At 40.8% G+C, this 64253-nt stretch overlaps 2 protein-coding genes across 20 annotated transcripts; one reads left to right on the top strand and one right to left on the bottom strand.

Annotated features, from left to right (window-relative positions):
• Nucleotides 1-5725: 5725 nt before the first annotated feature.
• ZNF182 (zinc finger protein 182) lies at nt 5726-29726 on the bottom strand. 19 transcript variants are annotated; one of them, XM_070291718.1, is made up of 7 exons: nt 29579-29699; nt 29186-29368; nt 28294-28353; nt 20472-20518; nt 13646-13778; nt 13240-13335; nt 5726-8613 (listed from the first exon to the last, which is right to left on the bottom strand). In XM_070291718.1, the coding sequence occupies exons 5-7, from the start codon at nt 13764-13766 to the stop codon at nt 6983-6985; spliced, it is 1848 nt and encodes a 615-aa protein (XP_070147819.1). In that variant the 5' UTR covers nt 13767-13778; nt 20472-20518; nt 28294-28353; nt 29186-29368; nt 29579-29699; the 3' UTR covers nt 5726-6982. The 19 variants fall into 19 exon arrangements, with proteins under 19 accessions (XP_070147819.1, XP_070147820.1, XP_070147824.1 ...); XM_070291719.1 differs by having other exon boundaries at nt 29595-29681; XM_070291723.1 differs by having other exon boundaries at nt 13240-13332; nt 29579-29674.
• Nucleotides 29727-35643: 5917 nt separating this feature from the next.
• Nucleotides 35644-38169, top strand: LOC138929929 (sperm acrosome-associated protein 5). The gene is made up of 4 exons (XM_070289596.1): nt 35644-36055; nt 36484-36642; nt 37798-37876; nt 37980-38169. Exons 1-4 carry the CDS (start codon nt 35920-35922, stop codon nt 38074-38076), a joined length of 471 nt encoding a protein of 156 aa, XP_070145697.1. The 5' UTR covers nt 35644-35919; the 3' UTR covers nt 38077-38169.
• The last annotated feature ends 26084 nt before the right edge of the window (nt 38170-64253 follow it).

The following is a 64253-nucleotide window of genomic DNA, read 5'->3' as shown; positions in this document are numbered from 1 at the left end:
TGCTGGGTCTTTGTTGCAGTACACAGGCTTCTCACTGCAGTGGCTTCTCTTGTTGTAGAACACAGGCTGTAAGCATGTGGACTTCAGTAGTTGCAGCACAGGGGCTCAGTAATTGTGGTTCATGGGCCCTAGAACTGGCTTAGTAGTTGTGGTGCATGGGGCTTTGGTTGCTCTGCGGCATGTGGGAACTTCCCAGACCAGGGATTGAACCAGTGTCCTCGGCATTGGCAGGTGGATTCGCAACCACCAGGAAAGGCCCTGTATGTTATTTCTTAACACATGAGTTTGGAGTCAGTGCAAAGCATCCTCAAGACCCAGAATTCTATAAAGACACAAACAAATTTCAAAGCCCCTTCACAGCCAAGTCTGCCAATTTAGTAGGGAAACCCAGGAGAATCAATCAGGAAAGATTTTATTTGTTCAATATGTTTAGTCAGTAGAGTGATATTATGACCTCTATGGTGTATATCCCTGACTTTCAGTAAAACTTGGTGTTATTTACTCACATGCAGAGAGATGCATTGGCAAGTATGCAGGACCCCACCCTCATCCCCAGACAAGCAACCAATAAGTAATTTAGGGCTATATGGTTATCTAACACCATGGCTCCTAAACTATGGTAAGATTCAGTCAAGAGTTCCAGTTCATGGACAGCTAGTTTATGTGGACATAGCTCTCTCTGGTCTTTTCATTGTTATGTGATGTCCCAAATGTATACTGTTTCTACTGCCCCCCAAACCAGTGATCCTAGAGTGGTTAGTATAAGAGGGACTCTGTGGAAAGCTCATTTGCAGTGATGGAGAGTGGTGGCTAGCATGATCTGTGGAAGCAAGTCCACGTGGAACTGGGGATCAGAGCAGCAAACTGCCTTTAAGAGCCAAAAATATTATTGAGGCAGATTAAAGCTCGAGGCATCTCTTTTCAAAAAGATACATGAACTATACTTTTTAAATTTTTAAATTGAAGGATAATTGCTTTACAGAATTTTGTTTTCTGTCAGACATCAACAAGAATCAACCATAGGTACACCCATGTCCCCTCCCTCCCCATCCCACCCTTCTAGATTGTCACAGAGCCCGTTTGAGTTCCCCGAGTCATACAGCAAATTCCCATTGGTTATCTATTTTATGATTGGTGCCATTAAGTGGATATTAACACACATAATATTGGTTTAATTTGCTGATGACATGAGGGCAATACAGTTGAGTATAGTAAAAATAGATTCCTTGGCCTTGCCCCAGACTAAATCATATGCTCCTTGGGAAGTGTTAAGTGGGCTGAGCTCAGAGCAGTTCAGCTGGTGATCACTCATGATGCCTGACTATTAGTCCTTTGCATTGACAATTGGGCTGTTCTAAAGGGGTTAACTCTATGACTTGCACAATGGAAAGCCAAGGGGTAGATAATCATGAACAAGCCCTTGTGGAGTCAGGATATGCGAAGACATTTGGGCTCACCTGCAAGAGCCTGAGTCTGTCCTTACTGTCTTCCAGATCCCAGCTTGCAAAGCACTGACACTCCTTGGCAATCAGGAAGCTGGTGCCCTAGCTCAGGTATGTGACATAGTAACTGACCCTTCAGTAGACACAACTGATTGAGTGCACGGGAAAAGCCATTACCATAGCATCCAGGTAGAATGCCATATTGCCAAAGACGCTGGATTGCCCTTGAAATGCAGTGGCTTGGTTAATGCAGTAACAGCATGTCCTGTGTGTTCTACGCAATGTCCAAGGCAGCTGTCAAAGGGGTCTGGGGCCATCCACTGGAGTTCCCAAGTGGTGAGGGATTGGCAAGTTGATAATATTGACTCCCTCCCTCTGAGCAAGGGTTCTAAAAATGCCTTAGTTTGTGTGGACACTGCATCTGGCCTAACCCAAGCTTTCCTGTCACTGCACAAACCAGGCTGCCACCATTAAGGGATTAGAGAAACAGTACCAAATAGATACCATCATCAACTAGACAGTGATCAGGTGTCTCATTTCAAAGGTCACAATGTGAAAGACTGGGCAAAAGATCATGACACTGAATGGAGATTTCATCTCCTCTATAACAGGGCTGGTAGACTGCATGCAATGTTAAAGCAGCAGATTAAATTGCTAACCAAAGGTAAAACCACTTTGGCTGCATAGAACGAAGTACTGCCCCCAGCTTCAGTAAATTTGAATGACCAACCAGTAGGGCCTGTAGCCCTATATGCCAGACTGGGGACCCCTGCCAAGATGCCCAGCACTTCCCCTGGCCACCCTCTGTGTACAGGGGCTGCTTTGTGAAGCAACATCATCCTTGGGTGATGAGGAAAAGATATGTGGGATCTTATTTACCTCTGAAGTGCTAAACATATTCAGGACTGAAATGTTCTCATCCCTTTTAGACCCTGGAGTGGGTATTTGTTTTCTCACCTTTCAAGGGAAATGGGCAGCCTTTGCCAAGATAAAATTGAGCAGCTTTGTTGTGTAGCCACTGAAACTGCCCCTTCCTCAGTCTTAAGAGGGCCCCAAGCCCAAGCAGGTGCCTTAAATCCTGAATGTCCTCTTAACAGGGTATCAAGTTACCAAACCAGACTTAATCTTCATGTTTGGGAAAGAAGAGCACAGAGAAAACTCTAAAATTGCATACATGAATGAGAACTAGAAAGACTGGGGATAATGGATGGTGGATGGAAGATTCCAGCTAGTGAGGAAGAGGTTCCTTTGATGTGCCAGACATGCCAACAGTATTCCTCAAAGGAAAAGAGGTAGGACGTGGATAGGAGTTCCTTAGATTAAATGACCTCTCCATGTATCTTCCCCTACTCTTTGCTTAGCTTTGAGAAAGAACCCTGGGACTTCCCTGGTGGTCCAGTGGTTAAGAGTCCATCTTCCAATGCAGGGGACTCAGGTTCAATCCCTGGTTGGGGAATTAAGATCTCTCACGCTGTGGGGCAACTAAGCCTTCACGCCACAACTATGTAGCCTGTGCGCTCTGGAGCACGTGCTGCAACAAAGACCCAGTGCAACCAAAATTTTAAAAATAATATAAAATCAACATATAAAAAGAAAAAATAATGTTGCCTCCCTGCCATGTCCTCAGGATGTTATCCCTACCTCCTCAGGCTGAAACGAACTTTTCTCAACCATTCTCCCCTTCCCTGGCCTTTTTACTTTCCCTCTCTCCAGTTGTCATCAATTCCTTTCCTTACACAGACACTTAAAGAGCTGTCCTTACCTTTGTGACTTTTCATTTCTTCTACTTGTCTCACCCTTGTGAGAAACCTCAAGGTGTTTTTCTCCCTGTATTTTAGTCAGAATCCACTCCATCCAAATTTAAACTTTCAAGGACTTCCATTATATGGCCCCATTGCTTGTTTCTCTGTTCCCCAAAATTGAAACTGTGGTGTCAGTTTTCTAGTTGTTTGCTGCCAGTACAAAGATAAACACTTCCTGTAATTTCAGCTTATATTTGGCAAGTTTGCTAAATTCACTTATTCAGAATGTATCTGTAGGTCCTTTGGGATTTTCTGTGTGTACATGTCATCTGCAGACACTGAAAGTTTTATTTATTCCTTTCCAGTCATTACTCCTTTTTCTTGCTTTATTTCTCTGCCCAAGGCCTCCAGTACATTGTTGAATAGGAGTGGGCATAGCAGGTATCTTGTCTCAAGACAAGTTTTTACCATATCACCATTAAGTCTTTGCAGTTTCTTTTAATGCACCCTTTATCAGACTTAAGGAAGTTCTCTTCTAGTCCTAGTTTATTAATTTGTATTTGGAAAGGTGTTGAGTTTTATGAGATCCTTTCTCTGCATCTATAGAGGTCATTATATTTTTCTCCTTTATTAATTACATTAAATTATCAACTTTACTGTCAGAGTTTTTTCATAATTCCCTGATGTTTAATTAAATCTGTAGTGATATCCACTATATCATTTCTGATTTGAAAATTTGTGTTTTCCTTTTTCCTCCCTCGATCAGCCCAGGGTTTCTCACTTTATTAATCTTTTCAAAGAATTTGATTTTCTCTATTGCTTCATCACTTCTGAAGGACAAGAAAACAAATGTGATGGAGGAAGCTCCTAAGAAGTGTTAAACATAGTAAGTACGCTAGGAGCTTGAAATATGAGCAGATGTGTGAAGTACAGGTGATGAGTAAGCAAGCAGCTTTTCAGACGCAGGCAGAATTCCTAAGATGTGTTAAATATACTCAGCAAGTAAGTTAATAGCTTGTAGGATGCATTAAAGAGAATAAATGAAATTACTATGGAAGAAACAAGAGTTACTGAAATATAGGAATGTAAATGTCAAGTCGATCTGGGGAAGGTGTCAGGGATACACTTGTCAGAGGGCCTTGCCCTCTCTGCATGTTGTTGACATGGAGGAACTGTTCATTGAGCTGTGTGTCCTGATCATAGGCTGCTCCCATCCCATGTACCTGTGGTCACCAATGGGAGCCTGGGGAAACTTCTGAGACCACCTCCCACTTCTTCCCTTCAGTTCTCATCAATACAAGCTTCTCCATCACTGAGACTCTGAGACCCTACAGCCCAACTCCACAGATCCCCCTCACTCACCATACATAGCACCTGGCACTCACCTGGTCTGGTGGTCTGCCACACGTTGCCCACCCACACTCTTCCTCTATGCACTTACTAAACACTCTGCCCCATTTTGCCATGAGCCTGACTGCTTTTCACTTTGCCCCATTCACCACTGTCACTCCCACTGTGCCTCATATTATTCCAAATTTACTCCACTTGGTCCACATTTCCAATATCCACCCTCTGTCTGCTCAAACTACTCACTCCCATTCTCCCTGGCATTGCTTACATTCAACTGTTTCTTCTCCAGTAACTCACTCTATTGGATACTTCCATTTCTCTCTGCCCTGCCCTGTTCACCCCCACTCTGCCCCTCATCGACCCATTCTCATACTCAGCCCTTCACGGTCTTTCCCCCAATTCCATTCCATTTATCCACATTCTGCTGTTCATCCCCACTCCTTTGCCTCTGGGTCCCTGCCTCACTCACCTCTGATTACCTACATGCCCATCACGTCAGATTGCCACCTGGGCTCCAGGAAGCAGGAGTCCAGAATCAACCTGAAGTGGCAAGACCTGACCACCCCTCCCCATCCTACTTAAGGGTGACCTTTGATGGGCCAGAAACCCAGGAATATTTTTCTATCAGCAGGAAGATGAATTTCCTTTTAAGTATAATTAATTTACAATATTGTGTTAATTTCTGCATAGCTAAGTGATACATATTCTTTCTCATATTCTTGTCAGTCATGGTTTATTACAGGATATTGAATATAGTTCCCTGTGCTATAAAGTTGGACCTTGTTGTTTATCCATGCTAAATGTAATAGTTTGCATCTACTAACCCCAAACTCCCAGTCTGTCCCTCCTCTCCCCCTCTTCTCCTTGGCAACCCCAAGTCTGTTCTCTGTGTCTGTTTTGTATGTACTCAGTTGTGTCCAACTCTTTGCAACCCCAGGGACTGCAGCCCACCAGGTTCCTCTGTCCATGGGATTTTCCAGGCAAGAATACTGGGGTGGGGTGCCATTTCCTATTCCAGGGGATCTTCCCAACCCAGGAATCAAACCTGTGTCTCCTGCACTGGCAGGTAGATTCTTTATCATTGAGCCACCTGGGAAGCCCTAAGCTCCACCTTAAGCATATCTATATTTAAATGTTATGAAATCCTGTATCTGGAATCTGACTTCCTTTAAACAGTAACAGAATAAAACATGTTGTTTAAAAGTTATTTTTTGAGAAGCTAGTACATCCACATAGTATAATTTTCAAAAGTTATCTCACTCCCAATTCTTTCCCTCATGCCACCCACTTCCCCATCCCTTTCCCAGAGGTAATCAGGGTTCCCAGCTTCTTGTGTATCTTTCCAGAGATAGTTTATGCATATACACTCAGTTATGTATTTACCATTTAGTCTCCTTTTTATATACAAATGGCAGCATAGTATTCTCACTATCCAGCACCTTGCTTTTCTCAGCCAATAATGTATGTTGGATATCATCCCACATCACTACACAAATGGTGTCCAAGTTTTCATTATCTTTTTTTTTTCTTTTGGTCTACCTGAAAGGTTGCTGTATGAACATTCCAGGATTTCATGAGCCATGTGGAAAGCTTCCAACTTTTTGTTTTCACAAGCAGTACATCACTGAATACCTCTATATGTCTGTCTTTTGGTACATGCATGAGTATATACAGTCCTAGAAGTGGAACTGCTGGCTCAAAAGCCATGTGTGTTTTTGGTTTTGACTCTTTGGAATCATTCCTCCTTGAATAAGTTTTCCTGGACTTGCTGTTTGCTGGAAGTTCATGCAGGGGAAGAAATGCGGCCATGTTCTAGGCAGATCAGAGCTTTTACAACTGGAATTTTTTTTCCCATTTGGTAGTTCTTTCAGACTTCTCCAGAGTCAGTAAAGAGGGGCCAGCTGTTGGGTTCTTCACAACACCACTCCCTTCTCTTTCCCTAACCCCTACCAACTGCTCCTCTCACAAGCATAGACTACTTTCTACAAATATGGCTTGTCTGAGTACTTCCTTGTTGAGGCCCCTGCCTGTCTCTCCTGAGACTTCCATATGGGTTGAGGAAACATCCCACCTGCCCATGCTCTGTTATCACTGTTATGTATCTATATGATCTTGCACTTAGAGTACAGACTAAAACTTGGCTAAGAGTCCTTACCAGTGCTATCCCTTGACCACTCCTCTCTAGCCTTTGAAATCTCCTTGCACTGGTGCTTGATTTCCTCTGCCTCTGGCAGCCCTCTCATCTGTTTTCAGCTATTTCCTAATTTGTCAGATACAAAGTCCTTCCTTTTCTCCTTGCAGCTTCTGGGTGAAGACTGAGATGAAAAGAAAAAAAAAAAGGCTGACTTTACTCCTTATATTTAAACCAGCAATCAGAATATACTTTTTAAATGTTTAATTAAACTGACAAAAATGTCCTTCAATGAACACAAGTGCACCATCAACTCTCTAATGTGCAATGAGCTTGGACTTCCAAGAACGGCCTTTCCCATGGGCTTTCTTTCCTGTATGCGTTCTCTGATGTACAATAAGATTTGATTTTTGTGTAAAGGCTTTCCCACATTCTGTACACTTATAGGGTTTCTCTCCAGTATGAGTTCTCTGATGAACAGTGAATGTTGATTTTTCTCTGAAGGCTTTGCCACACTCAGTGCATGCATAGGGTTTCTCTCCTGTGTGTGTTCGCTGATGTATTATGAGCTGTGACTTCTGGCTGAAAGCTTTCCAACATACAGGACATTCATAGGGTTTCTCTCCTGTATGAATTCGCTGATGTATAATGAGCTTCGACTTTTCTCTGAAGGCTTTGCCACATTCATTGCATTTATAAGGTTTTTCTTCTGTATGTGTTCTTTGATGTATAATGAGATAAGATTTCTGGGAAAATGCTTTTTCACATTCATTGCATTCATAGGGCTTCTCTCCTGTATGACCTCTCTGGTGTAGCATGAGATAGGATTTCTGAGAGAATGCTTTCTCACATTCATTACATTCAAAGGGTTTCTCTCCTGAATGAGTTCTTTGATGAACACCAAGGTTTGACTTTTGGGTGAAGGTTTTCCCACACACATCACATTCATAGGGTTTCTCCCCTGTATGAGTTCGCTGATGTACAATGAGGGTTGACTTCTCATTGAAAGACTTCCCACATTCCATACATTTATGAGGTTTCTCTCCCGTATGAGTTCGCTGATGTATAATGAGAGTTGACTTATCACTGAAAGTTTTCTTACACTCATTACATTCATGGGGTTTCTTTCCTGTATGAGTACTATGATGTATAATTAGATCAAGTTTCTGTATGAAAGATTCCCCACATTTGGTGCATTCATAAGTTTTTTCTCCTGTGTGGGTTTTCTGATGGACAATGAGGTTTGACTTCTGAGTGAAGGCTTTTCCACATTCATTACATTCATAAGGTTTCTCTCCTGTATGAGTCCTGTAATGTATAATGACAGTAGATTTTTCTCTGAAAGCTTTTCCACATTCTGGACACTCAAAGGGTCGCTCTCCTGTATGAGTTCTCAGGTGTATAATGAGCTGAGATTTTTGGCTAAAAGCTTTTCCACATTCTGTACATCCAAAGGGTTTCTCTCCTGTATGAGTTCTCCAATGTACAATGAGGTGTGACTTCTTGCTGAAAGTTTTCCTACAGGCAGTACATTCAAAGGGTTTCTCTCCATTTTTAATTCTCTGATGTAGACTAAGACCCTTCTTTTGCCTGAGGGTCTTCCCACACTCTTTATATCCATAAGGTTTCACTCTGGGAGTTGTTTTCTCATACTCAGTATGGAAGAATAATTTTGCACATCCATTATCATATTTCTTTCCCACAGAACTTCTACTATATAAGTCTAAATTATCAACCATATTATATCCAAATGATTCATATTTATGGGGCCTTTGTATTGAAGCAAAAAGGTTTGTACTCAGATAAAGTATGTTTCCAAGTTCATTATAGTCAAGGCCACTCTTACTGGTAATTGTTTTCTTGTCAGGGAATCCAACTTGCATCAGATATTTATCTTGGTCATCCTGATGCTGTCTCTCAATCTGTTCATCAACCTGGCAGGCTTCTTCTAGAAAGAAGTACAATAAACCACCTTTATACTTTGACATTATGGAATGGACTGTCTTTAGAAATGTTTTGCCATATGAAAGCTGATACTGATATGTCATTTTATCAGAGTTCCTGGAGAGAGAATCTTGACCATCAAATCCTGTTCTTTTACTTAACTCCCACTTGCTAGCCTTTTTGTTACCAAGAACAATCTTATCCTAACACTTCAGTCTTTTTTACTTCTATTTTTATATCACTCTGGGGACCTTATCACCCTTTATCTTCATTTATCATATGAACTCTTAACTATTCTTGATATACTGTTGCTGTTAAGTCGCTTCAGTTGTGTCCGACTCTGTGCGACCCCATAGACAGCAGCCCACCAGGCTGCCCCGTCCCTGGGATTCTCCAGGCAAGAACATGAGTGGGTTGCCATTTCTTTCTCCAATGCATGAAGGGAAAAGTGAAAGTGAAGTCACTCAGTCATATCCAACTCTTAGCGACCCCATGGACTGCAGCCTACCAGGCTCCTCTGTCCATGGGAGTTTCCAGGCAAGAGTACTGGAGTGGGTTGCCATTGCCTTCTCCTCCTGATATACTACTTGCACCTAGATAGAAATGCAACACTGTGACTCATGGACTCAAATCTTCCAACAATCCTGAAATCCACATTTTCAGTAAAATGTGAGAGAAAGATTCAGAATAATTAACCTTACAAAAACAAAGAAACCTAATGATCTTTGCTGAATTTGGATTTTTGCATTCATCCTAATGATCTTTGCATTCATCCAAGTTTGCATTCACAGTTCTTCAATACCAACTTCTACTTTTGCCTATACTATTTCCACTAAAAACTACATCTATTATTAATCCAAATCCTTCCTCATGTTTCATCACCCACATAGCCCAGTCCTTCATGTTTTGCTATATTCATAATCTAGATTAAACTTTCAAGAAGCAGTTTAGTCTTTTCAAAAAAAGCTTACTCTGATTTTATATAACTTTAACTTTCATTAACTTCTAAAGTAGTCAGTTATCTGTACCACTCATTTAGATAGTTGAAAGCACAAAGCCTTGCTTTTAATATATCAATTACAAGATGCATATTACTCCACATTTTAATACCCCTGAATCCAGATTCACCTTACAATCAATGACATGTCATTAACTTTCTTTCTCAGTGGTGTGTTTTTAAATCAATGGTATCTTGGTCAGTAAATACTTTTTGCACATATATTGAATTTTTATTTTTTGTAGTTTAATTTTCTTTTCACCTTTCCCTAAAATTTTATATGAAAAATTTCAAACATACAGAAGAGCTGAAAGAAGAATACAGTAACTACTCATATTACCACTTAGATTTAACAGCAACATTTAAGAGTAATACTGGATTTTAAAATGGATCATGCAGTTGTGGCTTCTCTTCCTATGACTTCCTTTCCTTCTTTAGTAAAGCACTAGTTCTTAACTGGGTGGGAACATCATAAAGAAAAGTTTTTACAAAATACATTTGATGGGATCCAAGTTCCACCAAGGACCTCCTTAGGTGTTAAGCAGCAACACAGCACATGTGGCTAGGGCTGTAAGTTCTCTAGCCCAGGATCAAACCCTGGATCAGATTTTTACATGTTCTGTGACCTTAGGCATATTAGCTAATCTACTTTTATCTTACTTTCACATCTGGAAAACAGGAATTGTAACAGTATCCACCAAAATGTATGTCTATAGGATTAAATTAATTACAATAGGGCATGTATAGCACTTCAAATGTTTACTAGAACAACTACTACTATAATAATAGCTACTACTATTATGTTAAGAATTATTATACTATAAAAAGAAATAAGGACTTTGTCTCAGGATATTTAATATGTTCTTGAATTAAATGAAAAAAGATGAATAAAAATATGCACAGTAGACTACCATTTTCTATGGAGGAAATAAGTATTAAGTATATATTTAAAACAATATAGGCTCATTCTGTAAAAAACAGTAGGATAAACTTTCAAATTTTAATAAATGGTTACCTATGGGGTAAGGAAAGAGTAGGATGAAGAGGGAAAGAGGTTGGACTTCTTTGAATATCATTGTTTTCTAGATTTGATTTTGGAATCAAGTAAATATTTTACAAATATTTTATATAATCATAAAGCAAAACTGAAAATAAAAGGATTACCTAATAGTAATAAGTATCAACTCATTCTGTATTTCCTAACAACCATGCTAAAAATTCTTGATTCTCAATGGCACCAACATGATGAGCTCAAGTGAATCAACCCACTGTACACATTCAGCAGTCTCAGAATAATACTAACAATACTACCATCAGATGTAAAATTAATAAATTAAAAAAATTTAAGCCCAGAATTTGATTTGGAAATATACATTTGAATATATGATGTATTTTCTCTTAAAAAATCTTTTACATAGTTCCTAGCTATGTCAATTTAATAAAAAGCCTAGAAAACAATTCCCTACTATCCAAACTGTGGTCACGAAACATTACCACTAAAAAGAACAAACCAAAGCTCCTTGGAGAAATGGCTGATTTCAGGGCAGGTACAGGAAATACATACTATGAGCCTGGAATATCTTGTAACAACAGAAAGCAAGAAAGCTACCAAAGACTCAGGACCCAACTTAAAGGGGAATCCACTGGCCAGAGATGGAGCAGTTTGATTTATAATAAGGATAAGGCAATGGATCAAAACATAAAAGTGTTTAAATCCATAAGTCCATAAATGATACTCAAAAAAGACGTATTAGGCACCTTTGAATGATGCAACAAAACCAACTCATTTTGAAAACTGGTAAATAAATGGAAAAATATATATAACTCATATATAATCAAATACAGTTGATCCTTGAACAACACAGGGGTTGGGGGCACTAACCCTCTGCACAGTTGAAAATCCAATTGTAACTTATTGGCCCTCCATACAGGCAGTTCCTCCTCCAAGTCTGTGGTCCCATATCTGCAGATTCAATCAACCACAGATTGTCTAGCACGGTACTATTAGCACTGAAAAAGGCATAAAGGTGGACCTGCGTGCTCCAAACCTATGTTGTTAAAGGGTCAACTGTAACAGATGGAGGGCAATCCCTCTTTATGGAAGTATTCCAGCTAATCAACAAAGAAGGGAAGTCCTTAAAAGTGCCAACTTACAAATGTAGAACGAATGATAGAAAATGCATAGTTTTTCCAACCATCTTAGTAACACAGTAAGCACACTACATATGAACCTTCAAGTTTCGAACTTTCAAAAGATGCAAATGTGCGTTCACATGTCCATTCACGTAAGTCAGAGTAGTACCATATAGCTGACTGTGTTAGTTGGGTACCAAGGCTAACTTTGTTGGACTTATGAACAAATTGGACTTACAAATGCACTCTCAGAAAGGAACCTGTTCATATGTAGGGGACTTACTGTAATTGATTCAGGCAAGAATCATCAGTGAACATTAAAACCACTGGGTAAAAAATTTTTGAGAAACAGGATGTTCAGAGTTTGGCAGTTCCACAAAATGTTAAACAGTTATCACATAGTCTAACAATTCCACTATGTATGTACTCACAAAAAATGAAAATGTACATTTCAAAACTTCTGCATGAATATTCATAACAGCATTATATTTAATACAGAAAAAGTGAAAATAACCTAAATGCCCATCAACAGATGAATGGATAAACAAAATGTGGAATATCCATATAATGAAATATCATTCCACCATAAAAAGGGATGACACATACTACAATATGAATGAACCTTGAAACATACAAATGAAAGAAACTGGACATAAAATTCCACATTTTGTATGGTTCTATTTATATGAAATGTCCAGAATAGGCAAAATTAGAGATAGAAACTAGATTAGTGCTTGCCAGGGGATGGGGGATGGAGACTGACTGATAAGGGACAGGAGTTTGAGTGGTGATAATAATGTTCTAGAAATAGATAGTGGAGTTAGATAGAATATTCTGTGCACATACTAAAAATCATTGAGTTTTTGAGTTTCACTTCAAAAGCATGAATTTTATTGTATGTGTATTATATCTTAATAAAGATATTTTTTAAGAGAATCAAGATGCTTTAGGAGACCAAATCTGATAGGAATATCTAAACTGGATAGAATCAGGTAATCCAATCCAGAATTAGACCACTAGTGCCTAGCCTGTGACTAATGTGGGCCTGGCTTCTGATGAGCAGTGGGAAATGAGAACAACAGAAGAGGCAGGGCTTGGGGCCAGGGGGCTGGCACTTATAAGACACCTGTATTACAGGGAAATGGGACTGTGCAGAAACTTATGGGTGAGCACCAACTTAAGGAGAGTGGCCTGGTGGGTGTAGAACAGGGGAGAAGGTGTTAGTCTTAGGTGTTGATATCCCTGTCCTCCATAAACCATCCCTGAGATATTCCTGGAAGTCATTTCACAGACCCTCACCCCTGACTTCTGGAGAAGGCAATGGCACCCCACTCCAGTACTCTTGCCTGGAAAATCCCATGGACAGTGGAGCCTGGTAGGCTGCAGTCCGTGGGGTCACTAAGAGTCGGACACGACTGAAGCAACTTAGCAGCAGCAGCAGCACCCCTGACTGACAAGCTGGGATCTCCTGCCCCCATAGCCTGGGTCAATGCCACTTACCTGGAAAGCTCCAAATTGGAATTTTTCCTTCTGGCAGGCATTGCTCTTCCACCTCCAATTTGAGGATAAGATCTGGTTTGGTAACATGATACCCTGCTAATGAGAAATGAAAGCAATACCTCCTTGGTCTTCAGAGATTCTGAGAAAAAGGAAGGTGGAGTGTGGGGCAGTACAAGGGATGTATCACTTGACACAATGGTAGTCAAACCAATTCACCTGGGTTTTGAGTTCCCAAACACCTTGTCAGGAAAGCAAAGGAGGAAAAGGAACTCTGATCCTTGGAATTTAATGTCAAACTCTTCTATAGTTCAGAGGCCTAACAAGTTTCCAACTTGAGAAAGGAAAAGGCATTCTGTTGGACAGAGTAATCATAAATAGCAAAATTACCTGAGGAAGCCATTCTTACCTACAGAGACCAGGTTGCTGTAGGTCTCCAGCATCACGTCTCTGTACAGGGTTCTCTGTGGAGGGTTCAGGTACTGCCACTCCTCCTGGGTAAAATCCACAGCCACATCCTCAAATGTCATGAGTCCCTGTAACTGTATATTCTTTTATTTGAAAACGCTGACCACTGAATGATAAGAATGGGATAAATGTAAGGGAACTTCTGTTTGGGTTCCCAGTTCACGATGATGACAATACAGGATGTCTGTCAAGTTATTGACCTACTTGGTAGGGGGAAAAAATCACAAGTCATGGTTGAGAAACTATCATACTAAATAATAGAATATTTAAGGCAATGTTGTATTAGGATGGACAAGTAGTCCAGTAGAACTAAAAAGATAATCCAAATGTGTAGGGACACCTGACTAATGATAAAGTTGAAACTGCAAAATAGTGAGGAGGATGATATTTTCAAATAAATATAGATGGGTTACTGGATATCTACGTGTACCAAAAAAATTATATTTAACCCCTAACTCACCATACACAAAAATCAGCTACAGGTAAATTGCAAATCTAACATGAGAGGAAACACAATGAAGTATCTGGAGAATACTATAGGAAAATGTTTTTGTAAGGTTAGGGTAGGGAAAATCAAAAACAAAGACACGAAAAGCACTATTCATAAAGGAAAAGATAGATGTTACAAGATTAAAAATACAGCAGTAAGAGAAGAGGAACTAAAAATAAAGAGCCTCTTGATGAGGGTGAAAGAGGAGAGTGAAAAACCTGGCTTAAAACTCAATGTTCAATAAACGAAGATTATGGCATCCAGTCCTATCACTTCATCGCAAATAGATGGGGAAAAAGTTGGAAACAGTAACAGATTTTATTTTCTTGGGCTCCAAAATCACTGCAGACCGTGACTGCAGCCACGAAACTAAAAGAAGCTTGCTCTTTGGAACAAAAGCTATGACAAACCTAGACAGTGTATTAAAAAGTAGAGGCATCACTTTGCCAACAAAGATCCATATAGTTCAATCCCTTGTCCAGGAAGATTCCACATGCCACAGGGCAAGTAAGCCTGTGCATCACAACTACAGAGCCCACCTGCTACAACTCCTGAAGCCTGCATACCTAGAGTCCATGCTCTGCAACAAGAGAAGCCACCACAATGAGAATCCCATGCACAGCAACTAGAGAAAGCCCGTGGGTAGCAACAAAGACCTAGCACAGCCACAAAGAAATAAAAACTTTAAAATGCATACCAAAAATCTTAAAAAAAGAATATACAGTACTGTTAGAAAAAATACAGCAGTAAAAAGGTAAGTATAGATGGGGAGATTATCTTCTGCTTTCATAAGTGATAAAGGGTTCTTATCTGGAACATATAAAATAACCCCTACAAATCAAAAGAAACACAAGCAGCACAGAAAAATAGACAAGAGATGTGAATACTAAAATGAAAATCATATGGACATATGTTCTGTGAACAGAAAAAAAATGTACTTAACCCCATTAGCACTTAGGTAAATGAAAATTTAAGCCCCATTGAGACACCACTTGGCACTCACCAGAAACATTATAATTACATGATTAAAATGCCATAAAACTGTGCGGACATGGGAACTCTCACACACTGTTAACAGGAATATAAAAACTGGTATAACTGCTTGGGAAAACAGTTGCATTGTTTACTAAAGTCAATGACTGCAAATACTATGATCCAGCAACACCTTAGAGAAAATCAGGCACATGTACTCTAGAAAACAAGCACAAGGATGTTCACAGGAGGACTATTTCTAATGCTAAGTTGTGGGGGAAACCCAAATGTCCCTCAGCAATACAATGGGCAAATTGTGGGACAATCTTTCAAAGGAATACTATGTGGTAACAAAAAGGAATGAACTACAACTGCATATCCAACACAGATGAATGTCACAGATGTACTAATGAGCAAAAGAATCCAAACACAGAAGAGCACATACTGCATGACTCTGTTTATATACAGGAAGAGAACGGGCAGGCCTAATCCATGCTGTTAGAAGTTAGGAAGTGGTTACCTTTGGGGCTGGTATTGATTGGAACAGCATGAAGGGGGATTTGGAGGTCTTGATTATGTCCTAATCTTGACCTTGTTTCCAGGAGTGGCTCCACAGGGTGTTCACTTTGTCATAATTCATCAAGCTGTACACTTATAAACCATACCTCATGTATGTTATAATTGCATACCTAAAATTATTTTTGACAAATGCAAAGACACTTCAATGGAAAATGGGAGTTCCATTTCAACAAATGGTATTGGAACAACTGACTATCCATATGCAAAAAAAAAAAAAGAACTTCAATCATACCTCCAACATATATAAAAATTAACTCAAAATGGATCACAAACCTACATGTAAAATCTAAACCTACAAAATTTTTAGAATAAAATATAGGAGAAAATCTTTTTAACCTTAAATTTGCCAAGTATTTCTCTGATGTGACACCAAAACTCAAGACACTGTTAAAAGAATAAAAACCCATGGAATGGGAGAAAATATTTACAAATTGTACATCTGACAAAGAAGTTGTATTTAGAATACATAAGAACTAGAACTCTCAAAACTTAAAAAAAAGCCAAGAGACATACTTTATCAAAGTTAAGTGGCAAATAAGCACATACCAAGATGCTCAACATCATTAGCCATGAGGAAACCAAATCAAAACCACAATGAGCTACCACTACATACGTATTAGAATGGGAAAAAACATGACAATGGCAAGTGCTGGTGATGATGTGGAATAAACAAAGTCTCATTTATCATAGACAGAAATGCAAAGTGGCACAGACACTTTGGAAAACAGTTTACCAGTTTCTTATGAAGTTAAGCATATACTTCCATAGTATCTGCAATCCAACTCACAGGTATATTTACCCAAGTGAAATGAAAACTTATGTAAATCCCAAATCCTGTACATGAACATTTATAAAGCAGCTATATTTGTAATCACCAAAATATGTAAATAACTCAAATGTTATTCAACCTGTGAAGGAATAAACTGTAATACACATAATGTAATCCAACTCAACAATAAAAATGAAAGAACTAATGATACATGCAAAAACATGGGTGAACCTCAAATGTATTATGCTAAGTGAAAGTAGCCAGACTCAAAAAGCTACATACTATATAGTAGTAGTAAGTAGTGTTAGTCACTCAGTCATATCTGACTCTTTGTGACCTCATGGACTGTAGCCTATGAGGTTCCTCTGTCCACGGGATTCTTCAGGCAAGAATACTGGAGTGGGTTGCCATTCCCTTCTCCATGGGATCTTCCTGACCTGGGGATTGAACCCAGGTCTCCTGCATTGCAGGCAGATTCTTCACCATCTGAGCATACTATATGATTTCATTTCTATAACATGGAAAAGGCAAAACTATAGAGACCAAAAATATATCAATGATTACTAGGGGCCAGGGTGTGGCAAGGAGCGAACTACAAAGGGGAAATACAGTTGACCCTTGAACAACACAGGTTTGAACTACATAGGTCCACTTATATGCAGATTTTTTTCAATTAAATATATTGGCAAATTTTTGGAGATTTGCAACAATTTGAAAAACTCACAGATAAATTGTGTGCCCGAGAAATATAGAAAATATTAAGAAAAAGTCTTTAAAAAATAGTATATATGTAGATACTGTTCTATCCTTGCATAGACATAAGGTGATTTTTTTTTTTTGGCCACACTATGTGGCTTGCAGGATCTTAGTTCCAGGCCATGGAGTTGAACTCTGGGCCCTCAGCAGTGAAAACTCAGCCTTAACCAGAAAGACTGATGTGAGGTGCTCTTCTCTGTTTCGCCTAACTCAGAACTCAGGCCAAAAAGCAGCAGGCATTGCTCTGAAAGACTGCAAGGCAAACTAACATCCCACAGATGCCTGGGGCCAAAGATTACAGTCCAGACAGACAACAGACTGCCTAAGGCCTGAGATTCTGTGGGAAGTTGGGATATTCAAAAATACCCACATACAAGGAAAGGTAGAAAGCCACATACATGCCCAGGATAGGACTTTGGCTCAAAAAAAAAAAAAAAAGACGTGAGAAGACTAACTGCTCTAATTCTTCATGAGCATAGAAAAATGAAAAGTTTCCAAATTCTTACAGGAATTGAATGTAAAATTGACACATAAACTTATTTAAGATTGTACAAAATAGGAAAATGCAGACTAATCTCACTTATGAACAACAGTGCAAAAATCCTAAATAAAATACAGTTGATCCTTGAACAACTGAGGGTTAATCCCCGTATAACTTATATTGGCCCTCCATATCAGAGGTTCTTCCACATCTACGGATTCAACCAAGTCCACAGGACTGTGTAGTACTGTAGTACTCACTACTGAAAAAATCCACATGCAAATGGACCCGAACAGTTCACACTCACCTTGTTCAAAAGTCAGCTGCATAAGCAAACAATAGACCCACATTAAGACAATAATACATCATGACCAATTAAGATTTATTCCAGCCATACGATGATAGTTCAATATTAGAATATTCATTAACATAAATCACCATTAAACAGACCTAAAGAAAAAACTTATATGAATATAACTAATATAAGAAATGCTAATATAAAAATATTGAAACAGAATTCAATACCCAATCCTGATCAACAAAAACTACAGGTTAGAATAAATGATAATTTCCTTAAAATAACCAAAGATAGATAAATACTGGTAAATAAGATAGCAAGGAGGGAAGGAATGAAGGAAAGATTAGAATTGAAGGTAGGAATGGAAGGAAGAAGGAAAGGAAGGAAGGAAAGGCAAACTGGAATGGAAGAAAAGAAAGGATGGACAGAGGGATGAACTGGACTGGAAGGAAGGACAGAATGTATGTTTTGCATAGGGGCCTTGGATCACCATGGATAATGTAATGATGTGATTTAGGGTTGGGGCTGGCTACACCAGAAAGATCAACCACATGATTTAGGGTAGGGGCTTTGGGTCACCCCCAGAGGGGCTGGACAGAGAGAGCAACCACATAGACAATCACGCCTATAAAAGTGGAAGTGAAAGTGAAGTCGCTCAGTTGTGTCCGACTCTTTGTGACCCCATGGACAGTAGCCTGCACCAGGCTCTTCTGTCCATGGGAATTTCTAGGCAAGAGTACTGGAGTGGGTTGCCATTTCCTTCTCCAGGGAATCTTCCTGACCCAGGGATCGAACCCAGGTCTCCTGCATTGTAGACAGACGCTTTACCATCTGAGCCACCAGGGAAGTCTATAAAATGAAGCCCTAATTAAAAACTCTGAATACTGAAGCTCACCAGAGTATCTCTGGTTGACAGAATTCCATGTGTACTACCACACATCAATACCAATTACACAAAGTCATGCATCTTGACCTCATGGGGAGAGAAAAATGGAAGCTCCATGTTTGGTACTTTCTGGGGATCTGCCCTATATACTTCTCTCTTTGGTAGGTTCCAATCTGTGTCCTCTCCCTGTAACAAGCCATAGCCATGAGTATTACTGCTTTCAGTGAGTTCTCTGACTTCCTCCAATGAACTGTCAAACCTAAAAGTGACCTTGGGGACCCCCAAACTTGCAAGTGGTGTTCAGAAGTGAGGGTGGTCTCTTCTCAGGACAGTTTTCTCTAACTTCAGAGTTGTCAAACTCTTCATAGATAGAATGACACAAAGTCACAAAGATGCAGTTATCCCTAAGTTAATTTATAAATGTAATGTGATCCCAATTTAAAACACAAGCTTCTTAATGGTACTAAACAAGGTAGTACTAAAGATCATACCAAAAAATAAATATGCAAGAATAGCTAGAAAATTTCTGGAAAAGAAAAACTGTCTAGGGAGGAAGCAGCCCTACCAGATACCAAAACATATTTTGATACAGGCATTCTATCAAAGCACAGAGTTCAAAAGACCCACTTTTTAATAAATGGTGCTGAGTTAACTCAAAAGCCATTTTGGAAAGACTAGATTGGATCCACATCTCATTGCATAAGGTATAAACACCAAATGGATCAGAGGCCTAAATGCAAAAAAAAAAAAAAGAAGCTAAACAAAGTACTAGAAGAAAGCATGGGTGAGTGTCCATATAACCCGGATGATGTTGTTGTTGTTTACTCACTCAGTGGTGTCTGACTCTGCAACCCCATGGACTGTAGCCCGCCAGGCTCCTCTGTCCATGGGGATTTCCAGGCAAGGATACTGAAGTGGGTTGCCATTTCCTTCTCCAGGGGATCAAACCCACATCTCCTGCAAGTCTCCTGCACTGCAGGAGGATTCTTTACTGCTGAGCCACCAGGGGCAGGGAAAGACTTTCTAAATATGAATAAAAATCCAGATATAATAAAAGATTAATAAACATAACCACAAAATACAATATAAAAACACTTTGGTAAGTCCAAGGACAAAGCAGGGGTGAAATATGTTGCAACATATATCACAAATAAAGACTGGTATAACATATATCACAGATAAAGATTAATATCCTTAACATATAAAGAACTCTTGAAAATCAAGGGGGAAAAAAGGACAAATACCTGACAGAAAATCAGGCAAAAAATGTAAGACAATTAACAAGAGAAATAAAAATATCTCTTAAATATATGAAATTATATTCAACTTTACTCATAATAACAGAAATGGCAATTAAAACTAAATAGAGATACCATTTCTTATCTAGCAGATTATAAAAAGTTTAAAAGCCAGACAACATACTCTATTGGTATAGTCACAGAGAAACAAGGCACTATCATACATTGTTGGTAGGAATGAAAAACAGTATAACTCATATAGAAGGGAATTTAGCAATATGTAATCAACTGTATTTACCCTTTGATCAGCAATGCCACCTGTAGAAGTTTATATAGAAGATATACCTGAACGAAAAGGAAATAATTTATGCACAATACATTTCATTTCAGCATTATTCTTTTTAAAATTTTATTTATTTATTTGGCTGTGCCAGGTCTTAGTTGTGGCATGTGGGATCTAGTTCCCTGACCATGGATCAATCCAGGGCTCCCTGCACTGAGAGTGCAGAATCTTAGCCACTGGATCACTGGGGAAGTCCCCAGCATTATTCTTAATTGCAAAATACTGGAAACAACCAAAAGTCACACATACATAGGAGAATGACTGAACAAACTGGTGCATCCACCAATGGAATACTATGCAGCCGAAGAAATGAATGAAACAGAAATATAACAATCCTAAAGTTCATATAAAAGTCACAAAAGACCTGAATAGATAAAGCAATCTTGAGAAAGAACAACAAAGCTGCAGGAACCACACTCCGTAATTACAAATAAACTGTATTCAAAGCTATAGCAATCAAAATAGCTTGAGTTGATTGAATCAAAATAGTAATCAGAATACTTGCATAAAAACAGACACACAGATCAATGGAACAGAAGGCCCAGAAATAAACCCATGCATATATGGTCAATTAACTTATGACAAAGGAGCCAAGAATATACAATGTGGAAAAGATAGCCTCTTCAATAAATTCTAAAATAAATTCTGTTGGGAAAATTGGACAGCTACATGCAAAAGAATGAAACTGAAACACTGTCTTATACTACATGCAAAAATTAACTCAAAATGGCTTAAAGACTTGAATATGGGACCCAAAACCATAAAATTCCTAGAATAAAACATAGGTGGTAAGCTCTTTGACATCAGTTTCAGCAATGATTTTTTTGGTTAATAAAAAAATCATTGGTTTAATGATTAACATCAAAAAGCAAAGGCAGTAAAAGCAAAATTCAACAAACAGGACTACATAAAAATAAAGCGCTTCCATACAGCAAAGGAATCCATCAAGAACATGAAAAAACCACCTACCAAACAGGAAAAAACATCTGCAAATCATATAAATTATAAGGGGTTAATATCAAAAATATATAAAGAACTCACAACTCAGTATCAAAAATAAACCCAGTATAAAAAAAAAACAATTAAAAGATAAGCAGGGACTTTTCCCTGGTGGTCCAGTGGTTAAGTCTGCCTGCCAATGCAGGGAACATGTGTTTAATTCTGGTCTGGGAAGATTCCACATGCTGTGGAGCAACTAAGCCCATGCACCACAATTACTGAGCCCCTGCTCTAAAGCCCCTGCTCTACAACAAGAAAAGGCACTGAAATGAGAAGCCCATGCATCACAACTAGAGAGTGGCCCTCATTTGCCAAAACTGGAGAAAGCCCGGGTGCAGCAATGAAGACCCAATCATAAATATTGTTTTAAATCAGAACAAAAATAAGCAGAGGATCTGAAGAGACATTTTTCCAAAGAATACATTTAGATGGCCAATAGGCACATGAAAAAATGCTCAACATCACTAATCATCAGAGAAATGCAAATCAAAACCACAATAAGCTATCACTTCACACCTGTCAGAATAGCTATTATCTAAAAGATAAGCAATAGCAAGTGTTGGCAAGGATGTGGAGAAAAGGGAATCCTTATGCAGTGTTAGTGAGAATGTAAATTGGTGCAGACATTATGTAAAATAGTATGGGGATCCCTCAAAAAATTAAAAATAGAATTATCATATGATCCATCCATTCCTTTCCTGGCTATTTATTCAAAGGAAACAAAAACGCTGACTGGAGAAGATGTATGTACCTCCGTGTTCACAGTAGCATTATTTACAATAACCAAGACATGGACTTTACCTGAGTGTCCACTGAAGGATGAACAGATACAGAAAAATGTGATAGACACACATACACAAATGGAATATTATTCAGCCATAAAAAAGAAGGAGCTCTTGCCATTTGTGACAACATGGATGGATCTTTAGGGCATTATACTAACTGAAATAAGTCAGAGAAAGTTAATACCATATGATCTCACTTGTATGTGGAATCCAACCAACAAAAGAACCCTTATAGACACAAAAAACAGATTGGTAGTTGCAAGACGCAGGTGGTGATGGGTGGGGATAGACAAAATTGGTAAAGGTGGTCAAAAGGTACAAACTTCCAGTTATAAAATATCTGTAAGTAAGTCCTGGGGATGTAATGCACAACATGATGACTACAGTTAATAATACTGTATTGTATATTTAAAAGTTGCTAACAGAAGAAATCTTGAAAGTTTTCATCATAAGAAAAAAATGAGTAACCATGGTGATGACTGTTAACTAGACTTACTGTGGTGATCATTTTGGAATATACACAAGTACTGAATCATTATGTTGTACATCTGAAACTAATGTATATGTCAATCATATCTCAATTAAAATGAATGAGGACAATATTTGTAAACATACATGCAGCAACTTTCAGGATATATTGTTAAGGGAAAAAAGCAAAGTGCAAAAGAGTCTATAAATAAAGTATACTACCTTTTTGAGTAATATGAAAGGGGAAATCATCACATGAGTACATCATGCAAAATGCCAGGTTGGATGAAGCACAAGCTGGAATCAAGATTGCTGAGAGAAATATCAATAACCTTAGATATGCAGATGACACCACCCTTACAGCAGAAAGTGAAGAAGAACTGAAGAACCTCTTGATGAAAGTGAAAGAGGAGAGTGAAAAAGTTGGCTTACAACTCAACATTCAGAAAACTAAGATCATGGCATCTGGTCCAATCCCTTCATGGCAAATAGATGGGGAAACAATGGAAACAGTGATATACTTTACTTGGGGGTGGGGGGCTCCAAAATCACAGTAGATGGTGACTGCAGCCATGAAATTAAAAGATACTTGCTCCTTGGAAGAAAAGCTATGATCAACCTAGACAGCATATTAAAAAGCAGAGACATTACTTTGCCAACAAAGCTCCATCTAGTCAAGGCTATGGTTTTTCCAGTAGTCACTGTATGGATGTGAGAGTTGGACTATAAAAAAGCTGAGTGCCTAAGAATTGAGGCTTTTTTGAACTGTGGTGTTGGAGAAGACTCTTGAGAGTCCCTTGGACTGCAAGGAGATCCAACCAGTCCATCCTAAAGGAAATCAATCCTGAATGTTCCCTGGAAGGACTGATGCTGAAGCTGAAACTCCAATACTTTGGCCACCTGATGCAAAGAACTGACTCACTAAGAAACCCTGATGCTGGGAAAGAATGAAGGCGGGAGGAGAAGGGGACGACAGAGAATGAGATGGTTGGATGGCATCACTGAATCGATGGACATAAGTTTGAGTAAGCTCCAGGAGTTGGTGATAGGCAGGGAAGCCTGACATGCTACAGTCCATGGGGTCGCAAACAGTCAGACCCAACTGAGGGACTGAACTGAACTGAAAGGGGAAATTTTTTAAAATATACCTTTATCTGCTTCTTTTAAAAAGAAATGTTATAAGCATAAATCAGAAACAAGACTGGTTATCTCCAAGGTAGAATGAGAATTAGGTATTAGGTACAGGAAGAGGTGACAATTCTGTGTATATATTTCTGTCTTCAAATCATATTAACATTTTATATATAGTATAAAGGATAAAGTTAAATCAACAAAGATGGAAAGAAATAAAATCAAAATGGAATACAAACAGAAAAAATGAACCTAACTGTATACCAAATAAATAACATAACCACACTATATAGGAAAAAATCAAAAGGAAAAATTAATTCATGTAACTTCTAAACAGAGTACTTTGATTACATATCCTCAGTATAAAAGGCATGCAAACAATTCGTGTACTGTACTCAATAGGTTGATTTTTCACAGGTGTGTAGGAATTCTGAGCCTATCTTCTGTATATTGTAAGACAAGAAAATGAATCAATATATTGATGTTAGGAGCCAGTGCTCTCACTGTTGGTGAAGGGAGATGCAAATATGGAGTAAGAGAGGTTAGGAAGATTCCTGGGGTATTGCATAAATTCAAGCTGTGTGTGTATACACAGATATACAGAGACACAGTTCACTGAAAAGACCTAGAAGTAATGATGCCCCAACAGCAATGAGCACAACTACCATCCAGATTTTGATTTCTATATATAATTATTTACTAACAGGAACCAGTGCTGCTTGGAGAAATGGCTGATTCTAGGCCTGGGGTAGGAAAAGTAAAAGATGGAAGCTGGAACATCTTATTATGTCGGCACTAAGGTAGTGCTCAGGAAAGTATCAGAATGTGACAAAAGGACACAAAAGCCAGCTAGGGGACCCCCCTGGATAACTCAGGGGCAAGTGAGCAGCAAAATAAATAATGACAATTATAACAGATTATAATCTACTGAAAAGTTAAAATCCATAAAAATTAAAATTCTGTATTAATGATATAAATAAAGGAGAGGGAGCCCCACCTCCTAACACCATCACTGACCTTGGGCATTAGGATTCCAACATGTGAAGTTTGGGGGCACACAAACATCCAGACCACAGCAAAGGTCAACAAACAAAAATCAATCATATTTCTATATACTAGCAATGAATACTTGAAACTGAACTTTTAAAAACCAAACCATTTACAGAGGCTTAAAAAATGAAGCATGCCATACTGTTGTGGAATGAACTGTGCCCCCCCTAAAATTCTTAAGCTGAATGCCCAAACCCCCAGTGTGACTGTATTTGGAGACAGGGTCTTTAAGAAGGTAATTAAGGTTAAATGAGGTCATAAGAGTGGGACCTGATCCAACAGGATTGGTGTCCTAAAAATAGGAAGAAACACCAGAGCTTCCTCTCACTCTGCAGATGCACAAAGGAAAGACTATGTGAGGACAGTGAGAAGGCAGCTGGCTATAAGCCAGGAAGAATGTCCTCACCAAAACCAACTCTGATCTGGGACTTCTAGCCTCCAGAACTGTGAAAAAATAAATTTCTGTTGTTTAAGCCACCAAGTCTGTGGCATTCTATGACAGCCTGAGCAGACTGATACACATATATAGAATCTGTATGTTGAAAACTATAAAATGTTGATGGAGTCAGTAAATGAAAATCTAAATAAATAAATGGAGAGGTAAATAAATACTGTGTTCATGGACTGGAAGACGCAACATAATAAAGACATCAAGTCTCCCCAAACTGATCTACAGGTTTAACTCAATTCCTATCAGAATCCCAGCAAGATCATTTTTAGACATGTAAACAAGATTATTCTAAAATGTACATATAAAGACAAAGGCACAAGAATAGCCAAAAAATGTTGAAAAGGTAGAATAAGGTTGGAGAAACCATACTACTTGATTTCAAGACCTATCATAAAGCTGCAGTAATGAAGACAGTGTGGTACTGGTGGAGGATTAGATACACAGATCAATAGAACAGGCAGTCCAGAGATGGATCCCACAAATATGGCCAACTGATTTTTGACAAAACCATAAAATCAATTCAATGGAGAAAAGATGGTCCTTTCAACAAATAGGGGTTAGAACAAATAGAAATCCATTTGCAAAATTATGAACCATGACCTAATCCTTACACCTTACATAAAAATTAACACAAAATGGATCTTGAGTCTAAATCTTGAGTAAACATAAAATTATAAACATTATAGGAGAAAATCTTCATGACCTAATGTGATATTGTGACTCATAATAAGAAATTAACTTTTGGTCTTTGCTCCCAAATTCTGGCAGAAAGAGCTCCTGAAACCCTTGGAGTATCTCAAGCAAGGAAAGCAATAAAAGTGTCTTTTGACATATTAATGAGATGACTTTAGAACCCCACCTAAGGAGAGGGAGCTGGTGGCCAGCCACGTGATTAAAGGACTGGAAGTTTTACTCCCACCCCCCAACCTCGGGGATGGAGAGAGGGACTGGAATTTAAATCAAAAGTTAATTGCTAAATAAATAACAACAACAAAGCCAATGGCCAATGAGTTAACCAATCATGCCTATGTAAAGAGTTCAGTTCAGTTGCTCAGTTGTGTCCAACTCTTTGTGACTCCATGGACTGCAGCACACCAGGCTTCCCTGTCTGCATAAAAATCCAAAAGGACTGGATTCAGAGAGCTTCTGAATTGTAAACACATGGAGATGCTAGGAGAGTGGCACACCTGGACCTGGAGGTGTGGAAGCTCTTCCCCATATACTTTGCCTTTACATATCTCTTCCATCTGCATGTTCATCTGTATACTTTAATATATCTTTTAATAAACTGGGAAACATGTTTCCCTGAGTTCTGTGAGCCACTGCAGCATATGAATCTAACTCGAAGAGGGGGTCACTGGAAGCTCTGATCAATAGCTGGTTGCACAGAAGCACAGGTGATAAGCACTGGGCTTTTGACCAGCATCTTAAGTTGGGAGGTGGGGCAGTCTTGTGGAACTAAGCCCTTAACCTATAGGATCTGACACTATCTCCAGGTGGACAGTGTCAGTATTAAGTTGTAGAACACCCAGCTGGTGTCACAGAGATTTGCTTGTTGTGGGGGGAAACCGCCACACATTTGGTGACCAGAAGTATCAGAAGTGTTATTTGTGAGAGTAAAGGAAAACTTATGGGAGTGACACAGTAGGAAAGAACTGGGCTTTTCTCTACACAGGAGATACAAGACTAGAGTTTTTCCATCTTAATTGAGGCAAAGAGTTCTTAGACCTGACACTGTTAGGGGAAGCACACTGACTGAAACCGCCCACCTTGGCCAGGCACCACAGTAACCATTTGCATGAGCTGTTTTACAACAGGAGGTCCTGCTAAGGAACACGGAACTAATAAGCCACCACCAACCGGACGAGTTCGGGAAAGGTCAAAAGGAGACACCACATGTCCGACCACCTCCCAGAATCCTTCTCTCTGGCACACATCTTGGCTGAACAAGGCGTGCATCACCAGAAAGGACTCTGAGTCAGAATGATTGGCTAAAGACAACCCGGAAACCATAAAATCCCATCACCATAAAACCCGAGACTGCAAGCCATGTGGCAGAGCTATTCTCCTGGGTTCCCTTACCCTACTGCTCTCCACCCGGGTGCCCTTTCCCAGTAAAATCTCTTGCTGTGTCAGCACATGTATCTCCTTGGACAATTCATTTCCGAGTTTTAGACAAGAGCCCAGTTTCGGGCCCTGGAAGGGGTCCCCCTTCCTGCAACAACACCAAAAGCACAACCCATAAAGGAAATAGTTTATAAAATGGACATTTTCAAAATTAAAAATTCTTGCTCTGTGAACAACATGATTAAAAGACAAGCCACACACTTGGAGAAAATATTTACAAATCTGACAAAGGACTTGTACACAGAATATAAAAAGAACTCTCAAAACTCAATCGTGAGAAAAACAATCCAATTTAAAAATGGGCAGAAGACTTGATCAGACACTTCACCAAAGAGGATATGCAAAAAGTAAATAAGCCTATATAAAGATATTCAATATCACTGGCCATTAGAGAAATGCAGATTATTCTGTGATTGAAGACAACTCCACCACCCAAAGGAAGATTCAGCAAATAAATGACTTGAAAGGCAATTGCAGGAAACTTTTACTTCCCTTAGGACTTGATGTGTTCTCTTGGAAGAGTAAATGGAGCCAGATTTCCTCTGGCTGCCAGAGGCTCAAAGAGAAATTTGCAACTCAACTAATATTGTAATGTGTAACTATCTGTTACACCCTAAGTCATGTGTCTACATTTTAATTTGGCCTTTGCTGTCTCTCATTTTCCCTGATATTAACACTTATTTATAAATAATCTAGTTTATGTTTGAGATTCCAACATTGCTGAACACATCCATAGTAAAATAAAAGGAAGAGACAACATCCTTACCTGGGGTTCAGCCATTCCCTCCTCTTCTTGGGAAAAAATAAGAGATGTGTGAAGACTGAGCTAGAAGAGTGGAGAAGTGTAGAGCATATGAGAGACCCCATCAGGCTTCCAGTGCCCAGAAATATCTGCCTAGAAATCCCCTCACACCAGCTGGGCACATGGCTGCTCTGTGGAAGTTTGGGAAACCATGTAGTTTTAACAACCACTTGTGTATTCTTGAGTCTTTTTTTCATGCAAAAACAAAAGTTTTCTTCTGTATATATACCTCTGTACTGACTCAGAAATTGTATTTCTAGGTATTTTCCTTAATGAAATAAATAATGGATCACAATTTCTCCTTAAGTAGCTTCATCTCAGCATTGACTTTTAACAATGCCAAACTTATGATCCATAATAAGGGATTAAATTCTATGTAGCTATTAAAATAATCTTGTATGGAACTGTACACTTATTATGTTTATTTCTCTGTACGTTTCTAAATTACAAGTATTTTAAATGTTACACGATAAATTTTTAAGCTGAATCATAGTAACTTCTAAATGAAAAAAAGCTGTTATGAAACTGCAGGAACCCATGCGTTAAATGTTTAAAAAATGCATACACCTTATACACACTAAAAAATGTCTAAGAATTACAATATAAATATAGGGGCATAAAATTAGTTCCTTTTTATTCTCCTCTCATTGCTAATCAATCTACAATGCAAATGTTACCTACTTTTAAATCCCAAAAAGAAACTGAACTTTAAAATTATTATTCCCATGCGTTTTAAGCCAGATCCCCCCCAGAATCCACACCACCAGTCCCTGCCCAACCTTCCCAAGCCCCAAACTCTGGGCGAGGCCCTTTATTGGGTGTGTACTCTCTGGTGCCTCTTCTTCCTTCTCCTCACCTCACTGGGGCCGTCTAGCTCAGGAGTCAGAAGGAAGCCCTCGGGTGCAAATTCACTTCAACTGGAGCATTCAAAACAGGCCCCTACCTAGGGGGCTCGGAAAAGGGAATATGGGCAGGAGAGATGGGGGCGCCTAGGCAGAAGTTTGAGGATGCGTATAAACCCTTAGCGCAGGTCACTATGCTAGAAAATGTGTAAAAGTCAACATTTAGTAAGCCCCATTCAACCCTGACTAGCCCCATAACTTTGTCTACAACTGAGCCCACAAACCCTCATTCGCTGACCTCTTGGTCCACCATCACTCACCCCACAACCTCCCACGTCAATGACCCCCCCCCAAACCCGCTTCATTCGTTCTCCAGAACTCCCCATCACTCAGCCCATCATCCCTACCACTCGCTCCCTCAACCTCTTTCTCGACAACAGATTTTCTGCTCGGTGCAAAGGAGACAGTTACGAGAACTAGCGCCGGAGAAGCACTTCCGCTTTGGGACCAACTCAGGCTCCGCAGCCCAAAGGGCTGCAGCAGCCGGGTGTGCGCACGCTCAGTGGGGCCTTTGAGCACACGTCCGCCAATAGTCAACATGGTGCCCCCTCCCGCCGGCCAGAGGCGAACGCAATGGGGCCGCAGCGCAGGCGCAGAAGAAAATGGCCGCTCCGGTGACGTCACTGCTCTGACGGGGGGATGGCCGCGCCTACCGCTTCTCCCTTCTAGGGATGCAGTTGTAGAACAGGTGTATGATCTACAGAGGCCGTCATTCCTAAGACTCCAAAGACCGGTTTCCTTATTGCGGGAGGGGAAATGCCCAATAAAGAAAACGCTAGCAGGCGGGAATTTGATGTCTTGAACCTGGAGGGCAGCATCAGGTTTGCAGGTGTAATTGAATAGGAAGTCGGCATGCGTGGCAGAATTGTTCAGCGTGCACAAAGGCTGAGAGTAGAAAAAAGTCACTGGCTCCATCCAGTGGCCAAGGCTGGGAGTTTACAGTCTAGCGTTTGAAGGACGGTGTTCAGCCAAACAAGCTGCTGAAGAATAAATAAACGGCGACCTAGTACATAAACACACACCGGGATGAAGGGGATCTGTTAAGTAGTGGCTAGGAGGCTGTTTTCTCAGGATGGGCAGGAACGATCTCCTTTTGTCGGAGGTTACAGTTACGCTATCAAAGGAGCTAGCCACACAAATATCTGAATCAAAGAGCTTTGTGGTGGAAGGTGAGGTTGTTGCAAAGGCCCTGCCTGAAGTAGGACTGGTTTGGCATATTGGAGGAACAGAAACAATGTCAGTGTGTTGGGAATGTAGGAATTGTGGGCAAGGGAGAAGTGAATGGGTGGCAGATGCCCTACGGCCTCCCCTGCCAGGGACAGAGCTCCTATTTCCTTCTGGACACAATGGGATGCCATTAACAGGAGGGGGGTCAGATTTTTTTAAAGTCCAGTCTGAAGTAATCTAGCATTATATATTAACTTTTAAAATACATGTATATTTGACTCTTTTTTTCTATTGCCTGTATTGCACCACTAGAATATGAGCTGCACAGTAGCTCCTCCTGTATGCCTGGTAGTGTTCTAGACATTGGGAATATAGCAGGGAAGAAAACAGAACCGACCAACCAAATAAAATGATAGAAACAGCTATGTAATCTAGGGCAGGACTTAACTCCTCTGGGCTTAATTTCCTCATCTATAAAATGAGGATAATGACAGCACTTACCTATAAGACTGTGGTGACAAATGAACTGTTAATTGTAAGTAGTTTAGAACAATCCCTGGCACATAGCAAGTGCTAATATATAACTGATGATGACATACTGATGATTAAGATAAAATTAGACATGTGTCTGTATAAAACTTTTACTAAGAAGAAGGAAAAAATAAAAAGATGACCTGCAGGCTACTTTGTGGATAACAGATTTCAGAGGGCAAGGATGAAAACAGGAAGATTAGTGAGGAGGCTTCTGCCAATGGGCCCAGTAAGTGATAATGGAGGCTCAGACCTAGCTCATTATCTCCTGTGTGCCAGACACTGTGTGAAGCACATATGACCTGGCTCAGATACTCCCCCATTTTCTGTGAACAATCCTGTGGTCCTCCCTCTTGTCGGTTGAGGAAACTGAGTCCCAGAGATACTAAGTAACTTGCCCAAGGTCACACAGGTTCCCAAGATCAGATCTTTAACTTCTATCCAATAATACTTTGTTTATTTGGTATACCACAGAACTTCTGGAAAGTATCTGAGGGTCCTTATTCCAAAACAATTAAAAACAAGGCAAAAGATTTTTTTTTGGCTAGGAATATATATGGAGCTTCCTAACAGACAAAGCAAAGAGAGAAAGCAGAGAAGTAACTCAGGTCTCTTGCACTCTTAAGGATTTGCACCTCCTAGATACAAAACTTGTCAACTCTGAATGCATCAGAAGGTGGAAAATAGGAGGATCTGGACCTTTAGGGCCCATGTTATTCTGGCCTCTTCCAGCCTGTAAACATAATGTCTCTACCACCTTGTACTTATACATACATACACACACCCCTACATAGAGAGGAAAATCCTACAGAGTTGGTGGGTCTTGGAATTCAGTGACTGCCAGATCCAAAAATGTCCCTGAACTAGTGATACAGACCTACAGAAACTGTCCCAGGATTCAGAGTGCATATCCACAAACTATGTGAGACCAATTTTTCTGCTATGGAGCTAGGATGCCCACTCTCTGTCCTAGGCATCCTCTACCATCAGTCCTTATGGGTACAAATTCATTCAGTAGCCTAAGCACCGGATAGCTAGGTGAAGGGGTGTGGAAATGTGACAGCTAGCTGGTCCCACCACAGAATCTGCACCATGTGACACTCACTCAAAGCCCCCGCCCTGCCTCACTGGTGAGTCATTACAATTGCTCTTAAGATACATTTTTCTCAAAACCATTGCTATTGTGAGTGGTCATTTTGGACCATGAGGTAGCAGGTGAGTTTGGCAGAGGTACAGCACAGGAGCAGCCAGCTCTTTGGTGATCTTGGAGCTGCCGCTCTAGCCCTCAACTGCCTGCCTCCAAGAGAATGATCACTTTCCATCCTGTTCCATCCATTTAGAGTGGTGTTTGTATGTGCAGCCAAACTGAATCCTGAACAATATATCAGACTTTTCTGTCTTGACAGATGTGTCACTAAACAGAGACACATGGGACCTGTGGGGGCAGGAGGGGTGAATAATGATGAAGGACAAATTGGGAATGAAAGGGTGAGGAGAGACAAAGGATGATGGCAGGGAGATGAATGAGCAGTAGAGTGGAGTAAATGTGGGTAGTGTGGGGCATGAGGGAATGACTATGCATTCAATTTTGAATCAATTTGAATCAATTTATGGATGACACTGAGTAAATGATGGAAAAATGAGGTACCATCTAAGGGACAAAAAGTGAAATTGGAAGGGGACTGTGAGTGAATGGGGCAATGAAAGGTGGTGAATGTGAATGGGGTTGATAAAGCAAGAGTGTGCAAGTTGATATGAGTACCAAGGATTGAAGTGTACATGAATGACAGTCTATGGGGCACAGTATGAGTAAAAAGAGGCTAATTCAGGGGAAAAGTAGCAGAGAATGAAAGTCATGTGAGGCACAGAAGGAAGAATGGGGTGCACAAGGGAGAGAATAAAATGAAATGGAAATGAATATGTGGTAGAATGTAAATAAGTGAATTGGGTCGAGTTTGTTTGAGTGAGGATACCATGAGGAAGGAAACTGGCCAGAGGTGAATGAGAGGCAGACTGGGATTCAGTTGAGTTCAGTCGCTCAGTCGTGTTCAACTCTTTGCAACCCCACGGAGCGTAGCACACCAGGCCTCCTTGTCCATCACCAACTCCCGGAGTTTACCCAAACTCATGTCCATTGAATCGGTGATGCCATCCAACCATCTCATCCTCTGTCGTCCCCTTCTCCTCCTGCCCTCAATCTTTCCCATCATCAGGGTCTTTTCAAATGAGTCAGCTTTTTGCATCAGGTGGGCAAAGTACTGAAGTTTCAGCTTCAACATCAGTGCTTCCAATGAACACTCAGGACTGATCCCCTTTAGGATGGACTGGTTGGATCTCCTTGCAGTCCAAGGGACACTCAAGAGTCTTCTCCAACACCACAGTTCGAAAGCACCAATTCTTCGGCACTCAGCTTCCTTTATAGTCCAACTCTCACATCCATACATGACTACTGGTAAAACCATAGCCTTGACTAGATGGACCTTTGTTGGCAAAGTAATGTCTCTGCTTTTGAATATGCTATCCAGGTTGGTCATAACTTTTCTTCCAAGGAGTAAGCGTCTTTTAATTTCATGCCTGCAGTCACTATCTGCAGTGATTTTGGAGCCCCCCCCAAAATAAAGTCAGCCACTGTTTCCCCATCTATTTGCCATGAAGTGACGGGACCAGATGCCATGATCTTTGTTTTCTGAATGTTGAGCTTTAAGCCAACTTTTTCACTCTCCTCCTTCACTTTCATCAAGAGGCTCTTTGGTTCTTCTTCACTTTCTGCCATAAGGGTGGTGTCATCTGCATATCTGAGGTTATTGATATTTCTCCGAGCAATCTTGATTCCAGCTTGTGCTTCTCCCAGCCCAGCGTTTCTCATGATGTACTCTGCATATAAGTTCAATAAACAGGGTGACAATATACAGTCTTGACGTACTCCGTTTCCTATTTGGAACCAGTCTGTTGTTCCATGTCCAGTTCTAACTGTTGCTTCTTAACCTGCATACAGATTTCTCAAGTGGCAGGTCAGGTGATCTGGTATTCCCATCTCTTTCAGAATTTTCCACAGTTTATTGTGATCCACACAGTCAAAGGCTTTGGCATAGTCAGTAAAGCAGAAATAGATGTTTTTCTGGAACTCTCTTGCTTTTTCGATGATCCAGCAGATGTTGGCAATTTGATCTCTGGTTCCTCTGCCTTTTCTAAAACCAGCTTGAACATCTGGAAGTTCAAGATTCATGTATTGTTGAAGTCTGGCTTGGAGAATTTTGAGCATTACTTTACTAGCATGTGAGATGAGTGCAATTGTATGGTAGTTTGAGCATTCTTTGACATTGCCTTTCTTTGGGATTGGACTGAAAACTGACCTTTTCCAGTCCTGTGGCCACTGCTGAGTTTTCCAAATTTGCTGGCATATTAGATTAGATTGGACTGACTGGAATAATGCAGGATAGCATTCCAGTAATGGGTAGGGATCCCAGTGAGAATCAGCCCAGGTGAATGAGCTGAAGCATGTATGTGAATGGAGGTGAAGATGGTCAGAGTGATAGAGGATGGAATTAAAGAGCAGAAGAAGGTGAAGAACTGGCTATTATACAGCAAAAGGAGAGAGGGTGCAGGTCACTTGGCCCAAGGTGAGTAAAGTGGGGGAAATGAGGCCCAATATGAGTAAAAAGTGGTATATCTGAGACAGAGTATGACTCAATGAGGGTACTATGGGATGAAGTGGGAGCAACTCAACATGAATCAGGAGCAGAACAAGAGTGATGAGTGGAAACAGGAGTTACATTGGGAGGGACTTTAAATGAATGAGATAATGAGAGGCAGTATGCAAGTAAATGGAGGCAGTGAGGATAGAGGCAGCGAAAAATGAGAAAGAACAGAAGGGATCAAGCATAGAGTGAGTATGTGTGGATACCTTGGGCTAGTGTTTGAGAGTAATACAGTTCCAGGAAATTCAAGTAATATGGGGGCAGCCCTTGGGAAAATAGAAGTGAAGAAGGGGCAGAAAGAGAGTGAATGAGGCGGGAATGAGAGCCAGAGTCAATGAATAAAGCTGAAGGATGGGCCACATGAGAGTGGGTGGGAGTCATCTGATGCAGCATCAGGCAGTGAAGGTTAAAGTAGGAAATGAGAGTCTGAGTGGGATTGAAAGGAGGTGGAGAAGGAAAGCGTGTGAGAGAGCTTGGGTTATAGCAAGTAGAGGGTTACGGAATTACAGTAACACAAGGCCCAGCGTGAATGAATATAAGTGGATACAAGACAGTGTAAGGGGACAAGGGAATAAAAGGTAGAATGAGAATGGGGGTGAAAAGGCAGTAGAGTGAACATGCATATGTAATATATAATGTGGGGCAGAGTCTGATTAAACGGGTGTAATGTAGGGCAGATTCCAGTAAATGAGGGTGGAACAGAGCACATTAAATGAAGAGAGGTGAAGGAGGTGCTGAGAATGAGTAAAGGGAGGTAATGTGGAGCAGAGGGTGAGGGCACAGTAGTCATATTTTATAGGGCATGAGGAATCTGAGGTAGTAGTAGGCATGGTGCAGTAACTAGAGCCGGCTACTCAGCAGAGCGGGGGAAATGGAGGTGACCAAGTGGTGGAGCATGATTAATGGGAGTAGAGTGGGACAGTGTTAAGGAACATCGGGGAATATGTGCTGAGTCTGAGGTCTAGCACTTGGGTCCTGTCAGTCCCTTGGGTGTTCCAAGCCCCTCTCTCCCTGCATCCCTTTCTGACATCTCTGGGTTTCTCCCTGTCCCTGTCTCCTTCCACCTCTGTGCATATATCAGTATCTTTCTTTTTTCTTTGTGTGTGTCTTTAAGAGAGCTGGCACAGGGGAAGATGGTGAGATGCCCAAACCTCTCTCTGGCCTCTGTGTTCTAGAATCTATCACCTAGCTCTTTGCTCATAAAGCCCAGAGTTCCAGTAACCCCTAGTTCTGCATACTGCAGGGTAAGTCTGGAGCAGGGGAGTAAGTTAGGAAGACTTGTGGCTGTCATAATGCAGGTCTCAGGCACTATTGTGGTGATCCTCATGGCTGCCAATGTGGAGGCCAAGATCTACGAACGCTGTGACCTGGCAAAGAAGCTGGAAGCGGCAGGCCTCAATGGCTTCAACGGCTATACCATTGGAGACTGTGAGACCCCAGTTGCCCCAAATCCTACCCATGCAGTGAGCTGCCCACCACACTCAAACCCAGACCCCACCCCCTTGCTATTTGTTGTCTCCCCAGGCTAGGGAATGATCCTCTTGGTCACCCTCTGACTGTTATGAGTAGTTTAACTCTAGTTTCATCATCATTGCCTTCCCAACCATTTACCCTCATCTCTACTAACACCACCGTCATTACCATCAATGTCACCACTGCTTAAATCACCATGAATGCCATCACCACTGCCATTACTGACACCTTTCCAGAATCACCAACATCACCACCACCACCAAACCAAGATCATCACCCCCACAACTGAGAGGAAAACCATGCCTGCCCCATTCCCTCCTCCTACCCTCTTCCCTCTTCCCAGGACTCATGCCTCTCTGCTACCTTTTCCCTCCCTGCTCCAGGGCTGTGCATGGCACACTATGAGAGTGGCTTTGACACTTCCTTCATGAACCACAATCCTGATGGCAGCAGTGAATATGGCATTTTTCAGCTGAATTCCGCCTGGTGGTGTTACAATGGTGTGACACCCAGTGAGAACCTCTGCCACATGGATTGTCATGGTGAGGCCTGGCACCACTCCCCAACATGCAGAGGGCAAGACTGTCTAAGCCATAATCTTGAGTAACAAGCAGAAGAACTATAGGGAAAGGAGCAGAGTTGCCTGGAGTGCTGCAGATGCCAACCAGCCTGTATCCTTACCCAGACTGCCTTGAGGTGCTGTCTAGGTCAGGAGGACTCAGAGCTCCCAACCCTCACCTAGAATGGAGGCTGCCATTTTCTAGGACTAGGAATCAGGAGGGGGAAACTGTTCTGACTTGGGATTGGGGTTGTCCAGGCCTGGAGGGAAGAAGCTGCTATCTGTCTGTAGGAACAGAAACAAGGTACCTCTGTGCAGAAAGGAGAGAATTTTCCAGACAAGAGTGTTGTATTGTTAAGGACAAAACTGAAGTTCAGGGTTGGCCAAAATGGAGACTGAGGTTATCTGGGACCAGCCCAAATGGAGGTTGAAGCTGTCCAAGTCCTGCCACAGTGACAGAAGAGGTTACCCAGGACTTGTCCACTTGAAGGTTGAGGTCATCCAGGACTAGTCAACATGGTTGTTGAGATCATTAACTAGTCAGAATTACAGTTAAAGTCGTCCTCGTCCAGCCACCATAGCAGTTGAGATCATTTAGGACCAGGCACCATGGTAGCTGCAGCTGAACAAGACTACTCAACATGGAGACTGAGGTCACTCGTAGCCAGTAAGAATGGGTGTTGAGGTTATCCAGGACCTGACAACATAGTGTTTGAAGTCCCCAGGACTGGCCAACCTTGCAGTTGAGTGGTTTCCTAACAAGCCAACATCCACTGCAGTTGAGATCATTCATAACCACACAAAATGACAGACAGTTGAAGTCATACAGAATTGGCCAACATGGAGTCTGAGGTTGTCCAGGACCAGTCAATATGGTGGGTGAGGTCATATATAACCAGCCAACATGACAGTCAAAATCACCTAGGATCAGTCAATGGGTTAAGGTTCTATAGAACCAGTCAACATGGTAGTTGATCTAATTCATAACAGGCTGATAAGTAAATTAAGGTCATCTAGAATCAGGCAATATAGTGGTTGAAGATATTCAGGTACCAAGAAACCTAGAACCCCTGGTCCCTTCATATACTGTCACCCTGTTCCTAGTACTCCAGATCACTCTGTCACCTCTTCCCTTTAGAACTGCTCAACCGCCATATTCTGGATGACATCATGTGTGCCAAGAAGGTAGTGTCCTCAGAGAATGGCATGAGTGCTTGGTACGTTCATGGGGATGGCTTGGACCCTGGGTAGCTGGGATAGTGCCACTGTCACCCCATCAGCCTGTCCACTTCATCCTCCCTCTCTCCCTTCATTTCCCAGGGATTCTTGGAACCAACACTGTTATGGCCATGATTTATCTGAATGGCTCAGGGGATGTCATATGAACGCAAAACCTAACAAAAAAGTTATTTCATGAGTCAGCTTCCCAGGAATGGAGATTTTATTTTCCTTTTCTGTTCTTTCTTCTGTGGATATAATAAAGGATGATATCTATAAACAATGCAAACAACCTCTGATGTCTGGCTTTCTTCATTTTTCCAGCGCTTGAAGGTGCCCCCTATTCAATCACTCCCTCCATATATTCAAAGCTCTTATCAGGGGACATGAGATCACTTGGGGTGGGGCTGGAAGATAATGCAGTGATTAAGAATATAGGTTCTCCTGGGTTCAGATACCATCTCTACCACTTACTAGCTGGGTTGCCTTGTGTAAGGCACTTAATTTCTTTGTGCCTCTGTTTCCTCATCTGCAAAACGAGGATGATAGTGGTAGTAACTATCTCCTGAGGTTGTTGAGAGAGTTAAATGAATTAATGTTTGTAAGTTACATAAAGTGGTACACAAAACAGTTCTAAGTCTGGAGGTAGAAGAGTGGAGTAGGGAGGTATGAAAATTGGCTTCCCTTAAAAAGTATCACTCCTGGTTGAAGTAACTACAGAGTGTTTAATTAAGGCAAATACAGAATCTTCAGGGGAAAATGGAATTGGTTTCAGCTTGCACAGGAAGCTCAGTAGGAATTGGGATTTTGAAGCATTCACATTCTCTCACATATTACCATTCTAACTCTCAGCCCCCAACTCCTTCTTTCATGATCTATAACCAAAGTTTCAAATGACAAACTGGAAATTTAGGCCAGGAATTCAACAGCTGCACAAGGTAATAATTATTTTTACAGTCCATTTTGAGCAGAGAATTTAGGCATTTGAACTTGCCATTCTTTCCCTTTATGATGGCCAGCCCCATTGGAAGCAGCCACCCCCACGAGGAAACAGTCTCTCACATTCTTTGTACTCTTTGGTTGCAGTGGATATTCAGCTACCCGAAGCCTTGTTTTCAGTGCTGACTTCATTCAAGATAAGCACAGATGATCATTAAGGCAGCTATCTGTACTGCATGCTGAGAAATGCCAGAGCCCCTTCCTTAAGGCCACCTGGATTTCCCCTGCCTTCAGCCTCAACCAGCCTAGATAACCAAATTTCACATTTCCTCGAGGGTCCAATAAAAGGTACCATCACCCTGGATACCAATTTCTGAATGAGATACTTATTTATCAAATGAAGCATAGATAAACTCTGGTGAATTTAAGTAAAAAGCAGATCTAAAACCCTAGCAGGTAGCTCATAGTATTTCTGGGAAGATTGCATGATCAAATTCAGAAAGGGGGAAGGTCCACACACAGAAAAAGCCAAAATCTTGACCACAGAATAGGTCAGGGCAGATATACTAGCACTGGGACTTCCCTGGTGGTCCAGTGGCTATGATTCTGCACTCCCAATGCGGGGGGCCTGGGTTCAATCCCTGATGAGGAAATTCGATGCCACATGCGGTAAATGAAAAGATCCCGCATGCCCCAAGGGAAGATCAAAGACTACAAGTGCTGCAACTAATACTGAGCGCAACTAAATAAGAAATACGGGCATTATCAATTGTCGTTACTTTTGAAAACTGGATTTGATGCCCTACTGTTTCCTTCACATTGTTCTGATCATGTATCCCTTATATTTATTTACATTTATAGTATATCATTGTTATTCCTTTAGTGGTTATCTCTCGATCTCTAATTTTATATCATGGGGTTTACTGATTCTTCCTGACCATCAAGGTGTGCTCCCTGAACTGAGGCAGAACATAAGAGAGCCCCTTGTGCTGGCAGGCCTTTGGTTTCCTGAAGAGTTGCATCTCTTCAGTTTTGCCCCAGCAGGACACCTTTGACTGACATGAAGACATTTTAAGTCACACATAGAGCAATGTTATCCCTGCATTTATCACAAGATTGCAGATGAGGCTGAACTATCAGAAAAATGTCTTCAAACCTCAATGCCAGGAAATCTTTGCTTCTGAGAAGTGGCTCACTTTCTCTATATGGTTGAGATAAATAAAGCAAATGTTTTTCCATCCCTTTATGTCATGGCTTCCAAGAAGCTCAGAAAATAATTAGCTCAACATAATTATGAAAGATCCTATGATCTACATATATACAATTTCAATTTTGCTTTGGTTTTTGCCCCACTTTTCTAGTCCTAACTAATAATAATATACTAAAAACATAAGGCTTATTATATGTGTGCCAGGTATTGTTTAAACACTCAATTGATTTTCACAGCAACCATAATGGTGTAGGTATTATTGTTACCACTCTCTTCATCATCATCCCCATTTCACAGATGGGGAAACTAAGGCACAGAGAAGTTGGAGACTTGCCTAAACTTAGAAAGCTATAAAGGACACTTTGGCTCCAGAGTCTGTGTTCTTAATCACTATTGGGTCCTTACCTCTAAGTGTCCTAACAGGTCGCAGGGAGGGGAGCAAATAACAACTTGCCTGGAACTTAGTCATGTCTGACTTGTGGAGTGAGGGCAGTGGTCTAAAAAGGCAGAACAGTTGAGTGAAGAAAACAGAAGAGTTGGAGATGGCATGGAAAAGTTAGATTGAAAGTTCACCAAATCATCAGGCTAGAAGTCCATAAATGGCAGCTAAAATGGCCATATCTGTAGCCAAAAAATGGGAAAGAACATGTTTTTCCCACAGACCTCCATCCATCATTCAACATCACCACCCTATCAGGGACCTCACGGGACCTCCCAACACTCATTCTCACCCATTACTGACTCCAGAGACCCGCCCCCCATTTCACACCCTACAGACCCTCCCATCACTCCAAATAGCCTCATCATTCACTCTACAGATTCCCCCATCACTGACTTTAGAGACTTCCCATCACAAACCCCACAAATGTGTCATCACACCCCCCCAAAAAAAACACCCATCAATTACCCTACACACCCTATCACTCACCCCACATCCCCTGTCACGCATTCGACAGATGCTGTCACTCAGCTTACAGACCTCTCACCACGTACCCCCAGAGACTTTTATTGGTCATATCCAAGCACCCCTCCAAGTAATCACCCAGTAAATTCACGTCTTTACAAAGCCCATACTCACACGTATAACTTTGCCCACAGCCCACTAGCCCTGTCTCACTTTCATTCTGAGTGAACCCTCTACCCTCTTTCATCCCCTGCTCTGATGTTAAGAACAGAACTCTTATTCTGGTGAGATCTGCCTGGAATTCCCAAAATCAGTCACAACTTCTTCCGACAACTACTTTCTTGGTCCTTGACCCCCACCATCGGTGCATTCCTGATCACCAGGCAATTGCTCTTCCTAAGCCTATCATTGTTAGTAGCCCGTAGCATCACTGATAGTAGTGTTCTCTAACAGCATTGACTGTATGTGGCTGGCAAGAAATATGGCTGTGCCAATAAACCAGATCACCAAGGGAGCAGACATCTTTACAAAGGTTACCACTCTATAGCAGAGAAAGTTTAGAAAACATGGAATTTCGGGAAGAATTTGAAAATTTGCAATAAGAACAGAGCCTTTTGTATAAAGGCTAGCGATGGGCAAGTTATACTCACATTTTGGGGAGATTCCTGGGAACTCATAGGTACAAACATAGAGCTGAGGACCACAGACCCCTGTGGGGAGATACCACTGGGGAGATGCAGGAGGCAGGCCAGGAATAGTGCAGCTCTCCCTGGAAACTATTACCCGGAAGAAGAGAGACAAAGCCGGGAATGATACACTCCTCTAGAGATCAGTCGGAGAAGGCAATGGCACCTCACTCCAGTACTCTTGCCTGGAAAATCCCATGGATGGAGGAGCCTGGTAGGCTGCAGTCCATGGGGTCGCTGAGGGTCGGACATGACTGAGCGATTTCACTTTCACTTTTCATTTTCATGCATTGGAGAAGGAAATGGCAACCCACTCCAGTGTTCTTGCCTGGAGAATCCCAGGGACGGGGGAGCCTGGTGGGCCGCCGTCTATGGGGTCGCACAGAGTCGGACACGACTGACGCGACTTAGCAGCAGCAGCAGAGATCAGTATGTATCACTGGAGAGTTAGGGAGAAAGTAGTGGGTAGTAGTCCTCTCAAGGAGATAAAATTATGGAGATGGAGTAACGCAGTCCTTACGATAGACGCTATTGGGCTAGCAGTGGTGAAAGCCCGAGTCGGTAGGCTCCTCTGTGGGAGATACCACTGGTATAGATGGGGGGGGGGGAGGAGCTGAGGGTGGTACAATTCTGTACTCAAAGAAAGAGATGTGTGAAGAAAGTGGTAAACATAAGTACAGAGAGTTGGAGACAGAAGCCCCAGGGGAACTGGGGCAAAATGGGATCCTAAAAGGAGACTAGGTGAGAATCCAGATCTGATAGTGACCCTCCAGGCCCATTTTGCATCCTCCTCCTGGGAACCTACAGCAGAAATATGAGGTGTAACCAAGATACCAGGGTCAAAGTCCTATGGGTTGGGGTTCTGGGTCTCCCTGAGGCCTAGAAGAGGAACAAACAGGGGGCAAACCAGTGCGTGGCTCAGAGGGTTAAGCGTCTGCCTGCAATGCAGAAGACCTGGGTTTGATCCCTGGGTCAGGAAGATCCCCTGGAGAAGGCAATGGCAACCTACTCCAGTACTCTTGCCTGGAAAATCCCATGGACAGAGAAGCCTGGTAGACTATAGTCCATGGGATCGCAAAGAGTCGGACACGACTGAGTGACCTCACTTTCACTTTCTATATTAATCATACTCTACTACATAGTCATGTGAAAGGCAAAATGCATGGGACACTAAAGGACATTGTTTTTTCCAGGCTTTTGCAATAGGGAAGACTTTCTTTAAAGAGAAACTTCTCAATGGCAAGGAAAGGAATCTAGGGTTTTATGTTGTTATTGTTCAGTCATTCAGTCACTCATTCATGTCCAACTCTTTGCGACTCCATGAACTGCAGCACACCAGGCTTCCATCCTCACTATCTCCCAGAATTTGCTCAAACTCGAGTCCATCGAGTCAGTGATGCTATCTAAAGAAGCAGGTAAAAAAAAGAGTCATATGTGAGTCATGAGGAAGGACTAGGACAGGGTTTATCTTGGAATATGCAGAAGTATGGGGGACTGCTATGGACTGAATTGTGTCCCTCCTAAAATTCATATGTTAAATCCTTAACCCTCAAGGTGCTATTATTTGGAAATAGGGTCTTAGGGAGTAATTAGCATTCAGTTATATCATGAAGATGGGACTCAGGTCAGATGGGATTAGTGCCCTTATAAGAAAACTGCAGAAAGGAAGAGGCTGTGTCGGGGCACAGTGAGAAGCCAGAAAAAGAGCCCTCCCCAGGAACCAAATCAGCCATCCCTTTATCTTGGAATTCCCAGCCTCCAGAGCTGTGAGAAATAAATTTCTGTTGTTTAAGACCCCCAGTCTATGGTATTTTGTTATGGCAACCTGAGCTGATTAAAACAGGGAACTTTGTAGTTCCCTTTTCAGGAACACAAAAGGGTTGGGGGATTTCTTCACTACTTTCCAGAAGCACAGGCCTCCCTCAGGTATAAAGTCCAACACTTCCAGTCACCTCCGTTCCTGCTCACTCTGCCCCTCACGGCTCCCATTCCTCCTGACTCTAGCAATCATTTAAATCTACTCCTTCTCACTGTGCCCCAGATTTACCCCATTCAATACCACTGTTTATTCACTTTCATTTACTCTGCTTCATGGCTACTATTCACACACTCTGTACCTCATTTTTTTTAAGTGAACTATTTTTTAATAAATTAATTTTCTGTTTTTATTTTTGGCTGTACTGGGTCTTCATTGCTGCATGCAGGCTTTCTCTAGTTGTGGTGAGTGTCAGGGTACTCTCCAGTTGCAGTGCACGGACCTCTCATTGTGGTGGCTTCTCTTGTTTCAGAGCACTGGCTGAAGGGCAGGTGGGCTCAGTAGTTGCGATTCGTGGACTCTAGAGCACAAGCTCAGTAGTTGTGGTGCACGAGCTTAGCTGCCCCATGGTGTGTGGAATCTTCCCCAACCAGGGATCAAACCCGTGCCCCCTGCATTGGCAGGCAAAATCCTAACCAGTGGACTACCAGAGAAGTCCTGTACCTCATACTAATACCTTTTTATTTCAAACAATGTTCTCACATATTTATTACTGAACTAATCTGCTAGTGAAGAAACAAAGAGAACATAGAAACAAAGGGGAAAAATCACTTTTCTAATAAAACCTGTGCAAATGTCCAGATAGTAGTAATGTTTTCAGCTTGGTATGGTAAGATGCTAGTGACTCTGGTTTAGCATAAATATGTGTGCCATCTCACGTGCAATTCCTTGCAGACCCAGCTTTGTTAGTCTCCAGTGTCTCCTCTTGGAGTTGTACCTGATTTTATTACCAGTTTATTCCCAATCCATTAGGGAATGGGACTATTCTGCTTTTGTTTCTTGGCCAGGAATCACTTGATCCTGAAAGTCTTATGAGAAGAAAGTCATAGCGAGGAACAGAATCAATCGAACACACACCACAACTGTGGAGAAAGGGAGAGGCAGTCAACATCTCTTTTACTGTGGTAAAATACACATAACATGAAATTTACTATTTTAATCATTTTAAAGTGTACAATTCAGTGTCATTTAGTACATTCACAATGCTGTGCAACCATTGCCACTATCTAGTTCCAGACCATCTTCATCACCCCCCAAAAAAGTGCTTACCCATTTCCTATTGCCTCCTACTCCCAGCCCATGGTTACTACTAATCTACTTTATGTCTCTATGGATTTGCCTATTCTGGATATTTCATGCAAATAGAATCATACACTATGTGGCTTTTTGTATCCGGTTTATTTCACTTAGCATGTCTTCAAGATTCATCCATGTGGTGGTATGGTATCTGTAATTATTCCTTTTCATGGAAAAATTGTACAGCTATACCACGTTTGGTTTATCCACTCATCAGCTGATAGACATTCGAGTTGCTTCCACCTTTTAGCTGTTGTGAATAGTGCTGCTATGAACATTTGTGTACAAATTGTGTTTGAATTTCTGTTTTTAATTTTATTGGGTACATTCCTAAGTGTAGAATTGCTGGATCATATGGTATTTCTATGTTTAACTTTTTGAGGAACTATTTTCCGCTGTTGCTACACTATTTTACATTCCACACCAGCACTGTAGGTGTACGATTTCTCCACATTCTCCCAAACACTTGTCATTTTCTGTTTGTTTTTATTATAGGCATCCTAGTAGCTGTGAAGCGGTACCTCATTGTGGTTTTGATGTACATTTTCCTAATGACTAGTGAGGTCTTTCCAGGTGGTGCTAGTGGTAAAGAACCTGCCTGCCAATGCAGGAGACATAAGAGATGCAGGTTCAATCCCTGGGTTAGAAAGATCCCTTGAAAGAAGGCATGTCAACCCACTCCAGTATTCTTGCCTGGCAAATCCCATGGACAGAAGAGCCTGGAGGGCTACAGTCCATAGAGTCAGACATGACTGAAGCGACTTAGCACGCATGCAATGCCTGAAGACAGTGAGAATATTTCATGTGCTTATTGGCCATGTGTATGTCTTCTTTGGAGAAATGTCTTTGGAAAAAAATGTCTTTTGTAAATGGATTTTTTTTGTCAACTATAAGAGTTCTTTATACATTATGGACACCAAACACTTATCTAATGTATGATTAGCAAATACTTCCTCTGATTCTCTAGGTTGCCTTTTGACTCTCCTGATAATGTCCTTTGGTGCACCAAAGTTTTTATTTTTATTTTCTGGTCACACTGTGCAGCTTGCAGGATCTTGGTTCCCTCACCAGGGATTGAACCCAAGCCCTTGACAGTGAAAGCCCAGAGTCCTAACCACTGGACCACCAGTGAGTTCCCAAAAGTTTTAAATTTTGATGCGGTCTAATTTCTCTAATATGTCTTTCATTGTTTATGGTTTTAGTGTCATATCTCAGAGACCATTGCCAAATTCAAGGTCACAATGATTTACCCCTATGTTTTCTTCATATAAGAATGTTTTACTTCTTATATTTATGTCTTTGGTAAATTTTGAATTAATTTTTACATGTGATATGAAGTTAGGTTCCAATTTCCTTCTTTTGTATGTGGAAATCCAGATGTCCTCGCACACTGCTGAAGAGACTTCTCTTTCCCCCATTGAATTGTCTTGGCACCCTTATTGAAATCAATTGACCATAAAAGTGTGGGTTTATTTCTGGATTTTCAATTATATTCCATTGACAGGTACATCTATCTTTGTGCCAGTATCACACTGTAGCTTTGTAGTAGGATTTGAAACCAGGAAGTGTGAGTTCTCCAATTTGTTCTTTTTCAGATTGTTTTAGCTATTCAGGGTCCTTTGTCATTTCATATAAATTTTGGTACCTGTGTATCCATTCCTGCAAAAAAAGAGGCCTTTGGAATTTTGATAGGAATTGCATTGAATCTATAGATTGCTTTGGGGAGTATTGCCATCTTAACAATGTTAAGTCTTCCAGTCTGTAAACACTGGAAGTCTTTCCATTATTTAGGTCTTTCATTTCTTTCAATGATGCTTTGTATTTTTAAGTGTACAAGTCTTGTACCTGTTTGGTTAAATTTATTAATAAGTATTTTATCCTTTTTGATCCTACAAAATGGATCATAAACAGAATTACTATAAATAGAATAAAATAGATTATAAATAGAATTGTTTTTTTTAATTTCCTTTTCAGATTGTTCATTGCCAGTGTATAGAAATACAAGTGATTCTTATATGTTGATTTTGTACATTGCCACTTTGCTGAATTTAGTTATAAGCATTAATAGGTTTTTGTGGATTCTTTAGGAATGTGTGTGTGTGTGATCATATCATCTTGGAATAGAAATAGGTTTGCTTCAATTTTGGTGCCTTTTATTTCTTTTTCTTGACTGAAAATCGCTCTGGCTAGACCTTCAAGTACAATATTTAGCAGAAGTGACAAAACTGGGCTTTCTTGTCTTGTTCTCCATCTTAGGAGGATATTTTCAGTCTCACTATTGAGAATGAGATTAGCTATGGGTTTTCTATAAATGCCTTTTAACAGGTTGAGGAAGTTGCCTTCTATTCCTGGTTTGTTGAGTGTTTTTTTAATCATGAAAGGATGTTAGATTTTGTCAAATGGTTTTTAATGCATCAATGAGATGGTATCATGTGGTTGAGATATTTTCTAGTTTCAGTTGTAATTTGCTCTTGATCTATGGCTTATTTATAAGTGTGTGACTTATTTTCAAACATTTCAGGATTTTCTAGTTATCTATTATAGACATGTAGTTTAATTCCACATGGTCAGAGAATTTACACTGTATAACTTCATCCTTTGAAATTTGTTGAGACTTTATGGACCAACATGGGATCTATTTGGATAAATACTCCTCATGCACCTGAAAGGACTGTGAATTCTTTAGTTATTGGGTGTAGTAATTATATGAATTTGTGCTAATTATATGAAGTTGGTTAACTGTGATGTTCAGCTCTTCTATATCACTTCTGATTTTCTTCTGTTTGTTCTATTCCTGACAGAGGTGTGTTCAAATCTGTAGCTATGTTATGGGTTTGTCTATTTCACTTTTTAATTCTATCAACTTTCACTTTATATGTTTTGAACCTATGCTATTACGTGATGTAGTAAGCAAAAAAATGAACCCCCAAAGATGCCCCATCCTAATCCTCAGAAACTGAATATGATGAGTTACCATACACATGAATATTTTTGACATGACAGAAAGGACATTACAGATGTAATTAAGATTATTAATCAGTTGATCTTAATTTAGAGAGATCATCCTAGATTATCCATATAGGCCCAGTGTAATTGTATGAGCCCTTAAAAGCAGATACTGGCGGAAGAGGAAGGCAGAAGGGAAAGTCAATGATTCAAAGCATAGAAAGAAGTTGCCATGCTATTGTCATCTTAAAGATGGAGGGGACTATGTGAAAAAATAAATGAATTGTGACAACAAACTGTATGACTTTGGAAGTATATTCTTCCCTAGAGCCTCCAGAAAGGAACACAGCCCTGCCAACACCATAATTTCAACCTTATATGAAACCTTCAGAAGAGAACCCAGCTGAGCCACATTTTGCCTGGGCATCTGTCCCATGGAAACTGTGAAGTAATAAATGGGTGTTGCTTTAAGCTGTTAAGTTTGTGATAATTTATTATAGCAGCAACAAAAACTAATAATGCAGGTAGATTAAAATTCGAGAACTGCTGAATCTTCTGAAGCTTTTATCACTTTTATCATTATGAAATTTCCCTCTTTATCTCTACCAATACTTCTACCTTACAGCCTACTTGCTTTGCTATTATTATAGCTACAACAGCTTTTTATTAGTGATTTCATTGTATATATTTTTTCATCCTTTTATGTTCAACTTTTCTGTGCCTCTTCATTCCTTTCTATATTTCTTGCTTTCATTTGGGATCAGATTAAAATAACTCCACTTAGTATTTCTGGTAGTATAAGTCTACTGGTGATGAATTCTCTTAGCTTTGTATTAAATTTTGTAATAAATATTTGTATTTATTTCACCTGCTGCTTTGGACTACCAGTATAGAATTGGGTGTAGAATTCTCAGTTGGCAGATTTTTTTTTCCTTTCAGCACTTCAAAGATATCATTCCGTTTTTTTCTGATTACCAGAATTTCTCTTGAAAACCCAGCCATCCGTTTTATTGTTTTTCCTTTGTCCTTTTTTCTCTGACAACTTCTAAGGTTTTCTTTATAACTTTGGGTTTCATCAATTTGAGTATGGTGTGTTTAGATGTGGTATTATTTGTGTTTATAGTGCTTACAGTTTGGTGTGGTTCTTGAAACTATTCCCTGATGACTTCTATTAATGTTGTAAAATACTCAAACAGTACTTCTACAAATTAGGTTGGTGCAAAAGTAACTGCGGTTTTTGCATTGTTGAAATTTGCCATTGATATTAGAATACATTCTTAAATAAATGTGGCTATATTATACATCATTTTCATGTGCATTTCTCACTTTATGTTTTTTTGCTAATGACTTATTACTTGTTATTTATTTTATATTTATTTTAGATTATGGAAATCATGTTAGACAAAGAGCAAATTGCAGCAAGTTTCTTGAGTTCAAAATGGGTTGTAAAGCAGCAGACTCAACTCAAAACATCAACAACGCATTTGGCCCAGAAACTGCTAATGTATAGTGAGTGTAGTGGTGGTTCAAGAAGTTTTGCAAAGGAGATGAGAGCCTTGAAGATGAGAAGTGTAGTGGCCAGCCATCAGAAGTTGGCAATGACCAGTTGAGAGCCATCATCGAAACTGATCCTCTTCCAACTATAAGAGAAGTTGCTGAAGAACTCAATATCAACCATTGTATGGTCAGTCGGCATTTGAAGCAAATTGGGAAAGTGAAAAAGCTCGATAAGTGGGTGCCTCATGAGCTGACTGAAAATCAAAAAAATTGTCATTTTGAAGTGTCATTCTCTCTTATTCTATGCAACAACAACAAACCATTTATCAATCAGATTGTGATGTGTGACAAAAAGTGGATTATATACTACAACCAGCGAAAACCAGCTCAGTGATCAGACCAGGAAGAAGCTCCAAAGCACTTTCCAAAGCCAAACTTGCACCAAAAAAGGGTCATGGTCATTGTTTGGTGGTCTGCTGCCCGTCTGATCCACTATAGCTTTCTGAATCCTGGCAAAACAATTACATCTGAGAAGTATGCTCAGCAAATTGATAAGATGCACTGAAAACTGAAATGCCTACAGCCAGTATTGGTCAGTAGAAAAGGCCCAATTCTTTCCCACAACAATGCCCGATTGCACATCACACAACCAATGCTTCAAAAGTTGAACAAATTTGGCTACAAAGTTTTGCTTCATTTGCAATATTCACCTGACCTCTCACCAATCAACTACCATTTATTCAAGTATCTCAACAACTTTTTGCAGAGAAAACACTTCCACAACCAACAGGATGCAGAAAATGCTTTCCAAGAGTTAGTTGAATCCCAAAGCACATATTTCTCATTGGCAAAAATGTGTTGCTTGTACTGGTTCCTTTTTTTTTTTTTTTTTTACTAATAAAGCTGTGTTTGAGCCTACTTATAATGATTTAAAATTCACAGTCTGAAACTGCAATTACTTGCACTAACCTAATACTTCTTCCTCTATTCGCTCTATCCTCTTGTCAAGCACAAAGCAAGGCCAGGCCAAAGCTTGACAGATTCAGCTGGTAAAGAAACAATGAACCCTTTTTAAGATTCAGACTGTTTATTACTGACTTAAGTAGCAAACAAAAGGATCAACCAAAGATTACAGCTCCCTAAAACCCTATGCAGGGCAGCAACAAAACAAAGGGGCCTGATGAATGCAACAAAAATGATAGGACCCTCTGATACTGAAACACGCTGCAGCTAAGAAGTTTTATAGCCTGCAGTTCTACTTTAACAGAATAAGGCAGAAAATCTCATAGCTCATTAGAAGCTCGGAGGAGAGAGAAGTGGTCTCCCAGAGGTGACAGGGAAGCAAGTAGGAAATGAGTCTATAGAAGCTCCTCACAAGCCTCTCATGCTCTCATTTTCCAGGAACAACACAGCATTCTGCCAAGACATCAACTCAGCTCTAATTCCAACCTGCTCTATGTGGCTCATGTGGATACATACAAGGCCACCAGTACATGGTAGAGGAACTCTTCCACTATAGCTTTCTTCCATTCAGGTCTTATATTATTTCTATCATGATTATTGTTATGCTTTACTTTTTTCTCTTTGTGTTACTTTTTTTTCTATTGTCCTATCTTCTAATTCATTAATCCTGTCTTTTGCTGTGTTCAATACAAAGTTAAGCCCTTCCAATGAGTTCTTAACATCTGATATTAGAATTCTGAGCTCTAGCAGTTCATTTGATCCTTTTTTTCTTTTAGTGATTGCAGTTCTCTGTTGAATTTTTATATCTTTACATTTATTTGTCCATCCTTCCCTCCATATTCTTGAACTTGTTAATCATAGTTTCTTCTGGCTGCATATAGAGTCTGGTGAAATCACACTGATCCCATTGAGACTTGATTTTAGCTTTGCTGAAGCTAGTCTATTCCACTTACACCCTCACTCACAGGGTATAACCCTTAGTACTAAATTGTAGCTCTTACTCCAAGGACATGGCTCTTTTGAGTCTCAACTGAAAGCCTAGAGTGCTTGCCAGGGCCTCTCTACCTTGATGGGGTTTGAACTCCATTGTTTCTCTAGCACCAAATAGCTACCAAAAGCTCCACTCATCTCTTTACTATCCAAGATATAGTTTTCTGTTGGGTTTCTTGGAATCTTACCCTGCACACATAGAACTTAGACAAAAGGGTATTTGTACACAGATACTTTGGCTCTCTCTCTGTCTGCAGCCCCTTCTTCTCTGAGGTTTTTTAACTCCTACTTCCAACTGCTTTGGCAAGGTAGTCACTTTCTAATGGTCCCTCTTCCCTCTTATTGTCTTACACTGCCATTTGAAAAATATCAAGGTAAAAGTAGAACTCCCTGTGCTTCCCTTCTTTCAAGAATTACAGCTCCTCAAGTCCTGTATGCATTAGTAGGCTTCCAGTGCCTTCAAACAAGTTTTATATGTATTTATTCAGCCTATATAGTTGTTTCAGCAAGAGAGTAAGTCAGATACAAGCTACTCCATTATGGCCAAAATTAAAAGATCCCCCACACTTTAACCTCTACTTTGAGATCTTTAGTTTTCATATCTCTAAATGATATTGAATGAGAAAAAATTTACAGTGATCAGCCTGACAAACAAAGCCTTACACAGTCAAGCTTCACCCATGCATCTAAATTTGCATTATACAAGTTCCCAACAAATGTCATGTTTCATTCTATTAAGGACATCCATTGTTATTCAAAATGAAACATCTGTGAAATCAGGTTGTTTTACTATTAATGGGAAGAAATGACTCCATTGGCAAAGGTTTTTTTTTATCCTCAGTGGTACATGAAATAATGTTACATCTTACAACTGACGGTACTGTAAATTAGGTGAAATAAAGTTGCTGCTGTTCCATTGTATTATAATTAGTTCTTCCCTACAAATAATGCCTTGTTCATATCTAATCCGGAGAAGGCAATGGCACCCCGCTCCAGTACTCTTGCCTGGAAAATCCCATGGATGGAGGAGCCTGATAGGCTGCAGTCCATAGGGTCACTAAGAGTTGAATACCACTGAGCGACTTCACTTTCACTTTTCACTTTCATGCATTGGAGGAGGAAATGGCAACCTACTCCAGTGTTCTTGCCTGGAGAATCCCGGGGACGGGGGAGTCTGATGGGCTGCTGTCTATGGGGTCACACAGAGTCGGACATGACTGAAGTGACTTAGCAGCAGCTTAGCAGCATATCTAATCACAACCCTTTGCTTATATGCATATGTTCCCTTAGTTTATTCATCTTTTGCCCTGTTTAAAACTTCTTGACATTATTTGGATGCATGTGTATGTGCTAAGTCACTTCAGTTATATCCAACTTTTTGCAACCTCAGGGACTATAGCCCACTAGGCTTCTCTATCCATGGGATTCTCCATGCAAGAATCCTGGAGTGGGTTGCCATTTCCTTCCCCAGGGGATCTTCCCGACATAGGGATTGAACCCGCATCTCCTGTGGCTCCTAAATTGAAGGCAGATTCTTTACTGCTGAGCCACCAGGGAAGCCTATTATTTGGATAGTAGCTACTAATCAAAACTTTCAAAGAAGGCCTTCTCCAAACTCTCTATGCCACTTTAACTTTCATTTTTCAGGACTTTCTAAAGTAAATACTATATTTACCATTCATTTTGAAGTTTAAAAGTTGCAGAGCATTATACTACAGTATAAAAGTAAAATACTCAAAGTGTTTATTTTTAAAAATTATTTCACATTGTACATTAGAAATCTAAACTATCATCTAAAATAAAAATCTCTCTGGAATGACCTTGAAATTAGATTTTTATTAACTCTTCTACCATTAAGGTCCTTCTGATTTCACCTTGAGTCAGGGCTACTGTTATGTTTTCCACATTAATATCTCACTGGTAGAGATCTTGAGTCCTGGGGCTTTCCTAAATGTTCTACTATCTGCTCTTCTGGTCTGAACTTGAACCTTTTAAATTATTCCACTGTTGGTGATCACTTGGTTGAAATTCAACCTGGTTGTATGTTAATTCATCCATAATCATTACCGCTGTGATCTTGAAATCAAACCTTTGCTGTTCAGTCTAGGCTCTATCACTGTTACAGATGCCTTTCTGGACCATCAATGGACCCTGGTTTGTCCTTGTCCTCTGATAACTATTCCACCATTAAAACTCCATGGAAAAAGGAAGAGAGTTCCAGAAAAACATCTACTTCTGCTTTATTGACTATGCCAAAGCCTTTGACTATGTGGATCACAATAAACTGTGGAAAATTCTGAAAGAGATGGGAATACCAGAACACCTGACCTGACTCTTGAGAAATCTGTATGCGGTCAGGAAGCAACAGTTAGAACTGGAATGGAACAACAGACTGGTTCCAAATAGGAAAAGGAGTACATCAAGGCTGTATATTGTCACCCTACTCATTTAACTTAGATGCAGAGTACATTATGAGAAACGCTAGGCTGGAAGAAGCACAAGCTGGAATCAAGATTGCCGGGAGAAATATCAATAACCTCAGACATGCAGATGACATCACCCTTATGGCAGAAAGTGAAGAGGAACTAAAAAGCCTCTTGATGAAAGTGAAAGAGGAGAGTGAAAAAGTTGGCTTAAAGCTCAACATTCAGAAAACGAAGATCATGGCATCTGGTCCCATCACTTCATGGGAAATAGATGGGGAAACAGTGGAAACAGTGTCAGACTTTATTTTGGGGGGCTCCAAAATCACTGCAGATGGTGACTGCAGCCAGGAAATTAAAAGACGCTTACTCCTTGGAAGGAAACTTATGACCAACCTAGATAGCATATTCAAAAGCAGAGACATTATTCTGCCAACAAAGGTCCATCTAGTCAAGGCTACAGTTTTTCCAGTGGTCATGTATGGATGTGAGAGTTGGACTATAAAGAAAGCTGAGTGCCAAAGAATTGATGCTTTTGAACTGTGGTGTTGGAGAAGACTCTTGAGAGTCCCTTGGACTGCAAGGAGATCCAACCAGTCCATCCTAAAAGAGATCAGTCCTGCGTGTTCATTGGAAGGACTGATGTTGAAGCTGAAACTCCAGTACTTTGGCCACCTCATGTGAAGAGTTGACTCATTGGAAAAGACTCTGATGCTGGGAGGGATTGGGGGTAGGAGGAGAAGGGGACGACAGAGGATGAGATGGCTGGATGGCATCACCAATTCGATGGACGTGAGTTTGAGTGAACTCCGGGAGTTGGTGATGGACAGGGAGGCCTGGCGTGCTGCAATTCATGGGGTTGCAAAGAGTCGGACATGACTGAGCGACTGAACTGAACTGAACTTATATGAGATTTCAGTTGTATATTGCTGTGTAACAAATGACCACAAAACTTAGTGACCTACAACAACAACCATGTATTATTTTAAGGAGTCTGAGGATTGCCCGGGTGATTCCTCTGCTGTTCTCACCTGGGCTCACATATGCAGCTGCAGTCAGCTGGAACGTCCAAGAAGGCCTCTCTCACGTCAGGGGCCTTACCTGGGGTGACTGTAATGGCTAAAATGGCTGGGCCTCTCTGCTCCACTTAGATTTCCATCCTAGACTTCTTTGCATAATGGAGGAAGAGTTCTACAAGAGTGAAGGCAGAAACTGCAAATCTCAAACTCTTGAGATTTGGGCTATAACAAGCATAACATCACTTTTGTGACATTGTACTGCTGCTGCTGCTGCTAAGTCACATCAGTCATGTCCGACTCTGTGCGACCCCATAGACGGCAACCCACCAGGCACCCCCGTCCCTGAGATTCTCTAGGCAAGAGCCCTGGAGTGGGTTGACATTTCCTTCTCCAATGCACGAAAGTGAAAAGTGAAAATGAAGTCGCTCAGTCGCATCCAACTCTTCGCGACCCCATGGACTGCAGCCTACCAGGCTCCTCCATCCATGGGAGTTTCCAGGCAAGAGTGCTGGAGTGGGTTGCCAGTGCCTTCTCCGACATTTTACTAGTCAAAGTAAATAACCAGGCCAGCCCAATGTAAGAATGGGAGAAAATGAAAAGGACTGTGGCCATTTTAAACTTACTACATGTGACAAAGAAATAATGTTCCTGCTAATTTTTCCAATACCAATGCCCATCTGATCTAGATCTTAAATCAAATTAGCTATTAATTCTTCCACTACCAATGCTTCTCTGTTTCTTAGACTCATGAATCTGTTACTACTTCTACGATCAACATCCCTGAGGTCTAAACTGCATCTTTGGTATTGATATAACTACTCCCTATAACTACTCCTCCTGACTATTCAGAGTGTCCAGGTTTCTCTTAACCCTTCTATCAGCAGTGTTCCTCTTGCCTGAGTATCAAAGGTAGATCTCATACAACCATTTCACAATCAATGACTCTGCTATGGATCATAAAACTGTGACTATGTTAATTCTTTTGTAATTAATGTATGGGTTTCAAATTATGAGTCCCTTTTCCACCATTAGTATTGATCAAATGTGCTCTTGAATCTGTATCTTGAATCTATTCTGACTTTTGTTAACTCTGTCAGAGACTTTGGGATTCCAGGGGCAGAAAGATTGTAAAGTGAAAGTGAAAGTTGCTCAGTCGTGTCCGACTCTTTGCAACCCCGTGAACTATACAGCCCATGGAATTCTCCAGGCCAGAATACTGGAGTGGGTAGCCTTTGCCTTCTCTGGGGGATTTTCCCAACCCAGAGATGGAACCCAGGTCTCCCGTACTGCAGACAGATTCTTTACCAGCTGAGCCACAAGGAAAGCCCAGAACTATTGTAAGTGATAGGCAAAGACTGGCCTTGGCAGATCTCAGAGGAGCCAATGGGAGGCCGAGAGGATATTAGTACTGTGATTGACAGGCAGAGGTGAACTGTACCCATTTGAGGGGCCAGTGGCTGAAAGTGACAGGCAAGCATGGACACTGGGAAGACAATGGAAGGCCTGGAAGACAATTATGCTTGGGCTATAAGTGGCAACCAGGAGTTGACTCTGCCCTACTGAAGGGGCAATGGGAGGCTCAGAAGACAGTGACAATGTGACACTAGCACTGTGAGTGACAGCCTGGAATGGGCTCTGTCACATTGAAAAGCCAGCGAAGGCTTCCCTGGTGGCTCAGTGGTAAAGAATCCGCCTGCCAGTGCAGGAGACACAGGTTTCATCCCTGGTCCAGGAAGATCCTACATGCCATGGAGCAAATTAGCCTGAGGGCCACTACTATTGAGCCTGTGCTATAGAGTCCGGGAGATGCAAATACTGAGCCCACACACCCTAGAGCTCCACAAGAGAAGCCATTGCAATGAGGAGTCCATGTACCCACCACTCGCCACAACTAGAGAAAAGGCTGTGCAGCAATAAAGACCCAGAATAGCCTTAAAAAAAAAAAAAGCCAATGATAGGCCTGGAAAGTGGTAATGCTGGTGCTGCAAATGACAGGCTAGGGTGGATCCTGCCCAAATAAAAGGGTCAATGGGAGTCCTGGAGGGTGCTGACCCTGGGGCTGCAAGTGACAAGCAAGGGTTGGCTCTATCAGCAGTAAGAATCTGTGGTAGATCTGAAGGATTGCAGTGCTGGGGTTTGATGGTCAGATGAGGTGGGCCCTGCCAGCACTGAAGGAACAGTAGAAATTCTGGAGGGCTGTGAGTGATAGGCAGAAGCTGGTTTTATCCTACTGAAGCCCAATGGGAGGTTGCAGGGAAGGTGATACTGGGTCTAAGGACCAATAAGAGACATGGAAGGTGGTAATGCTGGGTCTGTGACAGGCCAGGTCAAGTTCTACTGGATTGAAGACTCAATGGAAATTGTAATACTAAGGCTATGAGTGACAGCCTGGGAGCACACCCTGAAACCATTAAAGGATCAATGAAAAGCCTAGACAGCAGTGACTCTTGGGTTGTGAGTGATGGGCAAGGGCTGACTTTGCCAACATACAGTCCCGATATGAGGCAGTGACCCCAAGCCTGGGAGAAGTGGTACCAGCATTGAAGCCAATAGGAGGACTACAGGTGGTGATGTTTGGACGAAGAGTGACAGGTGGGGATAGGCTCTGCCACATTGAAGAGCCATCAACAAAATCCCTTTGATTTAACCATGAATCTGGATTTCTACAAACTATTCCACCATCACCTGTTTCATATTCCTGACCATAAACCTGAGACTTTCTTATCTATTTCACCATAATCTGACATCCCAACTGTACCTTAGTAAACACTTTCACCAACACTTTTCTGGTCTAACATTAAACCCAGTCAGTCAGTTTAGTTTGCTCAGTCATGTCCCACTCTTTGAACCCAGGTCTCTGTTAAATATTGTGCCATTAATAGCCTTATGATCTCACATCAATTCCAGCCCTTTATGAACTATTCCATCATAAATGCTATTTTGGTGTAAATCTTGAATCCAGACTGTTATTAACAATACCACTAACGATACCCCTCTGCTCTAAACTTGTATCTGGCCCTGTGTTAACTATTCCAACATCAATTTCATTTTGATCTGGATACCAAATCCCAAGCATCAGACAACTCTTCTATCATCACTGTCCCCCTAAACTGACCTCCAATTTGGGTCTCTGTTAACTTGACTACCATCAGTTTCCTTCTTTTTTAAAACTTGTCTTTGGTTCTATTATCTTGTCTTTGATCAATGCCTCTATTAAGTTTTTCAGCATCTCTGATATTCTAGACTGATTTCAAAGTCAGCCTCTCTAAACTATTCCACCTATACCTTGAAACTATAGTAATTAACTCTTTAATAATCAGTGTAATACAAACAATAATCACCCTTGGGTCTAGGTCTCAAATCCTTGGCTTCTGTCAATTCCTTCATCAATGCCTCTCTGCTTTGAAAAAGATCTCTGTCAGCTTCTCCACTGTGAATATCCATCTGCTGTGACCTTGAAGTCAGGTCACTTTACCACCATTAATACCCCTTGAGTCTGACCTTGAAAGTGAATTTCTGTTAACTATATCTCCATTAGTGTCCCTCAGCTGTAACTTCAAACCCAGAGCCTCTATTACCTCTTCCAACATGAATGCCCCTTTGGACAGACCTCAAACTCAAGTATGTTTTAAACTATTCTACTATCAAGGTCTCTGTAGATTGACCTTAATCCCAGACCCCTGTTAACCACTCCACCACAAATTACCTTCTGGTCTAGATCTCAAATCCCAGGCATCTGATTTATCTACCTCTATCAATTTTATTCTGGTCTGACTTCAAATTTTGGTCTGTGAATTCTTTCAAAATCAGTGCCCATTTGGCTTAGATCTAAAATCATGAACCTCTGTTACCAGTTCTATTATTAATGTTCTTCTCAACTCAGGACCTAGAATGAATGCTTTTACTTTCAAATTCTCTCTGGGCTGATACTGAACCTGGACACCTGTTACCTGTTCCGCTATCAGTGCTCCTCCTGTGACCCATGTGTCTGTTAACTATTCTTCCATTAATACCCTTCTAGTCTAACCTTGAATCTGGGTTATTGTTAAATATTTTAATATCCAGCTTTTCAGGTATGAACTTGAACCCAAGCTTCTCAGTTTTGCCCTATTTATTGAGGTATAACTGACAAACAAAAAGGATATATATATATATATATATATATATATATATACACACATACACATATATACATACATACATACTGGCTTCCCTAGTGGCTCAGTGGTAAAGAATCTGCCTGTAATGCACAAGACCCAGATTCAATCCCTGGATCAGGAAGATCCCCTGGAGAAGGAAATGGCTATCCACCCCAGTATTCTTACCTGGAGAACTCCATAGATAGAGGAGTCTGACGGTCTACAGTTCATGAGGTTGCAAAGAGTCAGACACAACTTTGAATGAGCACCACAATTAAGTTAATTAACACATTCATCACCACACATATTTACTCTTGGGAGTGGTGGTAAGAACAGTTAAGATCCACATTCTTGGCAAATTTCCAGTATACAATGTAGTATTATTAACTATAGTAACTATGCTGTAAATTAGATCCCCAGAACCTATTCCTCTTTTTACTGAAACCTTGTATCATTTTACCAACCTCTCTCCATTTCCCCCACCTCTTAACCCCTGGCAACCAACATTCTACTCTCTGTTTCTATGAGTTAGCTTATTTTAGATTTCACATATAAGTTATACCATACATATTTGTATCCCTCTGTCTAGTTTATTTCACTAAGCATAATGCCCTTCAGGTTCATCCATGTTGTTGCAAGTGGCAGGAGTTTCTTCTTTTATTGCTGTATAATATTCTATAGTTTGTGTGTGTTCATGTATTTTCTTTATCCACTCATCTGTCAACAGGCAGTTAGATTGTCTTCATACCATGGCTATTGTGAATAATGCTGCAATGAACATGAGAGTATAGATATCTCTCAGAGACTCTGACTCCATTGCCTCTGGGTATATACCCAGAAGTGAGAATACTAGATCAGTTTTTAATTTTTCAAAGAATCTCCTCACTTTTCCTTATAGTGGCTATTGTTGTTTGGTTGCTTAGTCATGTCTGACCCTTTGCAACTCCATAGGCTGCAGCACACCAGGCTTCCCTGTCCTACACCATCTCCCAGAACTTGCTCGAACTCATGTCCCTTGAGTCCGTGATGCCATCCAACCATCTCATCCTCTGCATCCCCTTCTCCTCCTGCCTTCTATCTTTCCCAGCAACAGGGTTTTTTCCAGTGAGTTGGCTGTTCGCATCAGGTAGCCAAAGTATTGGAGCTTCAGCTTCAGCATCAGTCCTTGCAATGAATACTCAGGACTGATTTCCTTTAGGATTGACTGGTTTGATCTCCTTGCAGTCCAAGGAACTCTCAAGAGTCTTCTCCAGCACCACATTTCAAAAGTGGCTGTACCAATTCACATTCCCACAAACAACATATAAATGTTCCCTTTTCTGCACACTCTCACCAACACTAGACATCTCTTGTCTATCAAGCCTCTTTTTAGTATTATACCATCTATGCTGCTCTGGCATGACCTTAGCTTGGGCTTCTTCAAATTATTCCATCAGTAACTCTCTGTTCTAGACCTTGAAACTGTGCCTCCACCTTCACTTATACAATCAGTGCCCCTTGACTCTGAACTAGAACCTATGTCTTTGTTAACTATGCTATGTTAACATCAAACCAACAGCCTTTCTGGCCTGATGGCTTGGGATTTTGTTCATTCTTCCTCTATCAATGACTCTGTGATGATTAATTTTTTATATCAATTTTACTGGACCATGACTTTGGCTGAATATTATTCTGTGTGTCTGAGAGTATTTCTTGATGAGATTAACGTTTGAATTTTAGACAAGTAAGGCAGATTGCCCTCCCTAAAGTGAGTGGCCCTATCCAATCTATTGAAGGCATAAATAGAAGAAAAGACTTAGTAAGGGAAAATGCACTCTCTAAGCCTAACTATCTTTGAGATGGACACCATTCTTGTGCACCCTGACTGTAATGTACACCATTGGCTCTCCTGGGTTTCCAGCTTTCTGATTGTAGATCTTGGGGCTTATTAGCCTCCATAACTGTGTGAGCCAATAACTTTACAATAAATCTTTTTATGTATGCATGCCCATGTGCACAAATGTGCACACACCACTAGACACACACACACTCATACACGCATACACACAATCAGTTCTGTTTCTCTGAAAAAACCCAGACTAATACAACCCTTTTGTTCTGATTTGGAACCTGGGCCCCTGTTAACTATTTAATCATTAATACTTTTCTGATTTGACCTAAAACTCAGGCTTCTGCTAAGCATCCCATCTTCACTAGCTTTCTGCTATAATCTCAGCCCGGGCCTCTGTTAAACTTTCCACCATCAATGACTTCAATCTCAGTGTTCTTGAACTATTCCACTATCATTGCTACTCTGATCCAGGCCTCTGTTATTCATCCATTGACAATTTTCTTTTGTGAACTCAAACATTTGTCTCTGTTAACTCTTCTATCATCTGTTGTTAACTTGAACTGGGGTTTGTTTTTATTCTTCCATCACCATCATCCGTCTGCTATGACCTCCTATTCCAGTCACCATTTTGCTCCCCATGCCCTCTAGTCTATGTTTTGAATCCTTCTGCTAACCATTCCATCAGCAATGATTCTTTAATCTAGATATCAAATCCTAGGCCTCTGATAATACTTTCCCCACTGTGCCCCTCTGCCTTGACTGTAAATTTAGGTTACTCTTAACTCTTCCACTATCAATGGTTCTTTGCTTAAAGTCTCAAAGCCTCTGAGCTCTGTTCTGCCATCAGTATCTCTAGCTTTTATTGTCAGTTCAAGTACTTGTTAATGGTTCCAACATTAATGCCCCTCTGGACAGACCAAAAAGTTGAATATTTATTAAACTTTCCACCATTTATGTTGCTATGGTCCAATCTCAATTCAGGCCTTCTTCAGGTGACTACACAAGAGCATGGATACCAGGAGTGACTCATTGGAAAGCATGACTCATTTGGATACAATAATATAGCAGTCTACCACAATTGTTAATAATTCCCACATCACTGCTGATCCAGGTCTCTGTTAACGTTTCCAGTATTAATGGCCTATGATTCTTTTTTTTTTTTCAGTTTTTTATTTTTTTAATTTTAAAATCTTTAATTCTTACATGTGTTCCCAAACATGAACCCCCCTCCAACCTCCCTCCCCATAACATCTCTGTGGGTCATCCCCATGCACCAGCCCCAAGCATGCTGTATCCTGCATCAGACATAGGCTGGCGATTCAATTCTTACATGATAGTATACATGTTAGAATGCCATTCTCCCAAATCATCCCACCCTCTCCCTCTCCCTCTGAGTCCAAAAGTCCGTTATACACAGCTGTGTCTTTTTTCCTGTCTTGCATACAGGGTCGTCATTGCCATCTTCCTAAATTCCATATATATGTGTTAGTATACTGTATTGGTGTTTTTCTTTCTGGCTTACTTCACTCTGTATAATCGGCTCCAGTTTCATCCATCTCATCAGAACTGATTCGAATGAATTCTTTTTAACGGCTGAGTAATACTCCATTGTGTATATGTACCACAGCTTTCTTATCCATTCATCTGCTGATGGACATCTAGGTTGTTTCCATGTCCTGGCTATTATAAACAGTGCTGCGATGAACATTGGGGTACATGTGTCTCTTTCAATTCTGGTTTCCTCGGTGTGTATGCCCAGAATTGGGATTGCTGGGTCATAAGGTAGTTCTATTTGCAATTTTTTAAGGAACCTCCACACTGTTCTCCATAGTGGCTGGCCTATGATTCTTAAGTAAAATCTGTGACTTTGTGAATTCTTCTACCATCAATACTCCTCTGGTCTGGATTTTGTTCCTGGACATATGGAACAAATTTCACCATAAAGGTCTTTTTGGTTTGTCCTCAAATAAAGCCTTGTATTATATTTTCAATCATCAGAACATTACCAAACCAAACTTGAGTATGCTTGCCTACTACATAGCACTCCTGACACCAGGTTATGGTGAAGGGAATTATGGCTTTAATTGCAGAAGCCAAGCAAGGAGAAGGGGCAGCTCATGCTCAAAAGACTCCCTGACAGCTTTCAGGGAAAGATATTTAAAGCAACATAAGGGGTGGGGGCTGCAGGGTGTGTAATCAGCTCATGGACTTTCTTCTGATTGGTTGTTGGCGGTAACATAACAGGGTGATGTTTGAGGAATTTTAATCATCAACCTGGTTCCAACCAGTCTAAGGTCTAGTGCTTATGCTCAGCATGGAGTCACCACCCCTCACCTGAGTAGGGGGCTTTAGTTTCCCCCAAACAATGCAAAGTTATGTGTCAGATTGTTTTATATATATATAAAACCTTGAGCAGGAAATAAGACTGTCTTTTCACTGAACTCTTATTTCTTTTCTGCTTTTCCTTTGTTTCTGCATTCCATAACTTCCCCAATTAGTAACTGTTTGAGTCTGCTCTCTGGAACTCAGGGAAGTCTAGGAGACTAAGGTCTTTTTCTACAAACAAGAAACAGGGGACACAGAGGGACTTTTGAGCCAGTAGGGTCTCACAGGGTCCTGCTCAATTTCAATCCTTCTTTTTTGATATTCATCTATCCTGAGGGGAACAGGAAGGGGCAAGAAGAGAATAAAATTTTAGATAGAGAGGTTAATCATAAACTCAGTAGGGTAATTCCGTTTTATGGGGACATGGTTCAAATGCTCCTCTAGTCTCATCTTGGGCTTCCCAGGTGGTGCTAGTGGTAAAGAACCCATCTACCAATGCACAAGACATAAGAGATGTGGGATTGGATGATCCCTGGGTTGGGAAGATCCCCTGGAGGAGGGCATGGCAACCCACTCCAGTACTCTTGCCTGGAGAATCCCATGGGCAGAGGAGCCTGGTGGGCTACAGTCCACAGTGTTGCAAAGAGTTGAAGACGACTGAAGCAACTTAACACACATGCACACAGTCTCATCTTCAGACTGGGTTCGAGTTGAGAGGAATGTTGGGTTCCTCTCAACATTTCCATCAGCAAAGACCCTCTGTTGTGGGTCTTCCTGGGTGGTCCAGTGATTGATTAAAACTCTGCCTTCCAATGCAGGGGGCTTGGGTTCAATCCCTGGTCAGGGAACTAAGATCCCACAGGCCCTGCAGTGTAGCCACACTCACACACACAAAAGACCCTCTGTTTTAAACTTAAATCCAAAACTCTATTAATTATTCTAACAAAAGAGCTCTTCTCTATAGACAAACCCAACTCTCTGTTAACTCTTCCACCACTGATGCCCCTGTGAACTGATGTTGACTGTAGGCCTCTGTTTACTCTTTCATTATTAATGCTTCTACAAGTAGAACCCATGATCTGAACTAGGCCTCTGTTAATTCATGTGAAATAAAATTCATAGTTTATGGCAAAACAAGAAAAAATTAAACATAAACATTCTTTTCTACCCTTTGACCTCCTCTCTCCCCTCAACCAGGCTTCCCTGGTGACTCGGCGGGTAAAGAATCCACGTGCGATGCAGGAAATGCAGGACATGTGGATTCAATCCTTGGGTGGGGAAGATCCCTTGGGGGAGGAAATGGCAACCCACTCCAGTATTCTTGCCTGAAAAATCCCATGGACAGAGGAGCCTGATGGGCTTCAGTCCATAGGATTGCAAAGAGTTGGACAT

The sequence above is a fragment of the Ovis canadensis genome, chromosome X (genome assembly GCF_042477335.2).
Source record: "Ovis canadensis isolate MfBH-ARS-UI-01 breed Bighorn chromosome X, ARS-UI_OviCan_v2, whole genome shotgun sequence".
Classification (NCBI taxonomy): domain Eukaryota; kingdom Metazoa; phylum Chordata; class Mammalia; order Artiodactyla; family Bovidae; genus Ovis; species Ovis canadensis.
Note: the sequence above shows the minus strand (reverse complement) of the source record. Positions and strands in the feature narration are given on the sequence as shown.

Bases quoted from the DNA above. Each gene is read 5' to 3' on its own strand.
- ZNF182 (XM_070291729.1), bottom strand. The intron at 13,333-13,645 runs GTAAGAATGGCT...TCTCATTAGCAG, and splicing joins CAGCAACCTGGTCTCTGTAG to GGTATCATGTTACCAAACCA. The intron at 11,570-13,239 runs GTAAGTGGCATT...TTGAATCTGCAG, and splicing joins TCCAATTTGGAGCTTTCCAG to ATATGGGACCACAGACTTGG.
- LOC138929929 (XM_070289596.1), top strand. From the start codon at position 35,920: ATGCAGGTCTCAGGCACTATTGTGGTGATCCTCATGGCTGCCAATGTG. The intron at 36,056-36,483 runs GTGAGACCCCAG...TCCCTGCTCCAG, and splicing joins CGGCTATACCATTGGAGACT to GGCTGTGCATGGCACACTAT. The intron at 37,877-37,979 runs GTACGTTCATGG...TTCATTTCCCAG, and splicing joins GAGAATGGCATGAGTGCTTG to GGATTCTTGGAACCAACACT.